The sequence below is a fragment of the Hydra vulgaris genome, chromosome 10, assembly GCF_038396675.1.
Source record: "Hydra vulgaris chromosome 10, alternate assembly HydraT2T_AEP".
Classification (NCBI taxonomy): Eukaryota; Metazoa; Cnidaria; class Hydrozoa; order Anthoathecata; family Hydridae; genus Hydra; species Hydra vulgaris.
In genome coordinates, this window is record NC_088929.1 from 26,914,792 (window position 1) to 26,972,702 (window position 57,911).

The following is a 57,911-nucleotide window of genomic DNA, read 5'->3' on the forward strand; positions in this document are numbered from 1 at the left end:
AATTATTAGACCTACATGACTATACTGACTTTACATTAGTTTTAGTGAAAAAACGTCCCTTGTGCACAAGTATTGTTTTTATAATCAACAAAAATCGATTTTGGGATGTGCTGTTGTAGTTTTATTTCCTTCATATATTTAAGATTGTGATTTTACTATTAACTGTACAGAAATGAAATTTTTGTGCATTTTATATTCAAGTTTTGTGCATTTAGTGGAATAGTTACTTTAATTTTATCTTTTGAACAAAGCAGACACAGCTTGTTTTAATGAAAGTGATGACTTTTACCCATGATGGCATACTGACGAGTTGGGGGTGTTGAAATATTGAGGAGTTGGGAAAACCTTTTTTTTTATAAGAAAAACTTATTTTTTAGTAAAGTTAAAAGAAAGCAATGCTCCAAAATTTTTTTTTGGTCCAAAAAATACGTAAAACGCAATATATCCTATGCGCATGCGCAAAATTTTACAATGCTGGTGTGTAGCATGAAATGGTAAATTAGTATGGTTTCGAGTAATTTCTGGCTTTTCTGAGGGAAGACTCTAAGGTTAAATGAAATCATTAAGTTACCCTCGATCCTAACTAGCCCCATCCTCCCCTATGCCATCATAGGAGCAGTGGTTGCCTATGATGGCATACTTGTGCTTTTTTTTACAATAAGAATTACTTAAAAAAAAAAAAAATTGATGAAAAGAACTTTTATTTTTGCTCTTCAGGATACTGAATAATGAAGCTTCAAAGTTAAGTATGCCATCATAGGCGCCTTTCCCCTAATTTTGTTTGTGCAGTTTATTTCGTTCAATACATCATGCCAAATAACAATTTCACATATGAGTTCCAAAGTATCCATTTTAGCAGCAATGGATTCAGCTGATAATTTGGTGGTTCCATCACAATCACTTTTGGCAACTTCAGGCAACCTTTCATAAATCTTTTGCATATTTTCCTTGATCGCTTTTACAGCTCTGATGTGACTCTCCCATCTTGTATCACTTAAAGATTCTGTGAGTGATGGACACTTCGATTCTAAAATACTCCAACGTTTTGTGGAACCGGAAAAAAAGTTATAAAGACTTTTAATAATTCTGAAAAATATCACAATTTCCAATCCAACTTTTACAGAATCAACAACAACAAGATTAAGTGAATGTGCTGTACAAGAGACAAAGAGTGCTCGTTTATTTCTATCTAAAATTTTCTTTTGTAAGCCCATGTTTTTGCCTCTCATATTTGCACCATTGTCGTATGCCTGACCTCTCATATCTTCAAGTGGAAGTTTATTTTCATTCAACGAAGCCACAATTTTTCGCTCCAATCCATGACCTGTAAAATTAAATTTTGTTTATATACGTTTCTTAACTTTTAACATATATTACATCAAAAAAATCAGGAAAATTTCAAAAATTTACAAACCTGTGGTATCATCAATAATAATAAAGAAACTCTCTCGGATGCCGACATCCACTGAATCGTTATGTTTTGTTATGAGTAGATATTGAATAATTAGAGTTAACTGTTCCTGATGACTGGCATCTGGTGTGCAATCCGCAATAATGGAGTAGTATTTGGCTTTCCGAATTATTTTAAGGATTTCCTCTCTAGTAGCACGAGCCACTAACTGAACAATTTCTTTTCGGATATTTTTGCTTAAGTAATGAGTTTTGTTTGGATTTTCCCCTGCTTTGGAGACATGATATTCCATAATTGGGTCAAATTCTGCCATAAGTTCAACTATTTTTAGGAAATTTCCATTATTTTCGTCATACAGTTTATCAGATGATCCTCTAAATGCTATGTTTTGTGATGCCATCATAATGATTATGGAAATTATCCTTTTTAAAACATTATCCCATCGATCAATTTCATTCAAAAGTTGCGTTTCCGTTAAACAATCAACAGTTTTTGAACTTTGCAGTCTTCTTTTCAACTCGATCCAATTGCCAAAGCTTTCAATATGATCAACACTAACTTCATGCCTCGTTAAATTTTGTGATAAATGCCTCCAGTCAGCAGATCCTGTTCTCGCAAGAGAAGTATCTGTAATGTTAAATAGTTTACAACAGAAACAGAATATCTTATTCACTTTTTTTGAATAAATCAGCCATGGTCTAGGATGACTTTCACCATTCGAAATTTTTTGGCAAAAAAAGCTTCAGCCGAAAGAACGATTATCATAATTTCTTGGGTAACTGCTTAATTGACGGTTTACAGGGCCATTTATAACTATTTCTTGAATATTATGGTTTGTAAGAGTCTGCGGCCAATCAGAAATTTCTTCCCATATACAAAAAGGGAGGACTTGTAGAGGACAGAAGTTTCGGCTGGCTACTAAAGGATCTCCTTTAAACATTGTAGTTGGGACTCCGGACAAGAAAACTGACAGAACTGAGCTGAAACAGGTGTCCTTTGGTACAATTATGGAGTTAATTAAATTTCTCGAGCTTTCAAAGAATCAAACCAAAAACTTATTTTCCAAATATAGAGCTATCTAGCTAGCACACATACGCTGAAAAATGTACGAAAAATGTTGCGCGATGCGTTGGCCCAACATCGACTGCCAACGTTGTTTTTATATCATTTTGGTTACAAATGCGATAATAATTTTAATTAAAATAATAATAATAATTAAAATAATAATAATTTTTGTCGCCAGCAACCAAAAAGCAACGTAGGCCAAACGTTGTATTTTAAGTCGGCGTTGCCCAATATTTTATGTTAATTCAACGTTGTATTTTAGTTGGAAAAACCTTGTATTTTAAGATAATTTAATGTTATATTTTACGTTTTCATAACACTACATTATATTTTCTCGAAATTAAATTTATTTGTTTTATTTTTAGTATATAAATAAACACACTAAGTGTTATATATTTAAACACATATTATTGTATATATGTACTTATGCTTACATATTTCAATCATTTAGATGGATCAACATTGCTGATGACGTTTGTTTATACTTATTATGAAAAGAAACCAGCATCTGATTAAAGAAGCATTATTCATGTTTATTTTGCTTGTGGCTTAATATTTGGTTATATAAGTAAGAGAAAAGTATATAAGCAAAATATATTTCTATAATCAACTGAAATATTTGAATGAAAAATAATTCTTATAAGTTATACAAATCTATTTTTGTCTATCTATTTTTGATCCACAGTATATTATCCAACGTTATTCCAATTTTTATGAATCAACGTTGATCCAATTTATTCAATCCAATGTTAAACTATACACAATGGATTAATGTTGGGTTATAAACACTGGATCAAAGTTAATTCATATACATTCGATCAATGTGGAATTATATACCTTTGATCAAGTTGATCCATATACATTGTATCAACGTTGATTTGTATACATTGGATTAACGTTGGGTTTAGATCGGAAAAACAACCAACTTTTGCAATATTTTTCCATACGTTGGACCAATGTAATTTTGCTAACTATTTTTAATGACGTCGTTATTACGGTTTTCATTTATATAAATACCATAAAACTAAGATTAGATCAACGTTGTTTTTCCATCAAAGAAAACAGCCGACGTTTGCGATGTATTTACATACGTTGGCCCAACGTAAGTGTGCTAGCTGGGTAGTATGTGAAATCAAACCTGCATAGAAGAAAATATTTTTTGAAAAACTTAAAGGTCTTTTTACCCAGATAGATAAGTTTTACACAACTAAAGAAGAAGAGTTTATGGATGGAGATGATGCTGTTACTAGAACATTGGTTCATGTTAAAGATACATCTACATTTATACAACACATGATCCACATGACCCTATTTTAAGGATAGCAATGGATTCAGGTCAAGGATTTCTTGAGGTTACTGTAAATGTTTTTGATTCCTAAGAAAAAACCTCATCTGATTTAGAGCTGGATGATGTTGGCGTAAAGAGATCTTTTCTTATAGCGATTGTTAAGGGGGTTTCTGAAGCTGATGCTAATCTTTGGAAACATATTGAACCTTTAAAATTACAAGATGTGAAGTATTATGATGAATTTGATCTGAAATGTGCTAATTCAGTGTTTGGAATAAGTATTCATGCTGGAAAGTACAGTTGTTTATATCATGAGGGATCTTACACTCTGAAGCTTGGTAAGAAGAGAACTCTCAAGTCCTTGGATGAACACTACTATTCTTTCCATCAAAGATAAAGGTCTTGACCTTTATCCTTGATGGAAAGAATAAGTTTAAGATGTCGTACTTCATAAATCCAAGACTTTGGTACAAAGAGGAAAATCCTGAAACTATTCTTGAGAAGTTGGTTCCTGTTTCTGAGCTCCATGTTCTAGTGGGGATAGTAAGTAAACTTGCAGTGCTGCTGCTTATTTTATAGCCTTTGTTTGAAAAGTGGTTGAACTCAAATTACATCATGTTTAGAGGGTACCATGGTGTAGGATTAGACGGAAACAATGCAAAAAAGCTTCTGAACTCGGTGGATATACTTTAGAGAGATATTTTAAATAATGGAAAATATGAGTTATTACCAATTACAAACTGTTTTTGAAAGTTTAAATACCTTCAAGCAGAAGTCTTTGGTGTGGAAGCTAGAAATAACCGTGAAAGTGTTGTTTTGTAATTTATAGATTCCTTGGCAGATTTGATTAAATGTATTCATGACACGTTCGAGGATATTAAACTTAGTTTACATGGAAAGTTTACATAGTAGTATGCCATATATTTCCCTTCCTTCATTCTACTGACCACGGCCTAGAAGTTTACTGTGAGCAAACAGGAGAAGCTATTCTTCATGAGTTTAAAAAAATATGGAATTGATGCAAACGTAGAATTAAACATATAGATTATACAAACCGGGTAAAATCAAGTGTTGTTGAAGTTACATCAAGAAAAGATTGAATAATTATATCATTTAAACTTATAATATTATTCATTATATATATATATATATATATATATATATATATATATATATATATATATATATATATATATATATATATATATATATATATATATATGTATATATATATATAAGGTGCTAATCTAAATCGTTTCCAAAAGCGTCGAACGTATTTGGGCGCCAAAAATTTGAGGACCTTTTTTTTTTTATTATACGTTTTTTACGGCAAATATTGTTTTATATATATATATGTATATATATAAGCAAAAATGAATGACCTCATGTTAAGCTAAAATGATTTTTCGCTGATAGACAACTATTTACACTAATGAATGAAAAGAAAACATTTATAATAACATTTTATATAGTAAATATCTTTAGTTTTTTATCAACTAGATTTTATATATAACTTCATATGATATGATATTAGCAATAAATGTTATATATATTGAGTGAAACATTTATTTTTCATTGGTTGGAACAAACTCTAATTAAATATCTTCGCTAATAGATGAAGTTATTTCTTATTTATTTTTAATGTTAGTATATCACCAGATTATGTAAGTTGGTTAAACTTTATTTGTTCAACAAAATTTTAAAACGTGTATATGCTAACATCATTTTAATGCGGTTATATATAAATTGGGCAAAGACTTTAGACTACCTGACATTATGTTCAGTAGTAACATAATCCAGGATTTGAAATATTCGGGTTTTTTTTAGTGTATGTATTTGCCAATAAGAAAACAATAACCAGCAGCTGTGGTAAATTGGTTTGAGTTCTGGTTCAGAACCAAGAAAATCGAGGTTCGATGCCGGCTCTAGTCTTATAAGCAATATCGGTAAGAGACGAGGCGTGAACTTTCTTGTTAAATGCTCCTCATGTTAATGTAAAGTTTTAAATTTTTATATTGTAGTTGATAATTCTACATTTAATTTTAACATCGAGACTTATAAAGTCAGCATGAAGATACTGACACGCTGAACCTTTTCCAACGATCAAAACTTTTTCGAAAGTTTAAACAACTTAACTGAAGCTGTTTTGATTTCGTATATGAACTTATAACACGTTTCATTACAAGATAAACTTATTTTATGGTATTTACACTGTATATACCATAAAATAAATGTATTTTATACAGTATAATGTATCAAAAAACTCATTTTCAGCTTTGCTGAAGATTATTGGCCCTAATAATAATTTGCTCCATCCTCAATTAACAAGATCGAATCGCAAAAAAAATTGTAACTGTTAGTTTTTCAAAACAGAGAAAACACGGTTTGAAAGTTGAGATATTTTGCATAAATCAATGAAAATCTGAAATTTTCTGAGTTTTTTGCACTGCACTATTTTGCACTATTTAAGTTATTAAATAATTGCTCTTTTTAAAAAATAATGCCGTCTAGTTCATGCAAAACTTAAGCAACCCAATTCATCAGAAGATTAAATTTAAATCATATAAATCCTAATACACGCCCTCCATGAGGAAAATTTTGGGAAAATTCAACCATATTCAGGTACTACCCTAAAGATTACATGAGGTTATACACTAATCTCAATTTTCGCCATTATCTTAGTTCCGTTTTTGCTCTGAACCCGCGAAATATTCAAATTCCAAACGTCGTACCAATACAAACAAATGATACCATTATTTCGGAGTTCAAGATAATATAGAAAATAAAAATAATACTGGGCCTAAAGCTGTTCCTGAAGGATCTTAGTATTAAAATTAAAAAAATCTTGTAAGACGTGATTAATGTAGATGGTGTTAAGCTTCAAAACTCAACCAACAAATCAATGAAACTTAAAATAAGTTTGAATTACTAGAGTCTTTAAATCATAGGAGTTTGATTTTTAATATTATAACCTAACGGGACCAAAAATATTTTCGATTTATAGGAGTTTGAATTATAAGAGTTCAACCGTTCCTATAGTTAATTTAAACTTGAAATTAATCGACTGTCTGCCTACACCAAAACTTTTGATGTATGTAAACTCATTGCTCATATAGCTAAATCAGTCATTATATCCACACTCCGTCGCGCTTATGGAAAAATAGAAGTTTATTTATTTTTTGCTGCGCCTATTGGTCAATAATTAAAAAAATCAATCGATAAAGCAACAGGAAAAAAAAAATTAATAAAAACAGAATAACAAATGAAAATCAAATAAATGAAAATTTCCTTGCGTTTGTAATTTTTAAAAATTAAATTAATGTAAGTAAAAACTGTGTACTTAAGAAATTAATGATCTAAGCAAAGCAGAATGTTAATGGAATTCAGCTTTTGCAGTTTCAAAAAGATATAGACATTGACAACAAGCAAATAAGTTTTAAAAACTGTTACTAAACTTTTTTTTACTTTGCAATATGTGTACATATAAAACAAATTACTTTGCAATAAATATGTGTACATATAAAGCAATAAAAATGTATACACGTAAAAAATTTAGAAAAAAAGTTTAAAATCTTATGTGAAAACATGTATGTAATTTACATTAGATAATACCTCGAAATTAGAAAAAATGAGTCTGATGTTTGTCTAACAGTATGAGGTCAGCAATAAATTGCCGACCTCAAACTGTTAGACGTCGGCATCAGTTCGGGAAAAAAGTTTTGACACAAAGAGGTTACCATAAAATATAGATACGAGGTTGGCGATTTTTTGCTGATCTTAAACATTTTTAGGTCGGCATTGCGGAATGCCGACCCTAAATCCGAGGATACTTTGCATATATTTTTTAAAATTGTTTTTTGTATAAGGAAAACAATGCCATTAAAAAAATCAGATATAAAAAAGCACAAATAAGTTATTCTCAAAAAATCATGTTATACATATCAATAGAAATTTTTTTTTTACAAAATTAGTTTTTAAACTCTGTCTTCTACACAATCTTTAGTTAGTTATCTTCAAAAAGCATTGAAACCAGTTCTTCATTTGCGCATTGATCTTCAACAAGCCGCTCATGCTAAAAATATACCCATAGTTTTAATATAACAACAATATATGTTTATGTATAAACAATATGCACAATCTAGTAAGAAAAAACCATTAGTTTTAATATAAGAATAATTAGAAGAACAAATACACGTACTAAAAGACACGTAGGTCCATAAAAAGATGGACACTATCAACGTCCCCCTACTTAAACTAAAATGCTCCACCATAAAAAATATGACAGAAAACTAAATATAATCAAATTAGTAAACACTTTTTCCAGAATAAACAGTTTTATTTTTAAAATTGGAAGTTTTATTTAAATTTTTGTGCATAAAGAGATTCCAAAGTCAAACTGTTCATCAACTTGGTAAGAAAAACTATTTTTGAAAATCTAAGCGTTGTTTATGTATTTTATAAATGTCGTCAATCACAAATAACATTTGATACTAACTATAGAAATTTAAAAAAGATTGTGAAAAGTTTTGAAACATATTACCAAGTCAGGTTTTAGACGCCTAAATTCAAGTGAGCCTGAACCAATCAGCTGTAGTCAGTAATAATGTAAATTTCTAAGATTTTTAATTTTCTTTGCGAATTGCTTTTTAAATGTTTTAATCAATCCAATTTGTTATGGCGACCAAACTCGAGTACAATATTCTAGTCATTCCTAGATCTTTTGACTTGCAATTCTAAACTAAATACCAAGACCATAATTACTCTTTATACCTTTGCATAATGAAAGAGGTGCAAAACAGTTTTAGAAATTATTAGTTTCTGCCCTATTTACATTCAGACTATATATAATTAATATCATCTGCATAAAGCTTTAAAGAACAATTATAATTAACAACTAACTTATGGCTGTTGAAAAAATGATGATCCTAACTAAAACATTGGTCCTAACACACTACCCTGTGGAACTCCATACTACTCTGTGGAACTCCACAAACGAGGCAAATGAGGTTTGATAGAGAACTTCTGATTTGTTTATATCTATCAATCAAAAATTCAGTAATACAATCAAGGTATTATACAATGAAAGTTCAACTAAAAATAACTCATATTATACAATGAAAGTTCAACTAAAGACATGTTGATATTTTTTGGATGTGAGACATGCTTTTTTGAAACCAATTGACAAAACATCCATGAGATGATAATCTTATGCAATCAAATTAAAAATCATTATGCTGTACTTACACACCTAAGTGCTATATATGTGGAAAACCAAAAATTTTAAATAAAAATTTAAAAAAAAATCATGTGCAGATTCTAAAAATTACACATGGAACACTTGTTGAGAAAACAATTGTGATCAGAAGTTATTAAGTTATGATAAGTCAGAACATCTGAATTGATGATTCTTAGCATGATGCAACAAATGTCAGTGAAATCTTTTAAATAAAATGTCAGTGAAATCTTTTAAACATCAATATGGATTGATTGAACATTTACCATAGTTGAGTATCTAAACATCAGCATTAAAGAATCATACAAAAAAAATCATAAAGAATCATAAAACATCAACTGAAAGCCATAAACATCAGCATTAAAGAATCATAAAAAAAAAATCAGACAAGTTTTCCAACTGTTTGAAATTATTCACATCTATATATGAACAGACTGTGTCATGTTCGGTGGGACTGAAAGGACAATCAAAAGATATAAGACTAAATAAAGAAATATTATTTAAAAACACAAAATCTAGAAATTGTTTTAGCTTCTTAAACAATAAAGTAAAACCGAGACTATGAATAAATTTAAAAAAAGATTAGGACCATCATGATTGAGATTATGACTTTTTTACCAGCAAAAACAAATTGAGATACAGAGTGGCATATATTCATATACTACATATATTCAATTTATATATAACTAAAGTCATAAGTTCAAGATAAACCACATTAACTAAGGAATAAATAGGTTGGCAGTAGCATGCAACTAAACAAGATTATTAAAATTAAAACTCAAGTCTACACTGACAATTAGAAAATGAGTATCTGTTTGAGAAATTTTAATTTATTAATTTGATTTTAAGAAGAAAATAGTGACTCTGCTTACTTTTTATGCAATACTTTCGATAGATTGAGCAATCATTTGGACAAACAATGTAGTTAGCTTACTCAGTAGGCTAACTTCATTGTTTACTCAGTAAGCGGACTAGATTGTTTGTCCAAAATATTACTCAAAACCATGGATGTACTTGCTATCTTTAACACACACCTTCTGTACACATTCAAACATACATGCATATGTACTTGAATAAAACAACTCGGTCATTTGGTAAACTATAATAATACAGTAGAGGTTCTGAAATTTTTTTAAATTTATTTTTACACTTATCTTTTGACAACTATGCTTTATATCTTTCTGCCTTGGTTAAACCAGGGTTAATAATATCATGTCAAATCATTAATGGATAATTTTTTTTACTTTAATCTTTAGATTGAGTTAAACTTCTTGGATTAAATTTTTTTCCTCTTTTACCTCTTTTATCAGCCTTGATTTATCTAATACTTCTGATGCATAAATGCCAAAAATTATTACATTATTTTCACATTCTCCCTTTTCTTTAATTTTGACTGTAACAACATTTGTAACTGTTAACGGATGTAACTGCTCTGCGGATTTCTTTATTGAAGTTTTTTTATTTACAATACTTGCCTAAGTTTTATAAAAAAATATCAAGTTAACAAGTTCAGCATTTTCAAGCATAATTATTCTTTCTGATAACATTAAGTTAGAACTTTTTAGTTTCTTGGTTGTACTGTTTAATGCTTTGATTGATTTTTCTAGCTTAACTTTAAAAACATCAATATGGATTGATTGAACATTTACCATAGTTGAGTATCTTAATACACAAGAACTTTTTTTATTAAAAAAAAATTAAAAATCATTATGCTGTACTTACACACCTAAGTGCTATATATGTGGAAAACCAAAAATTTTAAATAAAAATTTAAAAAAAAATACATAATATTGTACAAACATTTATATGTATTTTATCTAAAAATTATATCAACTCTATATAAATCAGCTCTCAGAATTAGGGTCAACATTCGGCAATGCTGACCTTAAAGTGTTTAAGGTCAGCAAAAAATTGCCGACCTTGTTTCTATATTTAATGGTAAACCTTTTGTCTAATTTTTTTTGCCGAGCTGATACTGACCTCTAACAGTTTAAAGTCAGCAAGTTATCATCAAACTTATTTTTCCTAATTCCAAGGGCTGATAAATACAAAACTTTTGGAATTTTTGTCATCTTGTTTAACATATAAACAAAAAAAACATTTAAGGCTAGACCATAGTTCAAACATGTATAATGGTATAACTCTTAGTTACACCAAGAAACACTTTAACAAATGTAATAAAATTGCATCTATTACAATAGACACACAATAAACCTCACAATAAAGCTCATACATAAAAATATTCCAAATACGCAAATTAAAAAATCAACTTCTTTTTGTTATTTTTTATTATCTTATTTTGTTTTGTTATTGGGTAAGAGTACTGGCTGCAACTATTTTGATCAAAGTTATCTCTTAAATCATGTTTATAAAAGAAAAACATAAGCTTTTGATGTCTATTTGTGTACCACATAAAACTTTGTTTAAACATAATGTTTTATTATTGGTTATGACTAATTTTACAATAAACTTTGTGGTTCCAGATTTAATACTATTATACATCAAATGGGCTCTTAAACAAGTTATAGTGTATAAATTGAAATTCGAATCTTTATAAATAAAACCTTAGATAATTCTCCTATTAAAAAAAGAAAATCTCCCATTAAACCAAGAATGTATTCAATTACCAGTCATATAGCAGTATAGAAGTCTGTAATGTACTTAATGGAATGAATATTATATTAAGGCTGATTTTTATTGAGAAAAAAAATCGGAGAAACAACAATTATTCAAAAAAACATGTCTAAATTGTGAAACATTAATGTTCAAAGTTTAAGCATCACAACATTAAAGATTATTTTTCAGTGCTATACCAAATGACCTTAAACCAGCAGTAAAAGGACAAGCTGGGATCTACCAAACAGCTTATCATAATTTACCTTGAAATCTTTAAGGTTAAAACTTTTGATTGACGAGCTTTAAAATTGATCAGTAAAACATAGGTAATAATTTCTATTTTCTCACAATTCATTTAAGTAATAACTACTAATAAATAATCAGTATTAAATTTCTTTAAAAGCTTATAATAGAACAAAGCAGAGTCTTTAACAAAAATGTAATTTTAAATATAACTATAATGCTATAAAATTAGAAAAAAAAAGTTTATTTATCTAGATAAGGCAGACTTGATTTTCAGAGATGTTAAAAGAAATCAAAAAGAAAACTGGCTAAACCTGCAAAAAATATTTAAAAAATTTTTTTTTGTTAGTGTTAATAGAGACATTTCAAACAACTCAGTATGTTTTAGCATTGGCTTGTTAACTTCTTAAAATTGACTGTGAACTAATATTTTTAAAAGTACATGGAAAATTGCTTCAATTTTGATATGTGATATTTAAGTAAATGGTATCATGGAAAAATGTCTTAGCCACTCATGTATAAAACCATAAATGCCTAACTTAAAAACTTAAGAAATACTTTTTTCATTCAATTAAGACAATTACAGACAATTATCTGATTATCTGTGGTCCTAATTATTTATTCACAATTTAATCTTGCATAACTAATACTAATAAAACAAAAATTGATAACCAGTATTTTTAAAAATAGTATAAACTATTCTGATGTAATTTACTAGATATGACGTCAATTATCAATTTTTATAATTATTTTTTTAACAAAAAATATTTAGTACAGAATTAGAATAAATTGATTTTATTTCACTCATTAATTGTATTGCAATAGAATGTTTCTATACTTTAAACAGATTATTGTGTTTAAATAAAACATTTTATTGTTTAAATGCTAAAAAATTGTGTAGTACAGGTATGGGTAAGCTTGTTGAAAAAACGCTTTGCTTTTCTTAAAAGAAGTTTTGCTATACTTACAGTATTCCATTTGACAAGTGTTGGAATTGCTTTAAGCAACAGTTTAGGATCTGTTCGAAAAGGACTTAGTGGGTCTTTCCATCTAAAGAAACAAAAACATATACACTATCATATATATCAAACATTGTAAAGAATAAAAAAAACTTATAATATGCATATTATTTATACATAAGATTTATAACATTTTGATAATAATAATAATAACATGTACAAGATTGTTCTTTAAAAACTTTAAAAATTTATGCTAAAACAAGTCATAATATTGAATATTAAAATTTTTTTAATTGAGATATGCTGCTTAAGTCCAGCAATATTTACAATTATTAAAATTTCTTAAATTTTTTCTACAAAAAAAGTTGGAAAATATATTGGTTTTTCGTTTTAATGCCGGGTTTAAATTTAGATTTTTATTTCACTCAAGGAAAACCAAAACAAAAATCTAAAAAAATTACGGTGTTTAAATCAAGATATTTTTCTGATTTCAAAAAATATAAAACTTTTTGTAATTTTTTTAAATACTTGATCAATAGCCAATTGCAGATAATATACAAAACCTTCATCACAGAGAATATACAATACATTTATTGCAGATAATATATAATACATTTATTGCAGAGAATTAGAATATAATATATTGAATGCAGAGAATACATTTAATATGAAACATTTATACAAAAATATTGTATGAAAATAGAATAGTACAATAATTATGAATAAACAACACTTGATGATTCAGTTATCCACTTATACACTACTATAAATGTTCAATCAATTGATTTTAATGTTTTCAAAGTTAAGCATGAGAAACTACTAAGAAAAGGATAAAATTTAAGAATAACACTTAAACTTAAGATTTTCAAACTTAAATCATAAATTATGATTAATAATTATAAACTATTATAATTAACAAAATAATAATTATTATTATAAAAATAATAATTATTATTATAAAAATAATTATTATTATTCTGAAAATAGAAGCGTAAATAATTAGAACAGTTTTATTTAATTTTTTAGTGCTTCTATTTAATACTGGAAAATAATTCTTTAGCTTGTGAGTATTTTTTACCAGTTGGAGCAATAAAAAATTTAAGTTTAACAAATTCATTTAGTTCGACAGAATTCAATAGCAGCCCCACGCAAAAAAATTACATGAAAGACTTAATTGATTGCATTCTTTCCAAAAACTAAATCTGTATATAGTTATGTAAACTGTCTTTAATCTTACAGACAGTTAACAGATTTAAACATATATTTTTTAATTCACTTTTCTCTCATACACGTGGGGTGCAAACCTTTTCATTACTTTATTATCTACTAATATCTTCTCAAACTAATGGTTATTCATTATTTCATTAACTTATATGTGAATTTGACAATTTTCTTTTGCATAAAATTGCTTATGGCAACCAGTTTAGTTTCATTTTTTTTAACATTTTAATAAGATATAAAAAGTAAGATACACAGAAATTGGTCAAAAAGCAGTAAGGAAAGCAACAATGTGGCAATTAATAGGGTATAAAAGATGGATCCACGATCTGTAACAGAAAAATAGAAAAAAAAAGAAAAGATTAAAAATAACAACAACAACAAAAAGATCATAAATATCAAAGAATTGCATCAGAAATACTCTGAAAACATTTAAATTGACAGGTGGCATCCTAAGTCATGCAGGATACAGAAGGTTAAAAAAACTATGGGAGCAGAAAAACAGTCTTATATTTTGCCAAGTAAGAGCCAATCCAAGATTAAGCTATTGTGAACTTATTAACATATTCAATCAAATCCATGAAAAATATTTTTCTTCAAATACATTTCAAAAAATTCTGAAAAATATTTGTGTTTTTACAACTGTTAGAAAACCCATGCTAATATCCAGATATCAGCTTACAAAATTGAGGTGATTAGGACAGTATTAAATGCTCTTTGGAAAAGTACTTTGAAGTAATAAATAGAAAAAAACAAAGCTATTGTTACTATATCACCAAAAAGATCATCCAATCCATTCTATTTGGCCTCAGACTAATAAAAACTTAGCCAAGGTCTAAATAAGCTTTTTTTTGATGATTTACTTCAGTGATATCTTTTATATCACTGAAGTGATATCTTTGAAATCACTGAATCTGGAAGAGGTAGATACAAATCACACTATTACTTCTTTCTATGCAAAAACTATTTTCTCATTAACTTCTTTTAGAACTTCTACTGTTTCATTGTTAAGAATACAACTTTTTCTAGCCCTGCAACTACTGCTACTACTGTATTTTTATTAGAAACTACTTCAACTTCGGTTTGACAGTATTTTTATCTTTTTCTGATCCTGTCACTATGGTTATTAGTTCTTCTTCTATTGGCTATGCATCTACAGTTACTTCGACAATCTTAAGTTTTCAATAATATTTTATAAAAGTCTTATAGTATTTAAAACATATTTTTCAAAACCAAACTTTGTTTACTGTTTCTTTTCTTTTTTAACTTTCAGCATACGCATTTGAAAATATTATATTTGAAGGCCATATTTTACTTCATACCATAAAAAAACATTATTAAATAATAAATTACCACAGAAACTTTATGTGAAATTACAAGAAACTACGTAAAAATAGGTATTGGTACAAACAATCTGTTAAGTAACTTATATAGAAATGTTCTGAATACTATTTGATTTATGTTTATTATATTTATAATACTTTAGGCAATTTGCATCTTATGTACAAAAAGCCAATGTACAACAGATAGGGCCGTAGATACACAACTCTCCCATATAAACGTCTGAATCTCCAGTTGTTTAAAGTTTATTACTTTTTTTTACTTGAACTACCAATTCAGTATATTTGATGAAAAATATATATATATACATATATATCTTGGAATTAGGGTCAGCATTCAATAATACCAACCCTAATTCCGAGTTTAAAATCAGCAAAAGATTGCTGGCCTTGTTTCTATGTTTTATAACCGCTTTGTGTCAAATTTTTTTTACTGACCTCATGTTGACCTTTAACAGTTTTAATTCTCATTGTTCCTAACTTTGAGGGTTGTATATTTAACACTATTATAAATACATTTGTATTGATAACGAAAAAAATGATACAAAAAGTTTTATATATACCTCATTATCAATACAATATATATAAATAAAAGATAAATATAAAGATTAAGAAAAATTTTATTTAAAAAGTAGTTGCTAGCCTGTTCATAAGGAAGAGGTATAAGCGATATATAAATAGCATAAACAAGAATAAAGTGAAATTTAAGCCATAGCAACAAAGAGAGAGTAAAAACAATATTTTTTTATATATATTTTATACATAAATTATAGACCGATTATTACAGTCTGTTTTTTGTAAAAAATAACTAAACAAATATTTTACATACGTTGGTCTGTCTCCAACTACGCAGTAAATAAACACATCATCTTGATTCATTTTTGTAATGCATTTTTCTATAACAGGATCAGCTGTAAAGAAAAAAAGTATTTTATTGAGCATTTTATATTAACTGACACTAAATAACCGATTTAATATTTTTTAATGATGTATATAACCAATGAATCATATTAGAATTTGTAGCACACACACATTGCACCATTTAATAAATCTTTTTGATATCAATAAAAAATTTATTTAATAATATATATTACTATTTGTTATATACAGCATTAAGATTATGTATACACCACTACTACATGTAAATTCTTGTAAAATATAATTTTGATTATATGTACATAAATTGTAAACTAAATTCAGTTTTAATAAATCAATTTTATATATAATTATTAAAAATGAAACACTTTTGATACTAGGGTGGATTTTCAAAATGTACCTCTTATATCTATTTGTGATATCAAATATAATTTTTTTAACTTTTAAAATGTTTTATTTTCCATTTAACTTTTTTAAACTTTTTTTATATCTTAGGGGTTGGGGGTGGACACTCTTATAAATTATGTAATGCAGTAATGCATTTAATGTAAAACCTTGTATAACATGATGTATTGTAAATTGTATTCTAATTTCACTTATTTTATTTAACTTATTTAAATCTAACTTATTTTTAAAATTAAACATTAAAAAAAAAAAAGGTTTGTTAAACTAACACTAGCACATCCTCCTGCAACTCTAAGATACAATTCTTATATTTATTTGTGGTCTGGAATAAAATCTTGTAAAAAAAATATCTATTTTTTAAATTGACTTTAGATACAGTATAAATTAAATCATAATATACCATTAGTATACTTTAATACAAAAAATACTTCATAATATGCCGTAATTCAAAACTAAAATTACCTCGCACACAATCAGGACACCAACTCTTTCCAGTTGCTGGATCCTCCTGTCCTGTGAATAATACGAATATTCTAGATGCATGACTATTTTCATCGATGAGTGCAAACAATTCCTCAGTTCCTTCACAGGCAAGTTGTTTGGCAGACATGACTCGTAGTGATAACAGTAAAAACACTTGCTACTCAATGATTCACTAAAAACTTTTGGAAAATTGATATTTCAAACGACTTAATCAAAACCAGGTGGGTCTAACAATATTCGAAACAAATAATGGAATTTTTTATTTTAAACGGGGGAATGTACGAAACAGATTATATTAAAAAAAAACAAAAAATTAAAAAAAAATTAACAAATAAATAAATTTTATGATTTTTTTAAATATAAAATTAAATAATTAATACTATATTAATTTAGAAAATGAGCAAAAATAAAATTTTATCTGAATGTATTCTAAAAATATATACTCGGATCTTATGATTTCTAAAGTATGTGTATGCGTCGAAAGAATTTTAATGATTTTTCCAAATTAAAGATATGAGCGTTCATTTAATTTGAATTAAGCATATAGCCTCAAAAACACTTGTCTTTGATGTTATGTGGCGCAAATCTTCGTTTAAACTTTTTCCATCAAGATATTATTTATATAAATACTCCACTACACCGCTTTCACTATTAGAATACAATAAGTATATGATATCACGTCGTTAAAGTTGCAAACATAGTTTCCAAAAAAATAGGTTAATAAAATTATATTTCACCTACATCTGTTTTTATTCGCGGTTTTTATTCAGAATTTAATATAGAAAAAATTTTTTTGTTTCAAAAAATTTATTCAGAAACCTAAATCAAAAAATAACCATAAAGCATTAACTCATTTTGAAATCGAACAAAAGTTACCCGTTTGGAAATGAGCTAGCAATTAGCTACCGAATAGCAAGCTATAAAAAACATATAAAATACGTAGTTAAACGTGTTTTAGATGTTTTAAACACGTCTTGTATTATCTAGCTATCTTTTTCCCACCGGGTATTCATAATCTATTTTTTTCAATTTTGACCCCGGATTCTTCCTCCTTCCACAATTTATCGCATTCAAATGTACATGCAATCGGTGGATTACAAATATCAATCTACTATAAAAAAGTCAACTTTTTTATCGCGGATTTATTTTTTAGTTTCTTTGATTACATAATTTGGAAAACAATTGCCGTAAAACGGGGTGAATAGGGACCGTTATTAAGGTTTTTCTGGTAAGAATATAGCTTTGAATTTTTTTAATATTTGCATTTCTTAGTATAAAGTATAGTCATATACTGCTCCGATAATTTTTATTCTTGTGATGTGATAAATAAAGTTAATAACTAACCAGGGGCGGATTCAGCATTTTTTGGTCTTTGTGATGGCTAACTTCCACACATTACTTATGTCAAATAAAGATGCTTTGCAAAAATTGCGATGATTAAAGCCTGGGAACAAAAAAGACCCAAAATTTTTGACCCCTTCCCCCGCCTCAAACATGAGAGCAACAAATTAATATGATTTTTTTTGTACTATTCTTATTCAGACTTATATTCATCAATAGATTTTAAGTTTCATAGAAAAATATTTTAGCTTTCAAAAAATATGACCATATAAAGATTGAACCCACCTAAAATTTACAGGGTTACAAATTTTATATGTTTATCATTTTTTAACGCTGAGAACTTATTCTGTGAAATAGGCAGGGAGGTGAAAATTTTAGACTTTTTTTTTCCCAGGCTCCAACCATTACAATTTTTTGCAAATCATCCTTATTCGACATAACTATAAACATACAAGCGTTTGGAGTTTGCTCCATGTCTGGAAGTTAGCTATCTCAAAGACCGAAAAATGCTGGATCCTGTGACTAACTTTATCTTTTGTTTGTTTTCTGTCTGTCCATATTGACCCCGCATGTTTTCTGTCTGTCCCTATTGACCCCGCATGAATATAGACCTTAACTGTTTCAGATGTTTGACTCTATTTCACCTCTGATAGCGGTGTTATAGGGACACTCTTAAAGTCTTTTAAAAACGTGTGGGTACCTAAAGTGCAATGGTAACATTAAATACTAACCAGAATACAGAATAGGTACACAGTTTGAAAATATCTTTTCAAACTGTATTTTCCAAACTTGTTATTATTAAGGTTTTTATTCATACTATTTTTTTCACATTCTTTAACTTATTTTTTAACATGATTTGCTGCAGTAAGTAAAGTCACAGCCAAATCAAAATATTGTCAATTATATAGACATACTTGAAAGGAAAAAAAGATTCACTGGTTATTCAGCTGCCTTTGTGTCTATTCTGGTTTCTGTCCCTATTCACCTCACTGTTTTTATCCACTCCGTTTTAAGGTACCTATTTAATTTATTTGAAAAGATCATGATCATAAATTAATGAATAACAATTTTCAACAAATTTAATTATTTAAAGTTATTAAAAAGTAAATTTTCTAAATTTTCAAACTAAACTTTTTTATAAAACAATCATCCATTGAATATTTATGTGCTTATCTAAAGTTCGACAGACATTTTTGTTTCATCAAATTCTCTTTTCCATCTATCCATTTTATATTTTAAGCTATTTATTCCCGTTACTTGAGAAGCAAAATGTGCATGGACTTAAACATTGGGGGTTGGGGGTTGAGGGTTTACATTACAGTACCCCCTACCTGTTTAGTTATGTCTTTAAAAATAATTGAGCTGTATTACAAGTAGAAATATTAATGTTGTAAATACCGTTAATGTAAATACCAATACTGTAAATATTCATCCTGTAAATACTGAAGATATAAATAGCGATGTCATAGAAAATATTTAAACAGAACGTAAATAGCTGTTTGGTTAAATAAAAAAGCAGTTCAGACGCATCTGATGTCTCCAACAAAGGTAATAACTCAGAGTTAAACTAGTAATAACTCAGCGCGAAATCGTTTCTGTAAGCATAAGTAGTTTGAAAATTGGCTCCAATGTGATATTTAAAAGAATTGTGTATTTTCTTTCTACTGTATGAGACAAATTAAAGATAACAGTAAAGAAGAATAAAGAATATATTTCAGATGGTATCAGAAGTTTGAAAAAAGCTCCAGATTGTTTTCAAGATCACCACAAGAAATGCTACAAAGATGCATCAAAATTAAGGTTGTTCATTTTTAATTAGTAAAATAATTATTGTAATATACCAGACAACTTAAAAGATTGCAAATTATATGAATCAGGAAAACAAGATAAAGAGGGAAAATTCCAAAGAACTAATGTTCGAGGAAATAAACAGAGACGAATATGAAATTTTGGAGCACTTAGAAACAGTCACAGAAAAAGGGTGGGACTAAATTGAATGACCAGTAACACGACAATGAAATTTAGTAAATGGTACAAGAGATGCTAGCTCTATAGAGCCTATTATAGTATTTGAAGAAAAGAGAAGCAATAATACGACGAAGTGATAATGGTTGGAGGTTAGCTGCAAGAGCAGGTTCAACTATGTTTACAATGCCTTTTTGCACCTTGTCTAAAAGAGAAAGGGGCATCATTAGAAGCTCCGCCCCAGATATGGCAACAGTATTCCATACAAGGCCGGATTTGAGATTTATAGAGATAGAGAATAGAATCTGGAGTGAGAAAGTGTCGAGCTCGATAAAAAAATACAACCTTAGCAGATGCTAATTTTGCAACGGGTTTGATATATGGTTTCTAAGAAAGATTGGAAGTAAGAGTTAATCCAAGAAGATGAAGGGTTGACGACTCATCAAGTACATTACCGTTCATAATTTAGAAAGATCTAAATTATTGCGATAACGAATGGCTAAAAAAAATTGAGTTTTATCTGAATTAAAGTAAACCAGCCACAAAGTAAATGAGCCCCATGCTGTAGCAAAAGTGAGATCCTTTTCAAGCTCAAATGCTCCCTTCAAGCAATCAGAGTGTTAGTTTCTTATCATGACAAGAATAAATGGTAGTATCATCAGCGAACGATGTTACCTTAGATGTGAGAGTATCTGGAAAATCGTTAATATAAATTAAAAAGAGTACAGGGGCAAGAATCCATCGAGGACAGCTTTAATACCACGATTGGAAAGGAAGGATTTAATAATCGTAAAGATGTTACCAGATACACCGTAAGAAGAAAGCTTATGGAGAAGACCAGCATACCAAAGTTTATCAAAAACTTTGGAAACGTCAAGAGCAATGGCCTTAATCTCTCCTCCTTTTTCTAATGCACGATAAAACCAATCGGTTATTACTGTTAGCAAATCAGCTGTAGAACGAGAACATCAAAATCTATATTGATGATTAGAAAGTAAGTTATTAAATTCGAGATGAGAGATTAAGTGCTTATTAATTAAAGATTCAAAAACCTTGCTTATGATATGAGGAAGACTAATGGGACGGTGGCTAGACGAATCAGATCGCTCTTCAGAACTTTTGAAAATAGGGATAGCAGATGCCGCTTTCTAGCAGGCTGGAAAACAAGACGGATAAGCACTTGTTGAATAGTTTTGAAAGTATAGACGACAGCTCCGGAGACCTCTTCTGTAAGACTATAACAGGTAATTAATTTAGATACAGAAACTGGAGTGATACGAATAAAAAATAATGGATTAACCTTTTTGTTGGCTATATAAGGCAGAACGCAACTAGTGGAATCAAGAGATAATATTGTTGAAAAGTACTTAGCAAACAATTCCGCTTTGTTTTTAGGTGCGGTGACAAAGTCTGAACCATACAAGAGAGGTGAAATTACAGATTTTCTCTTATTATTTATACTGTTAAAGATTCTCCAGAAGTCACGAGAGCCTAATTTTTATAACGAAGTATGAGATTTCATGACCTGAGAATAGCGGGGTTTGGCGTTAGACAAAACCTTTTTACAATGGTTTCTAGCAGTAACAAACACGCGTCTGTTTTCTAGAGAATTGTTTTGCTGATAGATATGGAAGTAACGATTTCGATTGGAAATTCCAGCAGCATAATGTGAGGAAAACGATGGAGAAGAATGAGGCTTCACCTGGAATAGTCGAGAAGGAATAAAAGATTCCATGTCAGCCTGAATCCACGAAGTTATGTAAGAAGCACATTTGTCAGCAGGAAGATAAAAGATTTCTACCCAAGGGCCATCACGAAGAAAATCACGGAAGGAGTCTTTGTTAGCTTTAAGGTAGTTCTAAGAGGTGCGGTGGTAAAGAGGTGCGATGATGAAGGGGATTCAGATGATGAAGAAGAATGATATAATAGTTTTATAGAGATCAAACCATGATCAGAAGCACCTAAAGGTAAATGTGGAGAAACTGAGCACTGACTAGGGTCAGAAACAAGACATAAGTCGAGTAGAAAAGGTAAGTGATTCAGGTTGTCTGGGAAGCAAGTTGGAAAGTTGACTATTTGAGTTAGAGATTGAGAAAGGCAAAAGTTGTGGACTTTAACTACAATATTAGCTGATGGATAAAGAGAGAGGGTTTGGTCAATTTGATCAGAAATAACATCAAAAGAGTGCAGCCTTGAGATAAAGGAGAGCAATATAGAACAAAGAGAAAGACGATAGAGTGAAGTGGTGCTAAACTAAAGCACATTAAAGAAAATTCTGTGGATTCAATCCTAGTTTCCCAACAAATGGCTGAATTCTTACAAGTGAAAATGCCCAGGCCAAACATGAGACTATTAGAGTCTCTACAAATTAAAGGAAGATAACCATTAACACTGAGATCACAAGGTAAGACAGCCAAACTCAAATTAGTCTCACAAAGAGCAAGTAGGTCTGGTGAACTTTGCAAGAGTAAGATTCAACAGAAGAAAAGTTACTTCAAAGACAACGAATATTAGTGAATGATAGATTTAGTAAACTTGGTGATGACGATGGTTTTTTGTGTTTTATAGCTTTTGGTACTTTAGCCATTTTTAAATTTGTTAAAAAACTTTACTCAAAGCGTAGATAGTACTCAGTGCACTATTTAATAGCCCAAGTAATTGTCTCAATACTATTAATAAACCCTAAGCCGTAACAAAGAGCTCCAAATGTGGCCTCGACAATGAACCCAAAAAGTACAAACAGGGACACCATCCATACGCAAAATTAGTGTTATTAGGCACTTTTAGTGCTCTGATATTTTACAGCTGCTGATGTAATCAGCCCCTCTGAGATCTATCACAGAGTTTAGGAAACCTGACCACCAGCCGGCCTCAGAACCATAAAACTGAGTTTTAGTGCTGTACCCTTATTAGGAGAGAATAGAATGAGTTGCCAAGTTGTAAAAACAGAGATACAGGCAAAACCCATGCATTGATTCAAGAAGATCTAGCATTCAATATCCTAAACTGAAAACAATGTATTAAAAATACATATGCGCAAGCCTAATAGATGATGAAAGGGTGCGAGGCCGGTCAACAGACAGATGTTCTATCCTTGGCCCTACTTTTTTTAAATTTACATTAACAATCTCCTAGAAATTCTGACATCTAAGGTGAGATTGTGTACTGATGATACTACCATTTATTTTTTGTCATGATAAGAAACTAACAATCTTGGATTACTTGGAGGGGCATTTGCGCTTGAAAAGGATTTCACTTCTGCTACAGCATGAAGCTCGAAGTGGCTGATAAACTATAACTCAAACAAAACTCGGTTTTTCAGCTAATAGTTATTGCAATAATCTAGATCTTCCTATATTTATGAAAGGTAATGTACTCGATGAGTCATCTACCTTTCATCTTCTAGGATTAACTCTTACTTCCGATTTTTTTTGGAAACCATTTATCAAATTGATTGCAAAATTAGCATCATCTAAGGTTGCATCTCTTTATTGTGCTAGCCACATTTTTACTCTATTCTTTATCTTTTTAAATTTCAAATCCGTTTTTGTATTAAATACTGTTTCCATATATGGAGTGGATCTTCGAATGATGCCCTTTCTCTCAGATCCAACTCTGTTTACAAAAACTCATTGTAAACAAAGTTGGACCTGCTCTTGCAGTATTTCTTTCAACTATTGTCAACTATCGTCGTAATGCTTCTTCTCTTTCTTTTTTCAATAAGGACTATAATAGAAAAAAATCTTTTGTGCCATCTACTAAAATTCATTCTCGTGTTACTCGTTATTCAATTATGTCACATCCTTTCACTGTGACTGTTCCTAAGTGATTCTAAAATTCTTTTTCGTCGAAAGTAGAAAATTTATTATTCGAAGTTTTAGGCTTGCTCATAAATACAAAAATGTTTTAAAGTATAATTTTTTAACAATCGCTGTTATAAAAAGATCTTTTCATTCTTTATATTTATATATAATAAATAAAACACTTATACACTTTGGTTTTAAATATTTTCACTGAAAATCTTGTCCAAAGCTGCTCCCCCCCTCTCCTTCCTTCCCCAAATAATTAAAAATCCAACGCAAGAAAATTTCTCGATTAAAGAAGAATTAGTGAAAAGACAAATATAATAAAGTAAAAATATATACAAATAAGTGTTTTTAATGTGCAGTTTAATTTGAGAAATTTTCTTCTTATAACAATTAAGTTATTTAAAATAGCTTCCTTGTTTTAAAATTTACATATTTGTCTGTTTTTTCTCACTCTCCACTACTTATTTTTTTATTAGTCAAGCCCTTTGATGCTATTTATTCTACGCGGATAGATATTATCAGCAACGTGGTTAATGATTCTTTTTAAGCTACTAGTCATTTCTTTAAATCAACTAACATACAAATAAGCGATTAAGGAGATACTACTTTAACTCCACAATTACTCCTAAAATAATATTGTTAACTTTTAAGTGAAATTACTTTTAAGTTGATGCAACTAATGACCAAAAGTTTTTAAAAATGGCGGACCCAAATGGTGAATGGGGTCCTGATGGAACTTTTTATGACAAAATGGATCCTGGGCCATACGAAGCTCAAAGGTAATGTAATCTTAATCTAAATAATCTAAATAGTTTATTAAATTCAACTTTTCATGAAATACTTTGTTTCTAGTTTAAATTTATGATGAATTTTTAAACAAGCATTTTGCTATATATTTTTATTCCCAATCATCACATGTTTATAAATTTTATATAAAAGTTATCTTTTTATATTCTTAATAGTATAGTTAAAAAATCAAAAGTTAAATTAATATACATGAAATAAAGTTTAGCTGAATAGCGCTTAATATGAAAATGGCTAAATAGAGAATTTTACCCATTTTTTTGCCAATTGATTAAGTTAAATTTCAAGGTAAAGGTAGAAAATAAAAGTTTAAAAAAAATATAGCATTTAAAAGTAAATGTTGTATACCAGTTAGTAGTTTTATAAGTATGTGATATGAAATTTTAAAATTGGTTGAATAATACATAGGGTAAAAGAGGGCATTAAGGCTACTTTTTTCTCACAAAAATTGAATATTCTGAAATCCAAAGAAATTTTGTTATAGTGACCTATAATAAAATGTGTTTAGATTTCAGATTTTATATTTACCATAAATTTCTTAAATTGATGTAATGCTAGAATGCTATATCAGTAAGCGGTTTTCAACACAGCATTCAAGGGTGTCAAGTTTTTAAAATTGATATTAACGAGACTATTATATTGTCCGGCCACAAGGTATTTGCACACTAAATATTTTTACTATTCAAGAAAAAGGTCCTCAAAATTAGAGTGAATGTATTTGAACTATTATCATTTATTTCCATTATCATAAAACAAATAATAATATTATTTATTTACATTCTGAATGTTCTTAGTTATACTTCCAAGTGACAGTCTTATCTTTTTCAATGACACTTAGTGATGGATCATATTTGAAGCATAGTTGACTATCTGGTCATTCATTTGAAATAAAATGATAATTGCTAATCTTCCATTCAGTCAAAATTTAGTTAGGTTAAAACTTGCTGACAAGAACTCTTATCCTCTTTCTTAGAATTTTTTTCCAAAAAGCTCCTATTTTTCTCATATAAAAGTGTTTTTTTTAATGAAATTGTTAATTTCTGTATACATCAAGTTTTTATTTTTATTATTGACCATCAGCTAATAATAATGCAGTATCTTAGAGTGAAGGTGTATGTAGTGGTAATGGTTTAACACCCTAGTATAAAAAATGATTCATTCTTATAAATCTTAATTGAAACAATTAAAATATGTATTACATTAAATTATATAGGTTGAGGAATAATGGTTATTATGAGCAAGAACATGTAGAAGAGAGACTCTTTTTTCAACTCAATATGAGGGAAGCTAATATGTAAAGTGGCCATCAAATATTAGTACTTGTGTGCATATTTGATGGCCACGCTTCACATATTAGCTTTTATACTTTCTAGTATGCATAAAAAATTAGAATGAAGCATTCAGAATATTCCTTTTATTTTGATGTTAAAATTGTTTTTTGTTTTGGATAAGAATTAACTGGTATTTCACTTTTCACTCTTCTGTATAGAGATTATCTAAAATTTTGGATTTCTGGTTAAAATGTCTTTCTGGTTAAAATGTCTAAGTTTTAAATTCTTACATTTGGATAACTAAAAAATATTGAATAATAAGTTTGGATAACTCATAATTTAATATTTTTTAAATCTTTATATATTTTTTTTTGACTAATTTTTTTTTTTTAATAAAATTAAGAAGTTTAAATGACAAACGAATTCATTGAAAACTAACTCATTGTGTTTGCAACTGAGTTTCTGCAAATAAGCTATTGTTGGCAACCTAAAATGTAAAAAAAAAAAAAAAAAAATTTAATAACATAAGGAATTATAGTTTTTATAATAAATAATTTTTATAATATATAATTTATATCCCATCATTTTTAACTATTTGTAAACAAAGCAGAAGAGCCATTCTATAAATTTAATTACTAAATATATTTTTCTATTAATAAGTTTTTTAAAAGTTATATTACCCTAAAACCTAATCAAAAAACTATTTTGATAATATTACACATCTTCAATTTATATTTAGAAATAATGATTTTTTTTGACCATTAAAAAAAAAACATAAAAAAAATAAAAAATAGAAAGTGTATTAACTAGCTAGGGCTAAAATAAAATGGACTTATAGTAAAAAAATATTTTTAAAAATAATTATAGAGGTGGAGAATATGATAGTTATGGAGGATCAGGGAGGTTTCATGGAGGCTATGATGATCGAAGAGGAGCTGGAAATCGATATAATGACAGAAGAGGCGGAGGTGGAGATACATCAGGCAGACATGATGTACCAAATGAACCTCCATTTGTTGCATATGTAGGAAACCTTCCTTATCAGTGTGTGCAGGGAGACATTGATGCTATATTCAATGATTTAAAAGTAAGTGATTTTGCATTTATTCATTTATATATATTTAAGTTCTCACATATGGCATTTATATCACTGAACCTAAAATTATAACTGAATAGTATGTTATTGTAAACTAAAAACATTTTTTGCAACTGCTAGTTTTGTAAATTAATAAAAAATTATATATTGTTTTTTTAATATTAATAAAATAAAAAAATTTAAATTAAATTTTTTTTTTTTTCCTTTTTTTTTTTTACAAAGAATAGTTCTAAATTATTCTTTATTTTGTATCCTGTTCGTGATGTGAGCGCCACCACTAAACAGATGATAATGCTGTTAAAGCTAAATTCAGATTCTAGTAATGTGCATTTTTCTGAAATGCTTGGCCAGGAATGCCAAGCATATACATTCAGAATCGCTTGTCTTTCTGGCTTGGCCAGGAAGGTGTGCAATTTCACGCTTTAATAAGACCAGGCAAATATTATTTGATTTTGAAAACTCGACCATGGCTGTTAAGGTGTTATCAAAATTTCTATACATTTTAAAAATGTACCAAAAAATTATCTTAACTTAAGTATAAAGAAACTTAAAAAAAAAATTATCCTAAAGAAAGCAAGTACATTCTTGTAAAAAAAGTGAAATATAAAATAAAAATAATTTAACTAAAACCAAAAAAATAAAATTAAAACTTAAGTAAAATAAACAATAAAGATAAGATTATTTAAATTACATTTGGAATAGATAACTTTGAGTCGTTTATCTTTACTAATGTTTTTATGATCACTTGTGGTAAACCCTTTTAAATAAACTAACTACTTACATCTAATGATTGTTCAATAAATACGCACATTTAAGAGTTAAAAAAAAAGATTCTTAACAATTCTTCGCAGTAACATAAACAATTATAAAAAAAATTAAATTGTTTCTTTAAAAAGTTGATATAATTTTTTTATTTAAAGAATTTATAATAAAAAATTTTCGAAGTGTCCTGGATAACATTATTTTATTATTCGACCAGATATGGAATACCCAGATATTTAAAAGTTATCCATAATATAATGTAAATTAAATTCAAAAATATATATTTTATTATGACCAAACATTACAGTGATAAACCTTCAAAATGGCGAGTTTTGTTTGGAAGCTTATTAAAATTGATAGCTGTGATTTTACAGCAATTTGCATTCCATGTGGAAACCAGATGAGCAAGGAATGTCATAAATCCTCTGCATAGTCACACAAAAAAATTTTATTGTAAATTATATAAAAAGGGAAAAAAATTAATATTGAATCTTCTTCAGCTACACAAGAAAATTCAAAATGTATTGAATTCAGATCAAGTCTCCTTTGTAAAAGCTGCTCAAGGAGTTGATGTTTTCTTTAATCACACAAATATAGAAAGAAAAAAAAAGATTTTAAAAATTATTGGAAACATGAAGAGAAGTTTCTACTGCTAAAAGAGTTAGCACTTAAGTTACTAGCACTGCCTGCATCCTCTATTTTTGTAAGATTATTTTCATTATTTATGAGAAAAAGCAATTAAGGCTACCGTAGCAACAGGGTTGCAAAAAAACCGTTTTTTTTTTAATAAAACCAAAAATCATAGATTTTTTTAAAAAAACCAAAAAAACCATGGTTTTTTGGTTTAAATTAGGTTTTTATTAAAAAATGTCGCATTTAATTATCCTTTTAAATTAAAAAAAGGCATAACGCATTTTATTTGAGTAAACTATATTCTTTATCAATATTACTGTTATATTTCATCAAAATTATTCAATACATCATTATTTAATGTTCTACATATAAAAACATGCTTTGCTGCTTTTTCTACCCCCAATTGGTTTCTTAACTTAGAATGAACAAGGCCAAAAGTTGAAAAAATTCTTTCAATTCCAGCACAAGAAGCTGGTGCATTTAATAAATCTTCAATGTCCACTATGTTACAATCCACAATTTTTAGAGATTTCCACCATTCTATTGATGATACATTTTTAAAAACAGATTCACTATACAAATAACTTTTATCGAATGGAGCAGATTTGGCTTTTAATTTGAATACTATTGGTAACAAATTCTTAAACACTTTATCTGCGAAATTCATGGCAGCTTCATTTTCATTTTCAGAAAGATTAGATCCAAAATATCTAGGATCTAGTGTGTTTGCCAGGAAATGAGCATCACTGACAGTCTGAAGGTATCTAGATTCAATTTTTTTGTTGTTTTTTTTTGTTTGATAAAAATGATAAACTGTTCATTAAATCTTTAAAAATTTCAACAGTGTCACTTATTTTTGTTTGATCTCTTTGCAACTTATCTAGAGCTACTGCAATCGGTTTTAATATTTTTAATAAATCTTCTGTGTTTCGCTTTATCTGTATATCACTTACTTTTTTTACCATTCATGGGATCCAAGTCTTTATTTTTTTCAAACATTGTGAAAATGATGCTCCAGTTGTTGACATATTTTTCAAGTGAATCACATATAGAATTCCAGCGAGTTTCAGTAGGAAGTGGCAATTTTGTTCCTCCGCTTAATTTATAAATTGCTGCAGCTTGATGATTATTTCTTATATATTTTAATATTTGTGTCACATGCTTGCTCACATTTTCAATGTTAAGATCATTTGCTAAAAGATTCAGCATATGAGCAGCACACCCATAAGTTATGATAATATCTCTTTCAGATGACAGTACTTGACTCATTAATTTCATATTAGCTGCATTGTCAGTCACAAGCTTTTTATTGTGCATCCAATTTTAACGTCTTACAGAATCTATTGCTTCTCTTGCTAATTGTGTAAGATATTCACTAGTATGTGAATGACCAGAAGTGCTAATTGTTTCTACTTCTAATTACATAAATACAAACTATAGGTTCATTATGTACTCCAGCCCTCTAAAGGCATGGCTTTAATTTTCCCATTCAATACATTACATTTCTTCTGTGTAAACCCTATCTAATATTCTCCTCCAATTGGAGTTCTATTAGGCATATTGATAAATTTTTTAAATTCTTTGTGTTTAACTGTTCTGAAACTATAGTTTGTACTGTGTATAAATCTACCAAGTTGAAGATCAAATAAATCTTTGAGGCTTGTTCGTATGAAAAACTCATTAACTTCCAAATATTTATCAGCTGATGTTAAATTGGGCTGAGACCTTTTCATTTGTTGTTGTGATGTTGATGGTGAGTTACCTTTAAAATGAAATTGCAATTTATTGAATTATTCTAAGTTAATATGTCTATACATGATAGTAATTGAAATATATATGTTTACAATTTAGGGAAAGTATAAAATTTAAAATGACAATGCAGTCATTTAATTAAATTCAAGAAGTTGTTGATCTTCAATTGACTCCATAATTTTATGGGGTTGTGACTGCTTGCACTTTTTTATATGTTCATGCATCCTTTGAATTTGACCTTCCATTTCTTTTCTACACGCATTACAAACTGCTCTACACCTCTTTCTTTCTGGAACAGTCACTCGTGTATATTTTAACCAAATCATTTCACATTTGCACCCAGTTTTTTGAGACATTTTTGTGGTATCAATAAATTATGTTAGAACTACTTATACTTTTGCTAAAAATATAAATATATATATATATATATATATATATATTTATTTATATATATATATATATATATATATATATATATATATATATATATATATACATATATATATATACATATATATATATATACATATATATATATATACATATATATATATAACTTCAACTTCCTGATGAAATAAGTTCATCTGAAAGCAATGTATCTTGATGAACCTATTGAAGGAGAAACAGCCTGTCGAAGAAAACAGATAAATAAGTGTTATTATTAATTTATTACTGCTCTGTTCTATAATAACACTGAGGACTCTATTCTATGAAAAAACAAAAATAAAAACCATGGATTCAAAAAAGATCATCTATATTGAAGATTAGTTTTATTTGTGAACATAACCCTCTTTAGTTTCCTGTTGTAAGTTCAAATCTTTTTAAAAAAACATTAATTTGGTTTAAACCAACATTTTTTTAATTGTTTTAAATCATGGTTTAAACCATTTGGTTAAAACCATGCAACCCTGCGTAGCAATCAAGGCTACTTGGAGAAATGTTAATTTCTCCCTGTTGAGGTAAATAAAATATAAATGAGTGATAAACTGATGTATTTTTTGCACATATAGTTTTAGTAGTATTTTAATAATAACAATACTGAATAATAACCATTAACATTAGATTATTTAAAAATATAACATTTTTAGATTTATTTCAATTTTCAAATGACATTGATATGAATGATCCGGTATATAAAAAACTGGATAAAGTTATTATCCAGCCAGATATTGGATACCAAATAATACTATCTGACCCGGATATCCGGCTGGATAGCTTATCTGGTACACCCCAAGAAAATGCATACTTATATAAATGTAAAAAAGTATATATAATATTGATTAATAGTTTATAAAAAAAATCATTCACAGTGTTTTGTTACTTTTTTTAAATGTATTTCAATAATATAAAAACATTGGTAAAGATCAAGGTTATTTAATTCAAAAAGCTTTTTAAAAAGTTTGTCTTTGTTTTCTTCTCAATAAAATCTTTCTTCTTTTTGAGTGTATTAACTTTAGAGATTCTTATATAAAGTTTATTAAAGAGATAATTGTTGTTTAAAGTCATCGCTTATAAAATTTAATTTTTTTTTTTTTTAAATAACATTTATTATAAAAAAATCTTTTAAAATTAAATAATATAAATATAAATTTATACAACTTTCATTGATATATTTATTAAAATCATTACTTGCTATATTTAAAAATGCTTTGCTAATATAAAAACATTAGTAAAGATAGTCGTGTTGAAGTTATTTTTTTTAATGTAGTTAAAAAACCATTTTTTAATTACATTTTCAAGCAGATTTTTAAAATTTTAAAAACCGTGGTCAAATCGTCAAAACAAAATATTATTTGCGTTGTCATAAAAAGCTTGTTTTCGCATGCCTTTCTGGTTAAGCCTGCTTATGCTTTCTAACATACAAAAGGAATTGGTTTTAGGTGAGGATGCAGATTTGCTTATTTTTTTATGACTTATGATTTTATGGTTAGAAGCATTAGTGCTTCAGAATCTGGTTTGCTTTACAGATTTGCAGCAGAGTTGATCAATTAGCCGTATACACCTTTAGACAGTCACACGTGATATTCATGCAGTATTTTGAGGTATGACAAGTTTTAGTCTACCCGTTTTTCTGTATTCTGCCAAAGAATTTACTAAAATATTTTACTCGATGTACTAAATGATTTTTAGGTTGTATTTTAACAAATTCCTTTGAGCAACTATATTTGACAACATCATTAGTTGTCATCAATATAAAATTTTGAAATTCTGGGTGTATAACTGATTAAAATGCTGAATTACTTGCAAAAATTATTCTTGTAACAACATAATGTGACAATAATCCAGAATTGGCATAATCGGTTAATTTTTTGTTGTTGATCTTTTTAAAAATACACCTGAACTTGTTGTTTCATATCATCAACTTGACTGTTGGCAGATCTAGCCCAATTTGTGGGCATAGCGCCTGCGGAGTCACTGGCACTATAGCATTGATACTGGCACTATAGCCAAGCCAATTAAGTGTGATAAGCAATAAAGTCACCAACAACAGCGATATTGGCTGAAGTATTAAAAGAAAGAGCCTGGTCTAATTGATCAGAAATAACGTTGAAAAGAGTGTAGTCTTGAGATGAAGAAGTGTGATTTATAACAAAGAGAAAGGTGATTGAGTGAAGTGGTGCTAAACGAAAGCACATATGTACATGTTAGGTAATTCTATAATATAATGCTATTTTCTCCTATTTCCCTCTATCCTTTCCTTCTTCCCAGCCTAAACCAGGTTTAAAAAATCTTAAGTTGAGGTCAAAATTTTATCTTGCTCTGTAAACTTCATCTTTTCTCTTCCAGTAACTTCCAACTCTAATAGTGGTTGCTTGCAGCCTTGTTGGAAGTGAAGATGTTGAAAAAATAAACATTGCTTTTTTTTTTCTTTTTTTTTTTTTTTTTGCGTTATAAATTTAAAGATGAAAATGCTAAGAATAGTCATAATTTTTAAAAATTATCTTTAAAAAGATTTGCATCATAGTTATTTTCACTTTAGCTTTCTAAGTTACTTATCTCTAATTTGGTGTTTTCATCTTTTGAATTCTTTTTCTTACTTTCACACTTTTGCAAATATCTGAGCATATCAACCTTCCTTGATGGCAAGAACATTGGTTTGTTTTACACCCACCTTTACAGCCACACCCAATATTATTAGGAGTTGCTTCAGATACCCTTGCGTTTTTTAACCGAAAAATGTATATCTGACCATTAGTAATTCGGCAGCTATTACTGACTGGATTCATAACATTAATTAACTGTGTCAAGCAACATTTCCATATGTAAGCCACATATTGGACTATGTGGCTTACATATGCTACATAGTTTGTAATTATTGAGAGCATCATTATTAGGAGGCATAAATATTTCCCCATGCTTTCCTTTCTTAAAGAGCTGATAAAGACCTTTATATCCATCGAATGTATTATGTTCTCTATATGCATGGCCTACAAATTACTACACATACTATGTGTTTTTTTGTTTGCAAACATATCATTTTCCAAATCGCTAAAAGCTTCCAAAATTATTTCATTACTTTGCATCAGTTGTGGTAGCAAGACTTTCCCTTTACCAAAAAATGCACTAGTAAAATCCCAACCAGTAAAGGCATGGAATCCAGGTAAAGAAAAGCAAGTTTTAATACTCCAATCATGAATAATTTTATTTATGGAAATAATGCGCTGAAGATTGCTTAGTCCAGTCCAAAAATACAAATTGATTTTTGGTAATCAACATTTTGAAAAAATACATAAAACAAACACATCTGCATCAGGTGACTTATAACAGTAATGTTATAAGTCACCTGATACAGTGATAATTCTGTCTAGTATTATATATATGCTGCACATGTAACATAAGTCTAGTATCAGCTTCTTCGTGATTGCATTTTGAATCATATAGTTTTTTTTTTTTTTGTATGCTAAATATAAATCTATCCCATGAATCAAAATTCTTTCCAACAAATAAGCAAAAAGGAAATAAAAGTTTCTCATTAGACATGAAATTTTGCAAGGTCTGTATACTTTTTGATCTTTGTAATATATCATGATCAAAACATGACTATCTGTTGATCTTTTATTATGCTCTGCATATTTTATACTCTTCAAAAGATAACGATTAAAAACAAACTCTAGATGAATTATGGTAGCGATCTTGTTCAATAACAATTTTTAAGTTGGCAACCTCTTCATATGAATCTGGGACATCAACAAATGCATGCAGGAGTGCGATATCATTTAAAAAAAAGGGCATTTTCCTCTGGAGCTGAATCAACAATTAGATCATTGGTATTTTTTTTTAATTCCCAGAGAGGTTTTGATTTTGGAGATTTAATAAAACTACAGTCAGATCCAGCAATAGATAAAAGATAAGCACTGAGACACCCTGTAGCAAAAATAGTTAATTTGTGAGGTAGATTTATAAAATACAAATTTGTTTTTGAGAATTATTCTTATTTATTCATTATAAATTAATAAATATACCTGAAAGTATATTCTTAGCAATTTTAGATTGATTTTGTCCGATGATTGAAAGACGTGCAAAAGTATTTCTGTTTGCCTTCAATGAAATTATTCAATTTTTTCAGTAATGAAAGCGTTTTCAAAGTTTTGTTTTTTTAATGTTGAAAATATTTTTAGTGTTTCATCAGCAATTTTATCTATAAAGGGATCCTAAAGTACCGAAACAAGTTGTGTTCATATTATGGAGAATGATATAAAAAAAAATTATTGGGCTGAATTTTTTTGAGTAAAACAAAATAATAAATGCATCCCAAGAAAAACTTACTTTGTTGTTTTACTAGAAGCTTGCTGTTTCCATGTTAGCCAGTTGCTTAAAGTCTTTAAAATATATGCTGCAATCTATAGTTTTCTCCATTTAGCCAGCGCTTTCCCACACAAGTCTTTTCGCGCTCGCCCACATGCCCAAAAAAACTTAGGCGTTTTTTTTTTTACCAGTTTTTTTAAAATTATTTTATCTAGTATTTATTTAAAGCATTATTTTCACTATTTTTATTTTAATTTAAATAGCAGAAAAAAATAATTTTTTAAATTGCGCAGGCTAACTTGAAATTGGCGATCCTGCCTGCGCTTTTTTGTGCGCTGGCATTAAATTTCAAATGGAGAAGACTGCATCTACAGACTTTATAATTTATTCAAGCTCGTTTAATTCCAAAGAGTTTTAGTATTTGATGTCATTGTAGGATCGATTTTTAAAAATCGATTTTTTTTTGAATCAATATTATTTGTTTTTAAAATAAGCGTTTATCATCAATTGTATGACTTTCCTATAAATTATATATATATATTTTTTAATTATTCACCTCCCCAAGGCCGAGAAGGCCACTACAGTCAAGGAGACTACTTTGTGGTTGCAACCTCTCTCAACTCTATAATTCCGAAACCCGAACCTCGACAAACAAGGCCGCTGCGCTTTGAAACAAGTTGAGTGCGGTACTACTAGGGACATGGTGGGGATTGAACTTGGAACTTCTTGTATATGAGGCGAGCTCTCTACCACTACACCACCACTGCATGAAGCTAAACAATAGAATGTTTTTATATGAAGCTAAACAAAAGAATGTTTTTTATAGAGTGCGAGAACCAAATAAAATTATGATTTTTATGATATGCTTTTAAATATAATAAATATATAAAAAAGATGTTTATCACCTTATATATTCTGAATCTTTTTTCTTTTTATGTAAACAATGTGAATTGTTTTTCTAGTTTATCTGAGCCGTTTATTGCTATGACATTTTTGTTCTCCTATCAAAAAGACATTTTACAAATTTTTAATAAATAGTTTTAATAAACAACTACGTTTATTATAGATATTTGCCGAATTCTTAAATTTTTAGTTTTTAGGTATTTAAAGATTTATACTCAACTTATTATTCTTATTTATACTTAACAAATTTACAGACAGCTTTTTATTAATTAAAGCAATAGATGTTTTATGGCAATAATTCAGATGACAGAATCACAGAATTGTAATTAAAAATGTCAATGTGTTGCAGCGCCCATTAAAAAACATTTTATTTAATATTTCCCAATTTATGTCGTATTTAACAAGTATTTTACAACCTGTCTCTTAAAATTACAAATCAAAAAACTACCAAAATTGACATTGAAAAGTTTTTCATTAAACAACTTCAATTTTAAAATTTACACAATAATGTAACACTTATTTGCAATCTTGACCAATATTTGTTCAATTTTAAAATTAAAATAAAATAAGCAATACAGAATAAATTTCATTAAATATATTCTTGCATGATTAAACAAGAAATTTTGAGAATATTTGTACCCGCTGAAAAGTTTAGCAAATAAATGCTGTTAATTGAATTTTCATACGGTTAACTCTTGCTCCCAGCTGTTTTAACAAAAATCTTTTTGATGCGACCGCTCATTTTTTTGAATAAAATTTGGATGGCATAACATTGACAACTAATTAAAAAATAAAATAGTAAATCTCTTTAAAAGCATAACAAACTATATATTAATAGAAAGCTAAACAAATGAACTTTTCAATTAATTAAGTATTCAACACACATTGAACAATATGAAATGAAAAGTGCTTAAAACCATTGTTTTTATGAATAGTAACTAAAACATTAAGTCTGAAACAAAACTCATTTAATGTATAAAAAGAATGTTTTTCTTCAAAAGAGTTTTGTAATTACTTAGCTAAAATACTTATACACTTCCACAAGTTAAATTTCACAGTGTCTACGCTGCCTCATTTTAAAACTAAGTTTAAAGAAGTTTTTTTGTCAAGGATTGCTCAAGATTTTTTGACTTTGTCAAGTGATAATTTTTTATAATTACACCATATGACTCTTATTTGTTCTTGATTATGTAGAGAATTATTTAAACCTTTAGAGCAAACAAATTATTTGTAAAAATTTATGTACAAAACAAGATAAATTGTGAAGCATACTAGAAAGCTGTTACCAGCGACTTGCTGTCTAAACTAAAAAAAAACCAAAAGCCTTTCAGCTGCTTGCAGTAGTGAAAGAGTTAAACAATACAAAATGTTTTTTTAAACAGAATCTTAATGAGGGATAATAATCATTTAATAACAATAAGTATAACACAAAAATAATTTATAGCAATAGATAAAATATCTGAAATTTTTTATTCATATTTTAATGCAAACTTCACGAAATTTAGAAAATGAAGTAACTAAAGAAATTCTATAGTAATAAATTCTAAAATGGAGACAGCGAGTAAAACAACAAAGTTAGTTTTTCTTTGTAAACATTTATTATTTTGTTTCACTCAAAAAAAATTCAGCCCAAACACTTTTTTTTTATAATTCTTTTTTATATGAACACAACTTATCTTGGCACTTTAGGATCCCTTTAGCAAATTTCTGAAACTCCCTTTTAACAACAGCTTCTTGCAAATCAATTTTAACATCACAAGATGCCACTCTTCCACTAGATAATTGAATAAGTTCATTTGGCGGTATCGTATTAAAAATATTTATCTTATTTTTAATTGATGAAACTACTTCCATTATTATTTCATTATGGTTTTTTTATGGGTGTGGTAAAGACCTTAACGATACATAGAAATATAAACACATCAATGACGACAACAATTTATTAGACTAACTAAAGCTACAAAGCTGATTCAAACAACATCAATAACTTTACAAAAATTTTTAGTTCTTTGTAAGTTTGTAATAGATTACTTTTATATTCTTACCTTCGACAATGTTGAATTCTAGCTAACTCTTTACAGCGTGCAATAATTTGCGATCTATGAGGTTGTCCTAATATCCATCTTTGGTGTGCATTCTTGTTCAATATAAACCCAATAACACCACCTTTTGTTTTGCAATCATGATTAAATGCCTGTTTTATTATTTAATCACAAGGAACTGATAAAAATCCATACTTATCCTGATGTTGAATAGTCCATTTTTGTACAAGGACACTTTTTTGTGTCACCAAAAAGTAAATAAAATGGATTTTGAAAAAATCTGGAAAATCGGGGGACTTTTTAATTTTTCTTTAATGTTTTAAAATGTTTTCTAATAAAAAATTTTCTTTTCCAGGGTACCAGGGTTAATGTTTAACATAAAAGATTTAAAGAAAATTAATCACATTGTGTTTACATTTGCTCTTTTTTTAAATTAGTACAAATTTTTAAAATTTAAAATGACAACATATTTATAGAAGAATTGTTAAGTGATCCTTTGTTCGTAAAATGGCTGGTAATAAGCAGTGATAAAAAGTCAGCCTAATGCAAAATATTCCAAGTTGAATTTAATTTGTCATATATGGGCAGAAGAGCTTTAGTAAGTCACATGGATGGTAAAACATGCACAGAAGTCAAAGCCAGTATCTTGCTTCTACATGTCTGCATAGTCTCACCTAAAAAGCAAGCAATTCTTACAGTATGTCAATGTGATAAAAGTTGTGCAGAAATCTATTCCTTTTTACATGCAGTACAGAATAATTTCTCATTAAACTCATGTAATGAAAATGGCCTACTTTATCAGAAAATGTTCCATAGTAGCAATACTGCTAAATCTTATGAAATAGGTAGAACAAAGCTTGGTTATATAATTAATTTTGGTCTTGGGCCTTATTTTCACAGACTTTTAACTGAAAATATAAAATAAATCTCCTTATTATACTTTTTCATTTGATGAAAGCCTGAACAATTCTTTTCAAAATTGTCAATTGGGTAACTTTGAAAAGAATTATTATTCTTTTCAAAATCGTCCAATATAAGAATTATTATTCATTATTCGGTTTTGGAGCAGTGATCTAAATCATGTTGAATCCAGATACTTTGACTCTAAAATTTTAGGTTACCCCACAGCAAAAAATTTACTTAAAAGTATGACTACGTCTTTTGTCAACAGTTAATAGCATAAATCTGACTTAACTAAGTATAGATGGTCCAAATGTGAACTGGTTCCTTCTTAATCTTCTTGAAAGCTGCACGATCAACAAGAGCTACCTAAACTTCTTAATGTTGGGAGTTGTAATCTTCATGTAATTCGTGGGGTTTTCAAATTGGGTTTCCAATCTGCTTAATATAGGAAGTTAATGAAAGCATCATGCAACCTTCCTCATAATTCTCCGGCTAGAAGAGCTGATAATGTAACTGTTACTGAGTGTGAGAATTTTTCTTATGCATTTTGCTCAACACGCTTGGTTGAATCACAAAAAGTTACAGATAGACTTTGTTTTAATTTGGGAGAATGTTAAAAAAATAACCAAGTATTGGGAAACTCTTCCTAAAAGTAAGCAACCAAAATGCAAGAACTATGACACAGTGTTAGGGGGAACAAAAGATGAGTTAACTTTGTCTAAATTAAAGTTTTTTGGTTGCATTGCTAGTTTGTTGCAGAAAATTTTACTGAGATATCAAACCGATGCTCCAATGATTCCCTTTCTTTTTGAAGATTTGTTCTCAACTGTTAAAAGTTTAATGGGTTTAATTATAAAACAAGATGTCCATAGCAACATCATCAATGGTAGGCAACTTCAAAAATTTGATTTCACTATAAAGGAAAACTTTCTGCCATTAAAATTAATGACAATTAGATTTGTTACAGAACGTTGCATTATCGAATTGAGGAGAAAGAATGCGTTGTCATCAACAGATTCATGAAAGATTGCCGTCTCATTATCATTGGAATCTTGGAAAAAATATTAGAGAGAAGTTTGAATGATTTTCTTCATCGTTTTTATGGTTTAGACAAGTTTTATTTTGAAACCATTAAAGTTGGTGTAGATTACAAGGTTTTATCAAATGTTTTGATATTTATTTTTACGTTATGCCATGGGTAAGCATCAATTGAGAGACGTTTCAGTATTAACAGTAATATGCTCAGTGAAAACATGAAAGAAAAGTCACTTATATCTCGTCACACTATCAAGGATTTTATGGTGTCAAACAAATTGAAGAGTCACGAAATAGCAATAAACAATGAAATGATAAAGGCTGTTTGTAGTGCCTCGTTACGATATACAGGGTGCAAAAAAAGTTCCCGTACAAAAATATAATTAGCAAAAACAGCAAAAATTCCTCTACAAGACGAAAATTAAATTACACTTTAATTCAAAACAAAATAATACTAAAAGAATACGAAAGAAATACAAAAGAATACTAAAACACACTATATATTAAAAGAAAACACCATACAGATAATTTTTTTAAGTTATACTTTTGTACTGGAACTTTTTCCGCACCCTTGTAAAAACTATTTGGAGGAAAATAAAAAACTCCAAGAGAAAGAAAAAGAAAATAGCGTGATAATGCTATTAGGTCAGGAAATATTGGGACTTAAAGAAAAGCAGAAAGTATTGAACAAAGTATGTAAAACATACAATGACGAATTTATTACATTTACCTAGGAAGCAAACTGCATGATGTCTCGAATGAAACTTCTTACAAAAGGCAATCATTGTTTTTTGCATAAGAAAAAAAGAAGTCAATAACAAATAATTGTATTTTTCTAACATAAAATTGTTTGATCTTTATTTTAATTATTTCAGTATTTAACAATATTACTTTTTTAGTTTACATATTTAGTTTTTGTTAGTCTTTTTATTGAATCTTGTTATCTTGTACCCTAGATAAGTCAGACAGATTTTCAATGCCTGTTGAACATATCCGTTTTAAATATACTCTAGTTAAGCCCTTGGTGGGAGGGCCATATGATAGATCGCAAAATCCTAATAAGTCAAATATTTTCAAAAATTCAGACATAAGGAGAGCTAAGCCTAATTCGGACATACTCTTAGTTAATTTTCTAAAACAATTGGAGCATTTTCCTTTATTGGACAAAAAGGGATATATATATATATATATATATATATACACACATATACATACATACATACATACATACATACATACATACATACATACATACATACATACATACATACATACATACATACATACATACATACATACATATATACCCCTTCAGAGTACAAGTTAACAGGATTCTACTGTAGTTTTTATATTTTTTTCAAAGAATAATTTAATGTGTTGATTGAAGTATTTGATTATTTATTTTAATTTTCAAACAAGTTGATTGGTTTGTTGGCAATTATAGTATCTGTTTTTTAAGAGGTAAAAATGCTCTGGGGTTATTACTTTATTATTAATAAAGTAACACAGACAATACATGAGCAGTAAGTTCATCATTAACTAGCAAAGCTAGTTCGTATAGCAGCATTGAAGCAACCACGGAAAATGATGTACTATGGTAACTGTTTTAGATGTTGGTCTAAAATAGTTTTGAACTTTTTCACTGAAGTAGTATTTACAACATTGTCTGGCAAGGCATTCCATGCGTTTGCTACACGGTTGTTAAAAAAAGTTATCGGACCTAACAGTTTTTGTTGATTTCACGATAGTACCGTATGCGATGCCCATAGCTGGGGGGAATGTTAATTGGATTAATACACCAGTTAACTAACTCAATATTATTCTCTAACTTAAATTTTTGAATAAGATCCGATCATTTTCTTTGATCGCATAAAGAAGTGAGACCAAGTTTGATACACCTTGATTGATAGTCAAAAGGCTTCATTTCTTGCGGTACTTTTGTAACTGGCCGTTGAATACTTTCAATTATAGAAATGTCCTTTTCTAAATAAGGACACCAAGCGGTAACGGAAAATTCTAGAAGTGGACATATATAAGCTGTATATAGCTTTTTCCAGAGTTGTGGATCTCTACTTATGAAGCAATGTTTTAAGATACCAAGCATTTTGTTAGCCTTGGCTGCAACAATAAAAGTTTGGTAATCTTGCTTTTGGTCATTGGAAATTAAAGCACCAAGGTCTTTTTCTGATGAGATTGATTCAAGTTGAACTTTGTTGAGCTTCGGTCATCAATAAAGTATAGGTGTGAAACGGATTTGGATTGGTTAAAATGCATTATTTTACATTTCCTAATATTTATTTCCATAAGGCATTCTTTAAACCAGTTAACAATGTTGTCAATGTCAGCTTACAGACAAAGTTTTTGTTCTTCTTTACTGACCACAAGGATTTTTGTGTTGTCTGCATGCATTTTGCATATATTTTTGTTACTAATTTGTTCTGGTAAATCATTAATGAAGATAGTAAATGAAGTTAGATAATGAAGATAGGTTTGATAATGAGATAAGATAGATAATGAAGATAATGAGATAAGATCGATAAGATCGATAATGAAGATAAGGTTCAATAGAAAATGAAGATAGGTTAATCAAGGAGTTTTAATGTTAAGTTTGGGTGTTTGAATGCTGGAAATATCAGGGGGAAATAAGCAAAATTTAAGGGGAAAAATCAGGAAAAATTAGAGAAAAACAAAATTTTTGCGAAAAAGCAGGAAAAATCAGGAAATTTTGTTCTTAAATAACAGTGGCAACCCTGGTTTAGTTTATCTGCAATAAAAATGCCTTGTTGTAAAATTTCATTTATTGTGCTAAGTTCAGCTATTGAATTATCAATAACAGGAAAATATGCTATTTTAGAAAGGGTAGGTATGTTATTTGTGATATTTGTGTTTAATCCTGTCCGGTAAGGTTAAAATAATGTCAATTTTAGTTGTGACAACTTACACAATTTGTAAGCTAAATCAATTTTTCGGGCAATTATTAAAGATTGGTAAAACAGTTCTGTGGTATTAATATTTGATAATGCATCTTTTAGAGACGAAGATAATCTATTTTCTAAATTAAAAACAAGTAGATAGTTTATATTTCATTTGAATGAACGCTCAATTCTGCTAATTTTAGGTTTATTGTCTGTTGCAATTAAAGTATTAGAAACTCTTTGAACAGATATACCAGATGCTACGTGAGTTTGACCTTTTCCATTCTTTGTTTCTTCATAATCTTGATTATCATAAACTAATGTTGTAGCATGAAACAAGGAACAACTTCTGCAGGAATCACATGATCTGTAATTGAAATTAAAGTTGCTAATGCAGCGTCATGTGTGACTACTTTATCATATGATGCAGAATGTCCAAAGCCATTTAAAATGTCAATTATTTCTTTACAACCTGTGATTTGATGAGTGGCAATCCCATGAGCTAAAAATTTTACTGTCTGTTTTTGACCACTTGAAGCAGCATAGATTATATTCTGTGAAATATTAAAAACACATTGTTCTTTCTCCTTTGTTAATGCAATATATGTTATAATCATGAATGGTTATATAGATTGATCGGTACAATTTTCTTGCAATTTTGTAAATTAAAGTCAATTGCTGTTGATGGCCATTCATACTCAAATCAGCATTTCTGATTTCATTATGTAAACTTGCAGCAGATTTATACATATATAAAATGATTTTTATAGTTGAATAGTTTATTGAATAATTCTTCTGTGTCACTTTTATTTTGCATACCTGATTCAAAAATTAATGTATCATCACCTGAAATCAAATTTTCTGCAATTTTTCCTGATGAAAGGTTGCTATATAAAACAGTTTAACTTTTATTCCTTAATAAAAGATCTGGATAACTTTTAAATAAATGTTCCTTTAGTCTGGATTTTCTATACGAAAATGCATCTATATTCATTATCTTTAACTTATCACAAAAATGTCTGGTATAAATGTGACAATGATTATTTCACTTTATTTGAACAAGTGACCCTCAATTACTTCTTCGCAAAACAAATCATATGAATCTTTTTAAATATGAGCTTTTGAGGTACAGGATTTTCTAACATTTTGAATACACCTTACATATGTTTTGTAGATTGTTTACATGTAGCTGCAAGTCTCAACTTCCCAGTATTATAAGTTTGGTTTTGTTAACTTTTGGATTACCATCTTTGTAGAAACCTATATTAGCAAAATATAATATTAAATAAAACATCAAACATATTTTTTAATTATTCAAAATAAAACTTTACAAAAGTATATAAGGATTTACTCTTAAGAAAAATTTTTTTTTAAAAGAGATTACTTGCAAAATGTTAATAAAAGAACAAAAAAAACAACCTAATCATAGTACTTTAGTTGTTCTTTATTACAGATGATACATATTTTTGATAATAAATTAGAAGACTTTGCTTGTTATTTTTTTTATTAAATTAATCTCTACTAAAGCTAAAGTATTGTTTGAACATTTTTGATGCTTGTCTTTTTTTTTTTTCCTCTCTTATTAAAGTCCTTTCCAAAATAATTTTATTTGTAAATTTTTGGTTACAAGAATAGCAATCCTCGGAATTAGGAAAAATGAGGTCGGCAATAATTTGCCGACCTCAATTTTTTTAAGGTCGGCAATAATTATTTGATACAAAGGTGTGACCATAAAACATAGAAAGGAGGTCGGCAATTTTTTGCCGACCTCAAACACTTTCAGGTCAGCATTGCCGAATGCCGACCCTAATTCCGAGGGTTGGAATAGTGATACCAAAAATTGTTCTGAACTGAATCTAAATCAACTAGAAGTTGTTTTTGATGTTGTACTTTATCTAGATGTTGTTGTTGAAGTTTTGCCTCATCTTCTTTGCTAAAATAACTTCTTTGCTAAAATAACAGATACTTCTTTGTGGCTACCATTTAAACTTCTCCAGGCTTGATAAAGTTTTATAAACTCCTCAAAAGAAATGACTTTGCCGTTGTGATTAACAACATCTTTAAAATGTTTTTTTAAACAATATTTGTCTTTTTTTTTATGTAATATTTTGCATAATTATATTACTATTAGACACTTTTTCTTTTATTACATAATTTTATTACTATTAGACACTTGCTTTTTATAAAGCGGTATTGATACATTTGTTTCACAATTTACATGTTTTCTAAAATTAAAAAAATAATTCTATTGATAAATCTCGAATATAACACACATAAACAATAAGTTATAACAGAAAAATACTTATTGTAAGCAAACTATGGCGTTTCCTATTGTAAACATTTATGTTTTCGTTTCACTAAATGTTAACACGCAAGTTTAGATCCGTAAAACGTAGACCCCGATTTAGAGCAACAGGATGAAAGAAACAGATAGACCTGTGTACTGCCTAAAATTAGTCTCATAAAGAGCAAGTAGGTCCAGATAAAGCGCAAGTAGGTCCAGATAAAGCGCAACATAAGAAAAGTTCTCTGAAGACCACTAGTATTTAAATATGATAGATTTAGAGAACTTGGTGATGTCGATGGGTTTTTGTGTTTTATAGTTTTTTGGTACTTTACTCATTTTTAGATTCGTTAAAGAACTTGACGTTATAATGAACTAAATAAGGCTAAGTTAACACACTGACTTATGTATGTAAATGGGTCTAGCTAATTTTTAAACTACTGTATCTGTGTCATAAATTAGACTTTGGAAAAAATAGAACATCTTGGTAAACCAATATGTCACACAAGAAACATGGTCTTTACTAAAATAAATGAACACTCTACAATATGTGAGAAAAAGGGAACATCTACAACAGGGTCATACAGTTATAGAATTTTTTTGATTTATATTATAAATGTTCTATATTATGTAAAAGATAGGATGTTACAGTTAAATTTTCATATCAATGTAATATTTTGTATATTTTATTGTAGTTGTAAAATTAGAATTGATAAAAATTTTAAAAATTGTGTTATAATGCTAAACTTGATATTATTGCAAATATGCGATGGTCACAAATTATTAACCCCAATCTTTGCCAAGCCTTTCACCACGTAACTTAATCATTTTAAATAATAGTAATGGCTTGGAGAATTTATCTGATAAAAGTTAGGAAAAAAACAATCAAGTAAGAAACTGTTTATAGCTTCACTCAGACAAAGATCTATAAAGACATCTAGAAAAGCTAACAATAGTGATGGATCTTTTAGAGAGGTTTGATCCTATTTGATCCTTGAACCAAATTTTTTATTCACATCTTGTGAATTGTGGTTTAAAATCAGTACATAATTGGATAAGCATATTTTTTGAAAAACTAAAGAGATATTTTGATATGTTTGAAAACCTTATTTATGATTAGTTATGAAGTTATTAACATTTTTTACTGTTTTTACTTTTTATCTTTAAACGTGTCTTGTTATATCAAATATTTAAAAACTTATTTTATTAATTTAATCATATCAACACTATTTAAATTTGAAATTGGAGTAAATACAGTTGTTTGAGTGCCAAATTTATAATTAATAAACATTAGAAAATAGACTCCAAATTAAGTAATCTTTTTTAAATCTAAAAAATTAGTTTTTTTGCCGTCATCTAAAAAATGTTTAAACATTGATTTAATGTTTTTAACTTATCAACGCACAAGTTAATTAAAAATTGGAACCCAGTCCACAATTTTAGTTTAATGGTAGAAAGTTATGTTTTCCGGCAAAAAAATTAAATTCTGACACGTCCTCTATGAATTTTTCTAGAATTTCTTAAAGAATTAGTAATTGGTTTATTTCCTAAACTTTAAGGTTAAATGTGAAGTATAATTGTAATGTATTTGTAATTTTATTTAACAAATTCCCATGCTTAAATTTTAGCATTGTAGATGTTTTGTGTTTTCATAATCTTTTGTTATTTGTTAGCTTTACTATATTTTGTTTTATTCAAAATTTACTTAATATTCAAACTCTGATCAAAGTTATTAATTTTATAAAATTATTTTTTTAGGTAAAAAGTGTTCGGTTAGTCCGAGATCGAGAGACCGACAAATTTAAAGGTAAGGTTTATGTTTTGGAAAGGAGTGTAAAAATGCCTTATAATTGTTTGAATAAAAACAGATTTTCTAGCATTTAGTGTTATTTATATCTTTATCTGATTATTTCTTCACTTGGATGCCCATATTATTATCACTTTTGATAATATCTACAACAAGATTATTAAGTAAATATTTATGAGGTAAATAAGCTTATCTTCATATTAAAAAATCCCTTACACCTGTCTTGATTTATAATGGTAATGTAAAACCATTCATTCTGGTTGTGCAGATGGGTTACACTAAGTACATGTGTTTTTTATGCCTCTTGATAGCCATGATTAAAAGACTCACTATGAGGTGAAGGAATAGGCCTCATCGTGACCATACTAACTAATATGGTTGAACAATTAAATGGAGCCTTCCAAATAATCAAAAAATTGATTGTAGTTATAAAAGAAAATCTAAAGCCTTAAAGCGCTTTTAGTTTCCTAGAACTCAATAAAGTGTCAGATGCATAGTTGTGTTTTATGTTACACTTAACTAATGATTAAACAGTACTTAGCTAGAGTTATTTTGTGGAATCTAAAAACTTTTTGCTTTGGCTGATAGGAATATGTTGATTTAGTTTAAAAGAACACATGTTTTCATCTCATGGGGATATTTGGTTTCATCTTAGAGGATTTGTACTTGTTGACTAATGTTTTCCGTAGTCCAGTATCATTTCAATAATCTTATTCCAATGTTTAAAAAACTCAAACTATTTTGGTTAATAATCAATAATTGTGCTTAATAATTGATTAAAAAGTACTTTACAGTAAATAAAATCCATAGCACCACCAACAGGTTTAGGATAGAGAATGCCAGTCCGTTTTTCTAATAGTAATATGTAGGCTTCTAATTACATTTATCAATATTTATTTTCTGTTTATTATAGTATCTAATTCATAAAAAGATGCATATAAAAAGTAGCATGCAAATTTGTATAAAATGTTTGCATATTTTATCAAAGTTATTTTTTGACTTTTATTTAAATTATTCTACAATTATTCTTGATTATTTACCCTTCTTTCAACAAAATAAGGTTAAATAATTAAGAAAAAAGCCTCAAGGCGTAATTTTTTCTAGTTGTTTTGAGGCACTGCATATTCTCAAAATACATTTTATGTTGTTTTAAAATTCATTTTGTGGTACTGATTTAAACGGATTTCAGTTTTCCTTCGGTAAAATTTTTTTTTTACTTAACAAATATCTTTTATGCATAAAACAAGTCACATCATTTCTTTTCTTAATTAATAGGATTTTGCTACGTTGAATTTGAAGACCAGAAATCTTTATTAAGTGCAATTGAATTCGATGGTGCAGAGTTTGCTGATAGAAATCTTCGTGTAAATGTTGCACCCGCTAGAGATAAAAAAGAAGGTGGTGGACGCGGTCGAGGTAGAGGAAGGGGTGGTCATGAAGGTAATTAAAAAGTTTTTTAAATACTAAACTTGAGCGAATATTTCTTGTCATTCTAAAAGCTTATGTTTATAGGTGGTAGAGGAGGTGGATCTCATGATGATGGTAAGTTTAATTTATATGACTATTTTATGAATTAAATAATAGGCCGTGTTTTAATAATCTATAAAACTTTGACATTAAGCATTTTTTAACAATAATTATAACTCGAAATTCAGTGCATTAGGTTAAACAAATCATTAATATTAATTATTCAAAAGTTATTTAACTCAAGGATTCAGAAGTAATCGAGGACATTCCGATAGAGGAGGAGGTGATAGGTGGAATCGTGGAGGTGGTGGGGGTAGTCACCGACAGGAAAGAAGACAGCCACACCTAGAAGAGTTTAAAGAACCAAACCCCGGTAAGTAATCAAACTTTGAAATATTTAACTTTTAAGAAGTTTAAAATGATTTCACTATAAAGCTAAATTTATTCGATAGAGGAACTTTCGCGCCGGCCGAAATTGAATCTTCTTCCTCGCTCAACTAAAGAACCAGTTCTAGAAGTAGCAGATAAAGTACAGCAATTAAATATTTTTGGGGGCGCCAAGCCTAGAGATGAAACTAAATATGAAAACAGAATAAAAAAAGAATAAAAGATACCGTTGAGTGGTTTATTTAATTTTTACCAAGTTCGTGGTATCTTCATATATATTGAGATATCACGAAGAAAATGATCTACTCCTTTTTCCGATTTGAACAGTTTGTATGCTTTAATGTATTAGCGTCAGGCACATCTAAAATACGGAACCTTGTTTTTATTTTTTTTAAAAAGTTTTTCAACATGAAAATAATTACGGTTTTGTGCAATAATTGTTTCAGTTCAATTACCTTTTCAGGCTGCATGCTGCACTCGTTTACTTTACCAATTATTGATTTTTAAAGATAGAGCTTATCCTTTCAAGATAATTTTAAATGCTATGCTTATAGTTTTTAAACGCTATGCTTATAATTTTAAACTTTTATTATAGCTCTTTATATAATATATAAAAGATTTTTAACATTTAGTGTTAAATGACCGATCGTGTTGGAATGTTGTGATTTGGTGAAAAAATTGATTTTAGTTAACTCGCTTAAATCAATACTCCTTCATGCTTACTAAATTCTAAAATCAATTTTTTTACAATATTACTGTTATGTCTTACAGCAAGGATTTTAGTTTTTTGGAATGAAAACGTCTTCATTTTTGAGATGATTTACTTAAGGTAAATCATCTCTAAAATGAAGACGTTTTCATTCCAAAAAATTTATTTAAAAATGACTTCTGCATTTTGAAGATAAATATTTCCTAATAACTTTAAAAATAATAATCATTTTTATCAACAAATACACTCCAGAAAATTTTAATCTTGCTGAATAACTATACTTTTTACTGAATCAGCAAAAGTTACGTAAAATGTAAACACTTAACTCCTAAAATATACATCCAATGAACTTAAAAATTTCAGAATATCTTTATGATTCCCGCGCGAAGGGACTGTAGCTGAATTTTTATTTAAAAATTTGTACATCAAAAATGGCGGATAAAAGCAGTGGAAGCAAAGTTGTAATCTATTCTTTATTTCAGACAACTATTTTAAACTTAAAAAATATCATTAGTTTAGTGTAATTCTGCGACAGTCCCTCGAGCAATTGTTAAGGAGCACTCCCTGAAAATTTTTGATTGATTTAAAACTTTTTAAGAAAACCCATTTTAAGTTTTATTGTAATATCGAAAAAAATAATTCTATTAAAAACACAATTAAAGGACATACAAATATATTCCTGGAGAGTAAGATTTTATACTAACAACTCATACCATCAAGAGATTTTATTACAATAGACACACACAAGTACACAGCACTGAATTTCTACATTACATACACATCTACAAGACTCAAAACAGTTCACAGCTCTTAGTGACCCTCGTTATACTGCAACAAAGCACTGCATTTATCGACACTCATTTCTTAAAAGTGACTTACAATTGTATGCAAGTTGTACTGAGCCCCACTAAGTGTCCTCTGGTCCCAGTGTCAATTCAGAAGTCTGTGGCAATCGTCCTGATAGGATACTCTAAGAATCATCCTTTTGGGATAACACAATGGGATACCTTGACAAGATACCCTGGTGTAGACCCAGAGTGGAACTTCTTTTGGGATGCCGGTCTCGGGCGAAAGTTGGAGGCCTTCCTGTGTTCATACTGTACCATTAGGCGCGAATCCATACTGTACTCGAGACGTCCATGACACACTTAATTCGATAATGTATGTTTACCACCTTAATAATACAGACCACATGATAACTACTTATAAAACGAATATATCTGCTCCATCACTGATACTGTCTACACATCACACCTGACACTAACGACAATTTAGTAAAACATCAGTAAATGACTCTTATCTCGACTATTGTTTATTTTTATTGCTTATTTTTACAACATACTTATCATTTTTTTAGTATTTTTCTACTTTGAGGCTCTTTGTTTTCCACTGGACATCTGTCCTTTTGTACTTTTTTCTCACTCTGCTCAACTCTTTTTAACTTATTATTCATCCCTAAGACGTTCACTGCTCGGTGCAGCTTCACTAAAATGCTTTACATTTACAACAAAAATCAATCTTTTTTTTTGACACCTCTCAGCATTTTTCTTTTTTAAATGCTTCAGAAGATCATTTATTTAAATTATGTTAACGGTGGCTGATTATTTTACACGAAACATAAGATATCCGAATTTGAGATTTAAAATCTCAAAAATTTTGAAAAACCAGACGTTCTATCATTGAAATGAATAACAGCTAAAGCTACACCGAAATCTAAAACTTCTTTGCAAACAAATATATCTTTAGGACACCTTTTTCAAATTATTTGATTAAATCCTTCGTTTAGATTTTGGGTATTACCGTGTAGACATCGTTTTAACAAATTTTCAGAACATAAATCGAGAAAAAATCTGCGTTTTTTGCATTATGAATAGCCAATGGCATAAAGTTTTTACGTTGCAAAAGTATTTAGGTACTAAAAGTTTAATATAGTTGACTAAAAAGACATGAAATCACTGTTTGGGGCGTTGCTATTGAAGCTGAAAAGATTGTACCTTAAGGGGCTATCCCCCCTTAAAATTTCAATATTTTCAACAAAAAAAAATTGTTTTTAACTACTTTTACCTGTGTATGATTATAAAAATTGTTTGTAAAGTAGCAAATTAACCTATAACTATCTTAATTTGTCTATTTAAATAAATCTTAACTGATGTCCCTAGCAACGCCGTAGCAACGCACTTGTTTAACTGTAAACATCTGTAATACATTTTACCTTTATTCAAACCAAATGTGTGCTATAATTGTCATGTACAAGCTTGAACAGCTTTTTTATGAATTTTTCTAGAATTTTTGTAAAGGTTGCTACATCAAGTTCGACAATTTAAATCAGTTATAGTGTTATTTTATTAGCTTAGTTATTATTAGTCAAAATGGGAAAAGATTGTCGAATGAAGCAACGTACACACACTCACCATAAAAGGAAAGGATTTATGGGAAATCTTAATAAATCTGTGAACATTTATAGTGTTTCTGATAATGTTAGTACTGAGTTGCCAACAATTAATTTAAATGCTGTTAACAGCACTTGTGTTTTGGAACAAAATAATGAAAACTCACTTAATTTGTCAGCTTCGTCTCGAAAAGTTGAAGACTTAGAAGATACACTTGTTTTGAAACCTTGTATATCTGGTTATCGTATCATTGGTGTTGCTGTTTTAGTTTCTGCTTTTAGTTCTTTTTTGTGTCCAGAATGTGGTAGTCCCACACTCTCATTAGGTGAGAGATATAATAAACGACATGGTTTATCTGCCTTGTTATATCTAAAGTGTCAAAAAAAAGATTTTAACTATCTTCATCAGTTCTACACCTCTATCAATGATAATAATAAAAAAGGATTTGATATTAATAAGCGAATAATTTATTGCATGCGACTTTTTGGGCCATATGCAGGCATAAAAAAGTTTTGCACTTTTATGAATTTACCTAAGCCTATGACCAAAAGCAACTTTGAAAAACTACTGAAAATAATTGCAACAGCTGTTAAAACTGTAGCAGAACAAACAATGATAAATGCTGAAAATAAATTGCTAAAAACATGTTTGGCACCAACTGATATTTGTGTATCTTGCGATGGTACATGGCACAAACGAGGATATTCATTGCTGAATGGAGTCTTTTCTGTTATCTCTACTGTTAGTGGCAATGTATTAGATGTTGAAGTCATGTCTAGATATTGTAAAGGTTGTAGTATTAATCAAGACCTTCAAAAGTCTAATCCAAATGCTTATGCACAATGGAGAAATTCCCATGTTTGTAAGTATAATTACCAAGGTTCTGCTGGTGGTATGGAGCCAGAAGGAGCAAAACGTGTTTTTCAGCGTTCTATTGATAATCGCCAGTTGAGGTATATTTAACATTTAGGTAATAGAGACATAAATCTTAAAAATACATACCCTGATATAGAAATTAAAAAGCTGGAATGCGTTGGACATTATCAAAAGAGAGTTGGAACACGGCTGCGGAATTTAAAGAAAAGAGAAAAAGGCCTTGGTGGTAAAGGGTGTCTTACAGATGCGACAATTGATCGTATACAAAATTTTGTTGGAGTTGCAATCAGACAAAATGCAGGTAACCTAAAGGAAATGAAGGCAGGAGTGTTAGCATCGCTATTTCATGTGGCTTCATCGAAAAATCATGTTGTCCATATTATACTCTATGATATGAATGGAATGGATTTTATTTAATTTAAAAAAAAAATGTTTTCAATAGAATGATAAAAAATTTGACCTTAAACTTCGGTCATCCTGTTGTGGTGGTGAGAAAAAGTTATGACAAATCTGCTCCACTCATATTATAGACCTGCCTTATAACAACATTATGATTTAATATGGAAAAGTGGAAATGAGAATTCTTTGTATTTTGGCCGGCGTAAAGTCATTTTTTGGTCATTTTAGGGGTATTTTGTGGTTACCATGGCAACAATATGGATTTTCAAAAAAAAGTTAATCAATTATTCTTAATTTAATATAAGCATGTTACCAATAATCATTTTTTGTAAAAGTGCTTAGATTTAAAATCAGAAGGGGGTACCCCCTTAAAAAAATGGATATTTCTCATAGTCTTTGAGTTTGAATGTATATAAAGATATATTTTCTGAATCTAAAATAAATTTCAAATAAGGTAACATTAACTATATATTTTTTAGTGTTTTTTAACCATGGAGACACTTTAAGAGAACCAATATTAGATAATCAAAAGTTGCTATAAGATTTAAGAGTTCTGATTTAAAAGCAGATCTAAATAATGAAGCCATTTGATTCTGAGATTCTAATTTTAATGTTTTTAAATTTATTAAGGTGGTAGTATAGTAATTAAAATTGAAAAATTCATTTTTTCAAAAATATATTTTTTAGCTAATATAACTATTGTAGGTTCGAAATGTTTTCTTGTTTTACCAAAAAAAACCTTAGTATATACCTCTAAAATTGTTTTTAAATTGTTCGGTAATAATTTTTATCCATAGCAATGCTTTATTTACCATGTTGCTACGGGTTTTTGAAATTAAATTTATACAAAATAATGCAATAAAAACATTTCTATTCTAACTTTCTATAATGAACATTGTTACTCAACAGTTGCTTCTTGTTTATTGACTCGATTTCTACGCATACATTGCGCATGAGCACGCTTTATTGCTATCTTGTGCTCTAAACGAGTTTACTAATAGTCTGTACTACAGTCAATTTTTGTAATATCTTATTTTAATAAAAAGTGAAATGAGTCAATCAAAAAGAAAAGAATCTTCTAAAAGACTATACCAAAATAAGAAATCAAAGCTTCATGGAAACAGATACAAAAAGGTCTGCAAAAATAATGAAAACACTGCTATACCTTTAGTTGAAAACATGCCATGTTCATCATCTTTCAAGAAGTTGTTTAACAAAGAAGTTGTAAAGGAACCTCAAAATATAAATGAAGACTTTAACTTTATTATGAGCTTTATTTTACTTAAAAAAGCAATAATGGTTCTTAAATGCCCAGATTGTACAGAGTTAGTTAATTTGCAGTTTGATTCTTCACTATTTTTATCAATTTTTTTTTTATTTACGTTTTTCTCAAAATCATGTTTTTGGGTCTGGCGACGGGGATATTTTTAAAAACCAATAATCAAATTGCCTTGAACTTTAGCACACATACTCACTACATTAGTATCTGCAACATACACTAGAACAATTTGCACTGCTTCTTTCGATCAGTAATTTTTGATGATTTATTTTCATCAATTACCCAAAATTGCATAAATTTACACAAATTCAAATCTTTTTTTGACCATATTGAAATCTTTTAGTCCACGACACAATGCCACATGTAATATATCACCAGCCAAAATTTCAATAGAAAATATATAATGGTTCTTGAAAAATCTCAGTCGCCCTTTACCTCATTATTGCGCCTTTAGCAATTACTAAGTTTTATTTTTGCTTTTTGATATTAGATTACACATTTTAGAAATTTTTTTTTTGGTAAAAATTGTTTGATTTTTTTTTTCTAATTACTATACTACGACCTTAATGATGATTTGATCCGTTGAAGTAAAGTAATTTTTTGTAATGAAAGTTGATTGTTGGAATGAAACTGTTTTGAAATTTAATGTCGGTAAGTTTTCAAGTTTCTTATTTTTTTCCATATTCAAGCGAGTTTAAATTAATACCACTTACAAAATAAATGCATTTGTTAAATGTATAATTTTTGTTTATTAAACATTCGAGCTATTTGATAAATGATTTTAAATTGGAGAAATTCCCATGTTTGTAAGTATAATTACCAAGGTTCTGCTGGTGGTATGGAGCCAGAAGGAGCAAAACGTGTTTTCAGCGTTCTATTGATAATCGCCAGTTAAGGTATATTCAATATTTAGGTAATGGAGACAGTAAAAATTACATGAATCTTAAAAATACATACCCTGATATAAAAATTGAAAAACTGGAATGCGTTGGACATTATCAAAAGTAAAATTTTAAAAGATTTGATAACGCAAAAACTTCTGACGTAACGGACGTGCTTTTGTAAACTAAATTAAAAATGGCTAAATTTACCGTTTCTCAAATTAATGACCTGTTAGGTATTCATGAGAATACTTTATTAAAAATATTTAACGAGAAGTTCGATAAAATGGAAATTAAGCTATTAAATCTTCCAGAAGAAAATACAAAACTAAAAAAAGAAACTTATGAACTAAGGAAATCGGCGGAGTTTCTCAGCGAGAAATATGAATCAATTGTTCAAGAACTTTCTGAAATGAAAAAAAAGCCAAACTTAACATCAAACCAAAATGATATTACAAACGTTGTTGTCAAAGACAAACTAGCTGAGTTAGAAGACAGGAGCAGAAGAAATAACCTAAGGTTCACGGGAATTGAAGAAGATGAAAACGAAACGTGGGAATTGAGCGAGGAAAAGATTTAAAATGTTTTAAAGACAAAACTTGGATTTAAAAGTAATGTTGAAATTGAACAGGCGCACAGGACAGGGAAAAAAAGTAGCGATGGAAAAAAGTATAACAGAACCATAATAGTTAAATTTTTAAACTACAAAGACAAAAAAACTGCGTTGGATAACTATGTTCAATTAAAATTGTGGAACGATTGATTTTACGTAAACGAAGACTACAGCGAAAGAACTTTAGAATTGCGAAAGCAGTTATTTGAAGAAGCAAAAGATTTGAGAGCCAAAGGTAAATATGCTAAAGTTGTATATAATAAACTTGTAACGCGCGACTTTTATGAAATTCTTTTATTTTAGAGTTATTGATTTTATCTTTATTATTTATCTTTTTTTAATTTTTATTGTTTTTAAATACAAAAATGGATTCAAGTCGCTCTAAAAATTTTGATATTTTTAAATTTAATGATTTTATACTTAACAAAGAGTCCGATCCGGATCAAAGTTATTTTAGTGAAACAGATGCTTTACAAAGCAACTGCAGCTATTTTTATACTTTTGAAATAAAAGAATTTCTTGAGCGTGATAAATTTAATGCAATTCATATAAATATAAGAAGTTTAAAAAAAAAATTTGAAAATCTTTGCAACAGTTTTGAGGAAAATCTCACTATTTTTAGTGTAATTTGCCTAACTGAAACCTGGTGTAGTTCTGATGACTAAAATTTAGATAATAATTTTAAAATACCGGGCTATAATTTAATTTCATTAGGGCGGAAAACAAATAAACGCGGCGGTGGTTTAATTATTTATGTAAAAGAAAACCTACGGTATTTTGTTAGGCATGACGTGAGTATTTCTGACGTCAATATAGAGGTTTTAACGATTGAAATATTGAGCAATAAAACTAAAAACATTGTAATTAGCTGTTGTTATCGCCCACCTACTGGCGAAATTAAAACATTTAGTTCATTTTTACATGACGATATTGTAAATAAAATCAACCACGAAAAGAAATTACTTTACATATTAGGTGATCTGAATTTAAATTGCTTTGAGTATCACGTCAAAAAAGACATTAATGGGTTTTATAATGGTCAAATTTGAAAATGGAGCAGTTTCTCTAATAAATAAACCTACAAGAATTACTCAAACAACAACTTCCTTAATTGATAACATTATAACCAACGATATTTTTAATAATTCGCATAAAAAAGGCATTATTAAAAAGTGACATATCTGATCATTTTCTTATTTTCTTTTAATAGATATTTATGCGAAAATTTTATTTAATGCAAAAAATCATTTAAAAAACAACTTTTTCATAATCAAAACCCAGAATCTTTTAAATATCAACTTTCTTTAATTAATTGGGACATTATTAACTTTTCTGAAGATATTAATTTAATATACAAATCTTTTTTAAAAATTTTTTATGAAATTTATGACATCAATTTTCCCAAAGTAGAAATTAATTACAAACATAAAAAAATTAAATCGCCATGGATTACAAAAGGTATTCTAAAATCATCTAAAATTAAACAAAAACTTTATATTAAATATTTAAAATTAAAAACAACTGAGAGTAAGACCAATTATAAAAATTACGTAAGACTATTTGAACGCCTTAGGAAAAATTCAAAATTAATTACTACACAAATTTACTTAAAAAATACAAATTAAACTCTAAACGCACTTGGCAACTAATAAATGAAATTACCGGTAACACTAAAAAAACATCGCAATCTTTGCCCTCAGTAGAT

The 57,911-nt window shown here is 28.6% G+C and overlaps 3 protein-coding genes across 4 annotated transcripts; 1 reads left to right on the forward strand and 2 right to left on the reverse strand.

Annotated features, from left to right (window-relative positions):
* Positions 1-713: 713 nt before the first annotated feature.
* LOC136086243 (zinc finger MYM-type protein 1-like) lies at positions 714-2,351 on the reverse strand. Its single transcript, XM_065808530.1, has 3 exons — positions 2,168-2,351; positions 1,415-2,038; positions 714-1,324 (listed from the first exon to the last, which is right to left on the reverse strand). The coding sequence occupies exons 1-3, from the start codon at positions 2,349-2,351 to the stop codon at positions 714-716; spliced, it is 1,419 nt and encodes a 472-aa protein (XP_065664602.1).
* Positions 2,352-7,659: 5,308 nt separating this feature from the next.
* Positions 7,660-17,351, reverse strand: LOC100214843 (thioredoxin domain-containing protein 17). The gene is made up of 4 exons (XM_065807643.1): positions 17,117-17,351; positions 16,203-16,284; positions 12,825-12,906; positions 7,660-7,836 (listed from the first exon to the last, which is right to left on the reverse strand). The coding sequence occupies exons 1-4, from the start codon at positions 17,262-17,264 to the stop codon at positions 7,768-7,770; spliced, it is 381 nt and encodes a 126-aa protein (XP_065663715.1). The 5' UTR covers positions 17,265-17,351; the 3' UTR covers positions 7,660-7,767.
* Positions 17,352-24,871: 7,520 nt separating this feature from the next.
* On the forward strand, positions 24,872-49,444 carry LOC100208955 (eukaryotic translation initiation factor 4H). 2 transcript variants are annotated; one of them, XM_065807644.1, is made up of 7 exons: positions 24,872-25,031; positions 27,195-27,414; positions 47,157-47,205; positions 48,481-48,645; positions 48,718-48,747; positions 48,917-49,045; positions 49,125-49,444. In XM_065807644.1, exons 1-7 carry the CDS (start codon positions 24,952-24,954, stop codon positions 49,277-49,279), a joined length of 828 nt encoding a protein of 275 aa, XP_065663716.1. In that variant the 5' UTR covers positions 24,872-24,951; the 3' UTR covers positions 49,280-49,444. The 2 variants fall into 2 exon arrangements, with proteins under 2 accessions (XP_065663716.1, XP_065663717.1); XM_065807645.1 differs by lacking the exon at positions 48,718-48,747.
* The last annotated feature ends 8,467 nt before the right edge of the window (positions 49,445-57,911 follow it).

Excerpts from the sequence above, each read along its gene's own strand:
- LOC136086243 (XM_065808530.1), bottom strand. The coding sequence starts at position 2,351 with ATGTTTAAAGGAGATCCTTTAGTAGCCAGCCGAAACTTCTGTCCTCTA. Across the intron at positions 2,039-2,167 it reads CCCAAGAAATTATGATAATC|ATACTTCTCTTGCGAGAACA; the intron begins GTTCTTTCGGCT and ends TTAACATTACAG. Across the intron at positions 1,325-1,414 it reads TATTATTGATGATACCACAG|GTCATGGATTGGAGCGAAAA; the intron begins GTTTGTAAATTT and ends TTAATTTTACAG.
- LOC100214843 (XM_065807643.1), bottom strand. The coding sequence starts at position 17,264 with ATGTCTGCCAAACAACTTGCCTGTGAAGGAACTGAGGAATTGTTTGCA. Across the intron at positions 16,285-17,116 it reads GTGTCCTGATTGTGTGCGAG|CTGATCCTGTTATAGAAAAA; the intron begins GTAATTTTAGTT and ends TTTTCTTTACAG. Across the intron at positions 7,837-12,824 it reads CACTTGTCAAATGGAATACT|CATGAGCGGCTTGTTGAAGA; the intron begins GTAAGTATAGCA and ends GTATATTTTTAG.
- LOC100208955 (XM_065807644.1), top strand. The coding sequence starts at position 24,952 with ATGGCGGACCCAAATGGTGAATGGGGTCCTGATGGAACTTTTTATGAC. Across the intron at positions 47,206-48,480 it reads AGAGACCGACAAATTTAAAG|GATTTTGCTACGTTGAATTT; the intron begins GTAAGGTTTATG and ends CTTAATTAATAG. Across the intron at positions 48,646-48,717 it reads AGGAAGGGGTGGTCATGAAG|GTGGTAGAGGAGGTGGATCT; the intron begins GTAATTAAAAAG and ends TTATGTTTATAG.